The 72,089-nt window shown below is 33.9% G+C and overlaps 1 long non-coding RNA gene and 1 pseudogene across 1 annotated transcript; both read right to left on the reverse strand.

Moving 5' to 3' along the window:
- Positions 1-22,077: 22,077 nt before the first annotated feature.
- Positions 22,078-23,645, reverse strand: LOC120215530. Its single transcript, XR_005524967.1, has 4 exons — positions 23,407-23,645; positions 23,199-23,279; positions 22,355-23,056; positions 22,078-22,170 (listed from the first exon to the last, which is right to left on the reverse strand). It is a non-coding gene; the product is annotated as an uncharacterized LOC120215530 (long non-coding RNA).
- Positions 23,646-59,121: 35,476 nt separating this feature from the next.
- LOC120215524 lies at positions 59,122-60,070 on the reverse strand (annotated as a pseudogene).
- Between the last annotated feature and the right edge of the window lie 12,019 nt (positions 60,071-72,089).

A 72,089-nucleotide genomic window follows, 5' to 3' on the forward strand; every position in this document is an offset into this window, starting at 1 on the left:
TCTCAATTCTCTATAGTTTGTCTTCCATTTCCTTAGTCATCTTTCTTGTATTGTACGGGTGCAGAGTGCTCCTGCTACTAGTAGGGGCTAGGATCACTTCAATCGAAAACTTATTCTTATTATTCAGTGTTTTATTATTGAATGAATGTTATAATTATTTAATAAATGCAAGTGTATATAGATGCAAACACAAAGATACAAAGACGAGAATGCAAATAAAAACGGTATTGATTCCAACGATAAATATTATAGAAAAAGTTTCATTAGAGATCAAAGACTTCACTTTAAAAAGTAGCCCATTTTACAGACATGCCTTCACTTAGGCACTTAGTCTAAAGTATTTCGATGTTTTAGCGAGAATTTCATTTTCAGAAACTCAGTCTCTCAAGTGTTCTATGATCCCTTGGGCTTTTGTAGAGACTTTATTCAAGATATGGCCTATCTTAGATGATGCCCTTGCGATGCCCTCTAATCTTGGATGTCATTCTATCTATCAACTCTGATGCTTGATTCTTTAGGCGAGCTTCTTCCTTGTTTACTTTGAGTTGCTCCTAGCCATCAATGCATGTATCTGTATACGACTACTTGATTGAAAACTTATTTCTCCCTTTGAAACCTTTCCACTTAGATATTCAATTTTGGATCAACATCTTTTTATTACATAATGATGACGTGATGCAAAAAATATACAAAAAAATAAGAAGAAATGAGTTACTACAAGTTAGATAATCGATAAAGATAAAAATGTTATTCAAAGATGAATATAACACTTACCCCTCATGGTATCTACTCAAACATGCTTTTATTAAATATCAATCCTACCATGACATGCTCAAAAGTAGATTTTAAACTGCATGGTATCTAGTTCACATGCTTTTATTAAAAAATGAATTTATTCTACGACTTTAAAATAAAGAGAAAATATTACAGTGCGCTCCTCCTTTATGTGTACTTATTTTGGTACATACTGATGGACAGAGATTCGATATGCCTCCACCGAGGGTGACCATTCTATGGTTCACTATATGCATGGTTTTGGCTCTAGCGAAAGGGTACTGGAATTGTCCTTGATGTTGGTGCCCCTAGGGCTGCTAGACCCTCAATCCTCACCCATTACATGATTCAAACGGATCGAGTTCAATTCGAGGGGATCCACTTCCCTTTACCCATACTAGGCAATAAATTCCCATGAAGGTATAAGGTGTGTATCCCACAGGCAAATCACTATAGCTCATATGGGGAATAAATTCACCACGAAAGCATAGTGTTAACCCTTACTTAATTGGGATAGAGCTCAGGTATAGAGCTTATTTCATGCCAGTGCATGTGATGTGTGTGAGGAGGAACTCACAAACCTTTGACAAAAACAAATCAAAGATAAAAGAACTTTCGATATGAAAAATATCAATGAAGCTGCAACCATGAAGTCAAATGTTAGTACAACTATTTATGTAAAGAATGAATAATAAATTAACCAATGTTCGATGAAAAGGATCATAAAATTATTTTTACACTCGAATATAAAATTTCCACAACTATAACAACGTATAAGTGACAAATGGCATGACTCTCTAAATTATCCCTAACGGAGTCGCCAAGCTGTCCTAACATTTTTTTTTCAAAATGAAAACGATTTTTTATAGGTGTATGAAAAGTCATTTTTTTAGAAAATTGAATAAATTTTAAATTGGTTGAATTCAAAAAATATTTAGAGTCGCCATCGACCTTTGAGTTAGGTAGGTCGAGTACCTAAAAACATCTTAAAAAATCATTTTCAAAAAATCATTTTTAAAGACAATTAGGTATGCATTTACCAAAAATTTATTTTTTAGAAATCGAAAGTCGGTTACGCGTGGAGAAGGGTAAGCATCCCCACAGTGCCAAAAATTGGTACATAATCGTCCATACTTCATTTTGGTAGTGGAAATAAAAAATCTTTTCACGACGTATTTTATCACTCATGAATTAATTTATTTTGAGCTTTAAAGAATATTCTCTAATTTGAGGAGAGATCAAAAGATTTACACATCCTCCTTCAGGAAGGCTATCTCATCTATCTGTTCCCTATACGAGAATATTCATTTTATTAATTATTCGGGGTCACATATCAATCATGAATAAAAAATAAAAAAATAAATTAAACCACATGATAAAGTCATATATACGACCATAATTATTTAAAACAATTATTCATTTATTATTATAAAAATATACTCAATTATTTTTAAGTTCATATTCGTTCAAACGTCGTATTAGATCGTACTACCTCAATAGGTTATACTTTCCATGCCCATTCTACAAAATTCATTCTTGAAAATGGACATGAGTTTAAAATAGATAAGTAAATAAGTGAATAGTAAAATGAATACATGTGAATATAGAAAGGAAAAATTAATAGTAAACATGTATATTCCAAAGATATGGACGGTTATGCATAAGAAGGGTAATTAAATTTGAAACACTTGAAAAGTGAATCAACTTGTTAAATAAATAAATAACAATGAAAGGGAATTGAAATAAAATTGTAAATGATATTAAAGGTATATTATTCAATTTAGACATCATACTTTATATAGCACATATTTTCATATATTAAATATAATAAAAATTGGTAATGAAACTAAATAAAACCTAAATAAAATAAAGTGTGTATTTTTCATGATACACCTGTAGGAATATTGTTAAACTAAAAAAGTAAAGAAATGACTAAAGTGTAAAAACTTGTCAAATTTAGAGAAATTAAAAACCAATTAACCCTTGAATTTAATCCTAAACAATGAGTTAATCACAAAGATGCAAAATAGCATAACAAGGACATGCAATTCATAATAAAAATGAAAAGAACACTACATGTGACTAACTTGTAAAAATGCGGCCAAATTAGAAGGACCTAAAACTATCTCACTTCCTACTAAATAACAGATTAAGGGCTAAAACAAAATAAACTTGAAATATAAAGGATTAAATCATATATTTAGCCAAAAATTATATAAACACGCCTAGTGATTGAAAAATTAGCGGAGTAAAAGTTGAAACTCGAATTAGAAATAAATGAAAACTCCATCCGGTAACTAAAATAAAATGTTAAAAAGTATGAATGATCACTTGTGTGATTAACCCCTGAAATGACGTAGTTTTAGAAAGGGTACATAAGCCTCGGTTTAAGGCTTAAAACTCACAGCCATTTTATTTTTTTGTTTTTAAAAAAGAGATAAAGTTCTTAAAACTCTCTCAACTCCTCTCCACCAGAGAGGAGCGCCTCCGGTTGCCGGCGCTCTCCGTCGCCGCTCACGGTGGCGGGAGAATAAACAAACCCCACCGAAATGCTCTTCTCTACTTCATAATCCCGAAACCAAGATCATTTTTCCCTAAAATCCAACCGAAATTCCTAGATCTAAAGAAAATACCTCTCGGCCACTCCAAATCTGGTGACGCTTGAACTTTTCGACGAACGACGAGCATGGTGAGAACCTCATTTCTTATCATATATTATTTTGAAGTGTTTATTTTTGGTCAAATCTGAGTTCTTTTTTCTTTGATGGTGTTGAACTCGAGGGAGCAACAACTTTCTTGGATATCTGAGATTTCTGTTCCCCAAACCTTTCATTCTGAGCTCTCTCAAGAGTTTTAGCACGGTTGACCACCTCTTGGAACGATGACAGATTCAATACTATCAATATCTCTTTCAATATAGAATGCATGCCTTCAATAAACCAATCGTAAGCATCCTTATCAGTTGGAACTGGTTCAGCAGTAAATCGACTCAACTTATTAAACTCACACTCGTATTCATACACGGTGTGATTCTCTTGCTTTAAGCTCTAAAATTGTTGCTTCATTTATCTAATAAACTGATTTCCTACATACTTGTGCTTGAATTCTTCTAAGAATAAGGACCATGTCACTTGATCACTTGTTAATCTCATGGTGACATTTGTCCACCATACTCTAGTTTGCCCACCCAACAGCGAAACTATTCCATCTAATTTCTCCACTTCAAAGAAGTGGAGTCCATCTAGCATTATCTTGACATCGTTCAACCAAAGGTCCACATCAATAGGACCTTCCTCCATTTCACCTTTGAATTCAGGAGCTCATAATCCTTTCAAATCTTTCAAAATATTCATTCTAGAAGTTGAGGGAGCAGAACATTGGAAATACGTCAGGATAGCGTCCAACGTCCTGAAAAAGGCTCCATGATCTTGTACAGGCACTCCCTAAGATGTATGTTCTTCACCTTGCCTAGCCAAGGCAGATGAATTGCTACTACCTTCTTGCTCATATCACACTTTACTTTGGGAGATCTTGTGATCAGACATCTAACAAGACATAACCATATAATGCTATTAGCAAAACATCATACTCATTACTGTATCAGATCAAAAGTTTTTCATTTTTTATTGGCATGTATACTTTTTAAAACTCATTTGACTTCGGTTTAAGCCTAGAATAAGCTAAACCTTACCTCTGATACCATTAAATGTAACACCCCAACCTGTATTCGACCCGGATACGAATCTGAGGTGTCACATTGACTTTTGAAAATCATTTGCTTTTACAAGATAAATTAAAAATTCAAATTTACACTACAATTAAAACTGAATTATTTACATAAATACAATAAAAAAAGGTTTACAAAACCAATCAGAGCATATATCATTCCAACCTCTAATTACATGCCAATAATATTTAATATAACAAAAGAACCTACGATTTGAATAACTTCTAATCTGTTCTCTGGTAAAGATATAATGTCCTGACTTCCTATCCTTGCTCCTCTTGCTTCTTTAATCCTACGCGTGAAACACTCAAACACTAAGTCATTGACTTAGTGAGGCATATAAACATAAATGAAACATCAAAACATACAATCATATACTTAATATCCATGAACAACATAGTATACATAAACCGTTATGCATTTCTTCAAACAAAACATATAATATTATGTACTATTTATTTATGTTATTTATGTTAATTGCCTATTGTACATCATTGAGAACTTAAGGTATGCGAGTGCATTGAGGTTGTGCACAAATGTTGTCACCACAACTCGTATAAATTGCACCAAATTACCACATAGAATATCCCAAATGACCACATAGTATTGTCCCGAATGACCGCGTAGAAATGTCCCTAAGGACCACGTAGAATTATCTCGAAGGATTGAGTAGAACCCTCGACTCTTGGCATGTCAATTATACCCTGAGCTCTCATATCATATACTATGGGCTTTACCATTTATAAATTTCACTTAACTTGTATCACATAGATCACTTTCAAATAGCGTATATCATATTTTCATGTAATCATATAACTCAATGTTGCATAACTTTTCTCACATTTTCATGTAATCACATAAATAAGGTAGAACAATGCATATCACACATTACATATGCTCATAGTCATGTACACATATAAACCATGTTAACAACATATTAGTATTCATGCAATCATGAAATCAAAACATTCGAATTAGACGCATCGCAAGTCTAGTTTCCATATAATCATAACTATAATAATATGCACTCACGTAAGCCTCACTTAGTCAAACTACCACTCTTAATTCTCACTTGATCAATCTTATCTCGTTGACTCGTCCGGTACTTTCTTTCGTTCGATATCTACACAATACATATAACATATATGATTGTCTTAATCTGAATCACTATTAATCAATCTTTGATAATCTAAGCTAAACGAAGTACTTAATTCAAAATTTCCATATAAATAGTATCGATACCCAAGGTACAGTACCCATACTTCCTTATTGTGGTATCGATACTACACTTTAATACAATACCCTCATAACATTCTAGAATTCGACCCTAAAAAATAGTATCGATACTTAAACATTGGTATCGATACCCTTGGTACCGATGCTACTATTCCAATATCAATATTTTATTAAAGGGTTTATCAACTTTTGCCTTATGGTATCGATATTGTTCATCCAGTATCGATACTCAAACCCAAACATCACCTGTATTTGCTTTGGAGTATCGGTACTATTCACCCATTACCGATACCCCTTGCCCAGAAATCACCTTTTCCATTACGAAATTTTACTAAACCCAGCCATAACCCTTACTTTTAACTCCTTTCAAACCTTTAAACTATAACATACTTATTAAATCTAACTTATAACACTTTAACATCCAAAATTCCCATAGAACACTTAGAATAAAAAATCATACCAATTATTCAATTTGGTTTTTGATCATTTCTAACCACTTGAATCTCTTATCTTTTCCACTTATTTTTAAGTTTCCAAAATCTTTCCTAATTCTCCAAGAATCAAAAGTAACATAAAAATGAAAGAAACAACCAGTTTGAGACCAACTCACCTCACCCTATGGAGTCACGGGAAGAAAAGAATAAGATAGCTACCAAGTCTCTAGATATTTCTTTTCCCTTTCTTTTTTTCTTTCCACATGGATATAAAACACCCAAATGAATTTTAAATTCATTTCTTGTCAAACGACCATTATACCCTTCCATCCTTATTTCTTTGTTATTCAATCCCACACAAAGATATTCCAAATGAGTCGCTAAACTTTTAAACTTTTCAAAATTAAACATGAAGTTTTAAAATTTTTCACTTTGGTCACTAATCTAGTTTCTGGGTTGTTACAAATTTCCCTCTTAAGAAAATTCATCCTCGAATTTTCACTACACAAATAGATGGGGAAATTGCCTACGCATATCCTCTTCACGTTCCCATGTTGCTTCCTCTAATTTGTGATTCCTCCATAAAACTTTGACTAACGGAATCAATTTATTCCTTAGCTGCTTAACGTCATATGCCAAAATCTGTATCGGTTCTTCCTTATAAGTCAAGTCAGGTTGGACTTCTATCTTTTCCAGTGCAATGATATGAGAAGGATCATATCTATAATTTTCGAAGCATGGAAACATGAAACATATTATGAATTTTCTCCATTTTCGGTGGCAACGCTAACTGATATTCCATTGGTTCCACTCTCTTAACAATCTCATATGACCCGATAAATCTAGGACTAAGTTTTCCTTTCCGTCTAAATCGTAACACCTTCTTTTAAGGAGATACCTACAAGAAAACTTTATCTTCAACTTCGAACTCAATCTCTTTTCTCTTAAGATCAACATATGACTTCTGTCTGTTGGATGCCACTTTTAGATTGTGCTTAGTCACTTGAACTTTCTCCTCCACTTCCTTGATCAACTCAAGACCAATAACTTTTCGATCATTGAGCTCGTACCAATTCAATGACTTTCAACACTTTCTCCCATATAAAGCCTTATAGGGAGCCATCTTAATGATTGACTAATAACTATTGTTGTAGGCAAATTCGGCAAGTGGCAAATACTTCTCCCAAGACCTTTTGAACTCGATTACACAAGCTCTTAATATATATTATAGGATTTGAACAGTTATCTCAGATTGTCCATCCGTCTAAAGATGAAATGCTATACTAAAATTTAATTGAGTCCCTAAGGTTCCGTGTAAAGGTTTCCAAAATCTCGATGTAAATCGAGGATCTCGATCAGAAACTATTGAAACATGCACACCATGCAATCAAGCATTCTCCCTCATGTACAACTCAACATACTTATCCATGGAGAAATCATTTCTAATGGGAATGAAATGTGCTGATTTGGTCAGTCGGTCAACAGTTACCCATTAAAATCTCTTTTATTCGTAGTCAAAGATAATCCTCTCACAAAGTACATCGTCGCATTCTCCCATTTCCACTGCGAAATTGAGATTGGTTGCAATAATCCTGAAGGAACTTGATGTTCTTCTTTAACTTGTTGGCGCGTCAAACATCTGGACACAAATTCCGTGACATATCTTGTTATTCCTGCCCACCAATAGCGACTTTTAAGATCCATATACATCTTGTTTCCACCATGATGCATAGTCAATGGACTACAATGAGCTTCTGCCAACAAATCATTCTTCGATTCCTCATTATCATGAATAACAAGCTTTCTTTGATAATACAGATGTCCATCGAGCTTAACTTCAAAATCTTTGTTCCTTTCGATTTTTACTTGCTCATTTCTTTTTAAACAATTATCATCTTTACGTTGCAAATATTTAATTTGTTCTAGAAATGATGGCATAAGCTTTAATTCCACACATAAAGCACCATCTCCACTCAAAGACAGTCTCGCATCTAAAGCTTATAAGGCGGAGAACATTTTCCGACTAAGCGCATCAGCTACCACATTTGCTTTCCCGGGATGAAAGTCAATTATCACATCATAATCTTTAAGAAACTCAACCCATCTTCTTTGTCTCAAAATTTAACTCTTTCTGAGTCATCAAATATTTCAAACTCTTATGATCTGTATAAAGATAACAACGTTCACCATATAAATAGTGACGCCATATCTTGAGAGCAAACACCACTGCAGCTAGTTCCAAGTCATGTGTCGGATAGTTCTTCTCATGCGATTTCAATTATCTCGATGCATAAGAGAACCACTTTATCTTCTTGCATCAATACACATCCCAAGCCATTATGGGACACGTCACTGTAAACCACATAGTTCTTGCCAGATTCATTTTGGACCAATATCAGAGCTTCTGTCAAAATTCTCTTTAATGCTTCAAAACTCTCTTGATAATCAGGGGTCCAAGTAAATGATACATTTTTCCTTAGCAACCTGGTCAAAGGCAAAGCTATCATCGAAAAGTTCTTAACGAATCTTTGATAATAACCTTCAAGACCTAGGAAACTCTGAACTTCTGACACATTCTTTGGAATTTCACAATCTAAAATGGTTTTAATCTTCTGAGGATATACTCAAATCCCCTCTGTAGAGATCATATGCCCAAGGAATGCCACTTCATTTAACCAAAACTAACACTTAGAAAGTTTGGCATATAGTTTCTTATCTCATAGAGTTTGCAGAACTATTCTAAGGTGTGAGTCATGCTCTTCATTTGTCTTTGAATATACAAAAATATCATCAATGAAAACAACTAATAACTGATCCATATAAGGTTGAAACATTATATTCATAAGATCCATAAATGTAGCAGGTGCATTAGTCAGTCCAAACGGCATAACAATAAACTCATAATGACCATATATCGTTCTGAAAGCTATCTTTAGAATGTCTTTCTCTTGAATCTTCAATTGATAATAACCAGAACGTAGATTGATTTTAGAGAAGAATGAAGCTCCCTTTAATTGATCAAACAAATCATCGATCCTAGGGAGGAGATACTTATTCTTAATTGTCATCTTATTAAGTTGTCGGTAATCGATACGGAGACGCATTGAACTATATTTCTTCTTAACAAATAACACTGGACCTCCCCCAAGGTGACACACTAGGTCTAATAAATCCTTTGTCTAACAATTCTTGCAGATGAATCTTTAACTCATTCAATTCTTTTGGAGCAATACGGTAAGAGGACATTGCAATCGGTGTTCTTCCAGGTATTAGCTCTATTTGAAACTCAACCTCCCTATCTGGACGTAATCCCGATAACTCAGTAGGAAAGACATCTGAAAACTCTCTGATTGTCAGAATATCCTCTAATCCACCTTCCTTGACTCGAGTATCAATCACATTAGCAATAAAACCTTGACAACCTTGTAACAATAATTACTTTGCCAACATTACTGATATAATGTTTGCTAACGGATTAAATTTCTCACTAATCACAATCACTTCTAATCCATCAGGACTAATCAGAGTTACTCTCTTCAATCTACGATCGATATTTGCATGATAATGATATAACCAGTCCATTCCCAGAATTACTTCAAATTCATCAAAGGGTAATTCTATCATATTAGCAGGGAATTCAATTCCCTGAATCTTTATCGGGCACCCTCGACACACTTGATTTACCCGAGCACTATGCCTTAATAGGTTAGTCACTATCACATCACTACTTGTTGCTTATAGTTTTATTCTCAATTCTTTCACTAACTTGCTACTAATATATGAATAAGTGGAACCCGGATCAATCAATACCAAAACAAATTTATGATGTAACTGGAAAGTACCTGCAATGATCTCTGGATCATCTCGTTCTTTCATTTGTCTTTATGTTGTACACTCGGGCAGTTGAACGTATCTCCTACTGAGAGGAAGACTCAGATTAATTTTTTCCTCTACCTTTTCCTCTTCCCATCAAAGATACAAAAGGAGATCGCTCAGATTGGGTCATCTCTACTGTTATCATGGGAAAATCCCAGATAAAATGTCTGGTGTCTCCACATCAAAAATAGGCTCCGGAGATTACCCGACATACTCCGGAATGATTCTTCCCACAATGCTGACACTGTCTTGATTGACCCTGATTTGATCTCCTAGTTCTAAACCCTACCGATTGAGTTTATCTAGCTCTCATCTGATTTGATCCTCTGGCAGAGGATGCAGCTGACTCAGACCTCGCCTGAGATCAAAAACTAGAATCTCTACCCTTTTTTATGGTGTTGAACTCGAGAGAGCACCAACAGTCTTGGATATCTGATCTCTTTGTTCTCCAAACTTTTCATTCTGAGCTCTCTCCAGAGCTTTAGCACGGTTGACCGCCTCTTGGAATGATGATTGATTCAATACTATTAATATCTCTTTCAATCTAGGATGCAAACCTTCAACAAACCAATCACAAGCATCCTTATCGGTTGGAATTAGTTCAACAGAAAATCAACTCAACATATTAAACTCACACTCGTATTCATATACGGTGCGATTCCCTTGCTTTAAGCTTATAAATTCTTGCTGCATTTGTCTAATGAACTGATCTCCTACATACTTGTGCTTGAATTTTTCTAAGAATAAGGACCATGTCACTTGATCACTTATCAATCTCATGATGACATTTGTCCACCACACTCTAGCTTGACCACGCAACATCGAAACTATTCCATCTAATTTCTCCACTTCAGAACAGTGGAGTCCATCTAGCATTATCTTGACATCGTTCAACCAACGGTCTGCAACAACAGGACCTCCCTCCGATTCACCTTTGAATTTAGGACCTCCTAATCTTTTCAACTATTTCTCAATATTCATTCTAGAAGTTGAGGGAGCATGAGGTTGGAAACGCGTCAAGATATCATCCAACGTACTGAAAAAGGCTCCCTGATCTTGTACAGGCACTCCCTAATATGCATGTTATTCACCTTGCCTGGCCAGGGCAGGTGAATTGCTACTACCTTATTGCTCATCACCCGCTTTACTTCGGGAGATCTCGTGGTCAGACATCTAATAAGACATAACCATATAACGCTATTAGTAAGACATCATACTCATTACTCTATCAGATCAGAAGTTTTTCATTTTTTGTTGGCATGTATACTTTTTAAAACTCATTTGACTTCGGTTTAAGCCTAAAATTAGCTAAACCTTATCTCTGATACCATTAAATATAACACCCCAACCATATCTAACCCGAATACAAATCTGAGGTATCACATTGACTTTTCAAAATCATTTTCTTTTACAAGATAAATTAAAAATTCAAATTTACATTACAATAAAAACTGAATAATTTACATAAATACAATCAAAAAGGTTTACAAAACCAATCAGAGCATATATCATTCCAACCTCTAATTACATGCCAACAATATTTGATATAACAAAAGAACCTATGGTTTGAATAGCTTTTGATCTGATCTCTGGTAAAGATATGATATTCTGACTTCTTATCCTTGCTCCTCTTGCTTCTTCAATCCTACGTGTGAAACACTCACACTCTAAGTCAATGACTTAGTGAGGCATATAAAAATAAATGAAACATCAAAACATGCAACCATATACTTAATATCCATGAACAACATAGTATACATAAACTGTTATGCATTTATTCAAATAAAACATAAAATATCATATACTATTCATTTATGTTATTTATGTTAATTGCCCATGGTACATCATTAAGATCTTAAGGTATGCGAGTGCATTGAGGTTGTGCATAAATGATGTCACTATAACTCGTATAAATTACATCAAAGTGCCACATAAAATGTCCCAAAGGACCACATAGTATTGTCCTAAAGGACCGTGTAGAAATGTCCCGAAGGACCACATAGAATTATCCCGAAAGACCGCTTAGAACCCTCGACTCTTGGCATTCTAATTATATCGTTAGCTCTCATATCACATACTACGTGCTTTACAATTTATTTATTTCACTTAACTTGTATCGCATAAATCATTTTCACATAGCTTATATCATATTTTCATGTAATCATATAACTCAATGTTGCATAACTTGTCTCACATTTTCCTGTAATCACATAAATCAGGTAGAATAATACATATCACACATAACATATACTCATAGTCATGTACACATATAAACCATGTTAACAACATATTAGAATTCATGTAATTATGAAATCAAAACATTTGAATTAGACTTATCGCAAGTCTAGTTTTCATATAATCATAACTATAATAATATACATTCACCTTAGTCTCACTTATCAAAGCTCCACTCTTAATTCTCACTTGATTAAGCTTATTGCATTGACTCGTCTGGTACTTGCTTTCGTTCGATATCTACATAATACATATAATTTGTATGAATGTCTTAATCTGAATCACTATTAATCAATCTTTAATAATCTAAGCTAAACGAAGTATTTAATTCAAAATTTCCATTTGAATAGTATCGGTACCCAAGGTACAATACCGATACTTCCTTAATGTGGTATCGATACTACACTTCAGTAACAATACCCTCATAACATTATTGAATTCGGCCCTAAAAAATGGTACCGATACTTAAACATTGGTATCGATACCCCTGGTACTGATTCTACTATTCCAATATCAATACTCTATGAAGGATTTATCAACTTTTTCCTTATGGTATCAATACTGTTCATCCAGTATCGATACCCAAACCCAAACATCACCTATTTTTGCTTTGGAGTATCGGTACTGTTAATCTAGTACCTATACCCCTTGACCAAAAATCATCTTTTCCATTACGAAATTGTACTAAACCCAGCCATAACCCTTACTTTTAACTCCTTTCAAACCTTTAAACTATATCATACTTATTAAAACTAACTTATAACACTTTAACACACTTTAACATCCAAAATTCCCATAGAACACTTAAAATCTAAAATCATACCAATTATTCAACTTGGTTTTTAATCCTTTTTAACCACTTGAATCTCTTATCCTATCTGATGACAAGTCAAATATGACTTCAAAATTCATTTACACACTCACTCTCAACAATTCACTTAAAACCCCTTATATTCAATCTCTCTTAACTTGCAAATCTTTTAGTTTCCACTTCTTTTTAAGTTTCCAAAATCTTTCCTAATGCTCCAAGAATCAAAACCAACATAAAAATGAAAGGAACAATAAGCTTGAGACCAACTCACCTCATCTATGGAGTCACAGGAAGAAAAGAAGAAAATAACTACCAAGTTTCCAGATTTTTCTTTTCCCTTTTTTTCTTTCTTTCCACATGGATATAAAAACACCCAAATAAATTTTAAATTCATTTCTTATCAAATGACCAATATACCCTTCAACCTTACTTCTTTGTTATTCAATCATACACAAAGATATTCCAAATGAGTCCCTAAACTTTTAAACTTTTCAAAATTAAACATGAAGTTTTAAAAATTTTCACTTTGGTCACTAACCTGGTTTCTTGGATGTTACAAGGTTAGTTTAGGTTGTGGGCTTAGGGTTTTGTTTGGGCTTAATTTAGTGATGGGCTTGGTTTGGTTTGTAAAATAATAATAATAATAATAATAATAATAATAATAATAATAATAATAATAATAAAGGTTGGATAAAATATGATGATTACAATAGATAAAGTTGGGGTGCCATTTTCGTGAGAAAACAGAGCATTTTTGGACTTGGATATTAGTAATATAATAACAGTATCGATATTATTCTTCATATAACCAAAAAAGGGTTTTGGTTGTGTAGTATTGTTACCATATTGATATGGTATCAATATTGTTCTTTGCGTATCGATACTCAATTGTAGTTTATCGATACAACATTAAGTTGTAAATTCTAGTTGCTAATTTTGGTACCATTTCTTAGGGAGTATCAGTACACAAGACAATATCAATACCCTTATAGAGAATTATCGGTACTATATTTGAGGGTATCGATACTATAAGATATTTTTAAAACATCGAATATATTTATGGTACTGATACCAAGGAAGGGTATCGATACTATCAGGTTGGTATCAATACTAAAAGGATGAGTATGATACCATCGCACAGTTTTGGAAAAGAAGCCTAACTTGGGGCTAAGGGCTCGAGAAGGGGTCTAGGAGTGCTAATACTTCTCTAATAAACTCAAAAGTGAGAACAACTAATGATTACAAAAAAAAGCTAATAATTTTATGAGGTATGATGTCATAAAAGTAGACCTTGTTTGGCGCTCAGGAAATAACAAGGACACTAGAGTTACTCCAGGAAGTATGAAGATTGTCTTGTTTCATTAGAATATCTTGATATATCTCAGTTAGTGCAAGGCACTTATCTTTACTGGCTTGATGCAGATGTCCGAAGTACCCCAATGGGTAACTTAGTCGGGTGTACGTTTTCGATGCAATTCCAGATCTCACCCTAAATACCCAAGGGTATCATAGGTAGGCTAGAGGGGTGTGAATCATATAGCAAACCCTCTGACGACACCATGATGCCTACCCAAGCTTTTTGCGTTTAGTGTTCTTGTATGCTTATGTCTCTACCTACTAGTATGCTCATGTAGTGAATGCACATACTATAATAGAGTTATTTGTGTGACACTGAGCTAGTAAGCTCAGCGTTCAAATTTTTTTTCTGTGCACAAATTCTTAAGAGATATCTCACTATAATAAATTTATCAATTTGTGACAAAATTTCTATATGACGTTGCGTATAACATCACTAATTGTTCTATAAACGTGATGTTTTTTTGTTTTTGTCACATGTTAAGATTGATGGTATATATTTTATGATAACTTTATAATTAGTCATTGATCTTCGTTACTATATGTTTAAAACTAAAATTTTCCTTGAAAAAAATTAGAGGGAAAACTTTCAATGACGTTGAGATAAAAATGGTTACGTTATAAAATCTTCTCTAATGAAATTAAAGTATTAGTGACAATTTATTATAATGGTGATTCCATTTGATTTAATGACGTTACAAAGTTGTCATTGATAAGTTTTATTTGTGACAATTTGATTCGTCAAATCATAAAAGGTGACTTTTTATTATTGTCACAAAAAAGCTTAACATGATGAAAAGCAATTATTTGTCATATGGTAGCATCAAAGTGTACCCTATGGCACACTATGATAATGTCGCATTGTATTTCTAAAATTTTAAAAATTGTTATTTTAAATGTTATTTAAAAATATAAATAATCTAAAATTATTTTAACTAATATTTTAAAATTAAAAAAATATTATTATTTTTTATAAAAAAAATAAAACTTATTATAAAACTATTAAATATTATCCAAATTTAAAATATTTTTTAAAAAATAAAAAATAGTTTGAAAAGTATTTTTAGTTATTTTTAAATTTTTTTTGTTATTTTGTTATTTTTTTAATTATTTGAATAAATTTTAAAATAAATTTAATAATTTTTTAATTTTTTTTAAAAATTATCATTTTTATAACTGTTTTATAAAATAACTAATATTTATTTATAATTTTAAAATAAAATAATTTTTTAAATTTTAATTTTTATTTAAATTTTGAAATTTCAAAAAAATAATTTAACAAGAATTGAGGTTTTAAATATTATCATGATAATTTGGGAGTTAATTGGGCTTATAATAAAGTTTGGGGGTTTAATGTGATAAATATGAAATTAATGGATTAAATTATAAAAACACAAAAGTTAGAGGTTGAAAATTATAATTCTAGAAAAATAACCCTAAAGAGTTTGATGGCTTACCTGGTAGTTTACCCATACTTATTTAAAATTAAACTTCATTTCATCATTTTCTTCGAAATTATAGGGGTTCCTCTATTATAATTAGATACAACAACAACAACAACAAAACCCTGATTCCCATATGCAATGGGGTAAGGGAGAGGTATGGTAGTAGGCTGACCCCAACGCCAGGTGAGAGCAGCTTCCGTGGAAGAGTAATCCCTGTAAATAATTCCCTGCAATAATTCCCTACATAGAAATCTCTGCATATAGACTGAAAATGTAAGACCCAGTTAAAAAGAGGAAACATGATAGAAATGATACATAAGTCAATAATAGCAAGCTACGAGGAGGAATAAATTCAAATGAGTAATTCTTAAACTAAGGCAACACTACTCCGATACCCTAGTTCTAAGCCTTCATACATTTCAATGACAGAAACATGTATAAAGTAGGAGTCATGGAAAGTACTACAAAGACATTAAAAAGAAGACAGAGATGTTACACCCTATGGCTGTGAACCGCACTACTCAACTACCCTGGTCTTAAGTCTCCATACTTTTCTATCAGAGGTCATGTCCTCGGTAAGGGCTAATTCCTTCAAATCATATCTCAAGCAGTGTTCCCACTTACGTCTTGGTCGTCATCTCCTTCTGACACCGTCGACTGTATTCGACTCTACCCTCCTGACCGCATCCGTCGATTGTCGTCTAAGGACATGGCCAAACCACCGTAGTCTTCCATGATCCCCAAGTACATCCTAATAGCAGAGTTAGTGTCATGTCCACGAGTCCTACCACTGTCCATCGAAGCATCTCATTTCTCGCCTCCATCCTCCTTACGTGATCCTTCTTGATTGCCCAACATTCTGATCCATACAGCAGCGCTGGTCTTATTGCCATTCTATAAAATTTTCCCTTTAGGTTTAGAGGCACCTTCTTGTCACACATAACTCCAGTAGCAACCCTCCACTTTAGCCATCCCGCCTTTATACGGTGTGTAACGTCTTCATCTACACCCCCATCTTTATGTATCATAGAACCTAAGTACTTGAAACAATCATTTGAGGGGATAATGTGTCTTTCTATACATACTTCTACATCTTCAACGTTTTGGTTTCCATTGAAGTTTGAACACACATAATTTGTCTTTTCAATATTGATCCTTAGACCTTTTTCTTCCAAAGCAGTCTTCCAGGTAGCAAGTCTACTATTCAGCTCAGTTTTTGTTTCAACAATTAGGACAATGTTGTCAGCGAAAAGCATACCCCATGGAACACCGTCTGGTGTCGCACAATAGATGTCGTCCATAATCAAGGCGAAGATGTAAGGGCTAAGAGCCGACCCCTGGTGAAGTCTGATTTCCACCGGAATGCCTTGGTGTCGCCAACTGTAGTCCTGACGGTAGTAGTAGATCTACAGTACATATCACGAATCACCCGGATATAAGCAGTTGGGATCCGTCTCATTTCCAAGGTCTTCCAGATCGTATCGCGGGGAACGCTATCATACGCCTTCTCAAGGTCAATGAATGCCATGTGAAGATCACTATTTTTTTCCCTATATTTCTCCATAAGTCGTTGAAGTAGATGAATCGCCTCCGTAGTAGACCTGCCTGGCATAAAGCCAAATTGGTTTTCTGAAACCCTAGTAACCTGTCTCAACCTAGCCTCTATTATCCTTTCCCATAGCTTCATGGTGAGTAGTTTAATACCTCGTAGTGCCACAACGTTGGGGATCTCCTTTATTCTTATAGATTGGTATCACCGTAGACTCTCTCCACTCCTCTGGCATCTTGGCAGTCTCTAAAATAATATTAAAGATGTTGGTCAACCACTTAACTCCCTCTTCTCCTAGGGTCAACCACACAGTGATAGGAATTTGATCTGGACCGACAGCTTTGTCCCTCCCCATCTTTCTAAGAGCCATTTTGACTTCCTCAAACTCAATCCTACTTGTAGGGCAGTCATTGGCAGTAGTATGATAGTTGGCTGACCCATCAACGATATTATCTCTACAGGGAGAGGCATCATTATTAAATAATCCTCTATTATAATTAGATAGTATATTATAATTAAAAAAAAATCTAACCCTAACCTATAATATAAAGAGTAGACTAAACTCTCAACCTTTCACCCGTCGCCTTTCAACCGTCACCGTTCGTGCCATCACCGATGAACCCTACCTTCGTTCATGAATTAAGCCCTCTTGGTGTGTTCCTGAAAATGAGAACACTGCGACCAGTGTCAATCCTCTTACTGTTCAAGCAACTTATTTGAAGCCACCGCCAGTGACCTCTGATCTTCCATCTGTAACGCTTATAAGTCGATGTCGAACCGATTCCTTGAATTCTGCTATCCGAAGCTCGTTGTCGTGCGCTTATGAATCATGGGAAGTGCACGTTAGCCTTGTTGAAGATCATTAGAACTCTCATAATTTTCCTGAGGAACCCGGTGTGTTGTTGAAGATGATTGGAAGTTGTAACTCTAAAAGCTTTCCTTTTGTCGATGCTTTTGTTGAAGATTTTCAGAATTCTGATAAATTTCTGGAGACGGATATTGGTGCAATCATGAGCGGACAGATTGCTAATTTCATTGGTCCGAAAGGGATAAGTTTTAATAATAGTTTTCCTTTGGTATAGATAATTATATGATGTAGCATTATGTTCATTTCTAGATATGTGCAGGCAATGAGAACAACTAGTGGCTTCTGTGTTGCAGGGTGCCTTGCTACTTACTTTGCTAAGGTTGTGTCGCAGCCGTCTTTCGAGTAGGCTCGGAATTGGGTTTCGACTTGAATAAAAACGTTAGAGTTGCCACCGATTATTTTAAAAAAATATTTAGGCTAATCGTACACCATCTTACCTTATCTGCGTTTTACTAGAAATATGTCAGTTTCGGGAGTCGGTTACAATCAAGAAAGGATTAACACCCTTAAACTGCCCTTTCGGTACCATTTAATTTGTTGGTTGTCTTAATTACTTAAAAATTCCCCTAAAAAGTAAAAAATATTGTTAAATTGTACAATAAAAATAAATAAATATTAAATAAAAAGAAAAAATTGAAAAAAAGGATAAAAAATTAAATAAAAATGACTAAAATGAATGATATTCAAAGATAAAATGATTACACCAAGAATTAATCCTTGAAAATCCAAAGACAACTTACCTTGCACATTGTCACATGTGTCAAGCAAACATGGGCCCCTTATAAAATATAATTTAAAGGGTTTTTACACTTATATTCAATTTGCACACCATTCGTTCCTTTTAAATTCAAATACAAGAAGAAGAAAAAAAAAGGAAATTTTAGCCTTTTTTGTACCTCCTTCATATCGATGCGGGTAACCCGATTCGATCTGGAGTGTCACATTAGGGCCACCGGAGCGACCCACTGCAAAAATAGCGGAAAATTTAAAACTTTTTATCATAACATACAAACTCATAAAATCATTTATCAGTATTAAAAAAATAAAATAGATTTTCAGACTCGTATTTAAAACAAAATACAATTACATGCCCCCTAATCACATGTACCAATCTCTGGAAGCAACGCCAGAACTCCCATACTGATGACGATAGTTACACTGGCACAATTCTTTTATCCTGTAATGTTAAGTAATAGAGTGAGCTTTGAAAAGCTCAGTAATACAGAACTACCAGATGATGTTGAAGAACGAGCAAATACAAATACACATATGTTTTCTTATTGTTTCCGAACATCTATAGATTTTTATGTTGATCGGAGATCCTGCTGATATTTCAGATGGTAACGGACAATGAGCTTTCAGTTCAGATAAATATTTCGAATGACTGAGTTCAGAAGATCAGAATAGGTTATCTAGTGTGTTCCCGTAAAACCAGTAAAAAGATACAAATCTTTTAAAACATATATATATATATATATATACCCTCAGCCGTTCACATCATAAATGTGTAGGTTCCCCAGAACCATACACCCAACCGCACATGCCATTTAGACCCTGAGCACAAATCCGTGGAGTCTGCAGATAATATTCCTCCAACAATAAACCTCCCAGATAAAACATTTCTCTGTCGGTAAACGGAGATATTAGAAATCAAAACAGAATTCAGATCATATATCAGAACAGAATTCAGATCAGATATCAGAACATAATCCAAATCAGAAATCAGAACAGAATTCAAGTAATGTATCAGAACAAAATTCAAGTTGCAAATCAGATAAAATATTTATATGATTAGGGAACACACCAGAGTTTACAGATATTATTCAGATGTATTGGATAATCTTAACAGTCAGAGACACACAGATTTTCAGTATACAGATAGAATGTTGGAAGTTAGAATCACTGTTGGAAGAGTTTATTAACTGACAGAATCATCAGTTATTCAGAATATGAATTATCATGATCATCTTATTCGGACACTTTTCGAAAGCTCTACGAAATCTGAAGGTATTTCGAATCTTTACAATCTATGACGATTAATCCTATTATCGAACAACTTCAGATGAATAGCTCCTGAACCAATACTTATCAAGTTGTCAATTCATTAACCTTTCAGGGTATTTACTCTTTAATATCAAATATTCTTATACATAGATCATCTTCTGAGTCATCACTGAACAGATCTTAAGGACACGAACAAATATTCTAATGGTCTTTATTTCATTTCCATGTTTCAACTATACCAGGAAATGTCGAGGTACTTGATTTGTGGTTTATAATCCATAGGGATGATACATAACATAAGTTCATCCGAGTTTCCAAACTTATTCCAAACACTTACTTAATCCTCAGTCCTTGAGGTTACTTAGTTCATTTAGCAGTCAAGTCCTTTACAGTTACTTTGGGGTTTTCTATAGTAATTCAGACGTTTCTGAATTTCAGATACATATTGTACTTCCATTTAATTTAATTTGGTAGTCGTAGTTGATTTGTCATCAAGCCACACATGAGTAGAGGAACACACATTCAAGTAATATTTATGTCATTCAGGTGCTGACATATCATTAAAGTTGATCGGCTCACTTAAGTTGTGTTCTATAACTTTTAAAGGTAGTCCAACACCTATGCTTATTTGGATTCCTTAATTAATCCAAGACATTTATTTATTCTAGGTCATAAGGGTATTTTGGTCATTTTAGTATTCAGTTTTATTACAATCATTACAGAGCTCGAGGATATCCCATCATTCTTGAGCTTGGTGATATTCTTGGGTCATTTTCATTACAGGGGTATTATGGTCATTTTACAGATCCAGTGTATTTCAATAATTTCTTTCTGTCCGATCTTATTGTTAAATTCAAACTTATCATTTATTTCAGTCCATTCGAACAATTCTGACAAAAGAATACTCCCGATAAATTGTTCTTCAGGTATTTACTCATAACTCGGATATTTTCGGGTCAAGTGCCTTCTCAGATTTTTACCAAAAGAATATCAGGAATTTTTCTGCACTAAGTCAGGGACTTAACAATCAAATCCGTACTTAATCGATTTAAGTACGAATCCTTAAAGTACTTTCTCATTCAGGGTTAACTCGAACTATTTTACCTCTCAAGGGCATTTTTGTAATTTCTTAACCAGATAATTTCAGTATTAACTCTTAATAAAAATAATATAATTTAGAGATCCTATGATTAATTGTTTTCCCGAACATTCTCTGATCTTGAAATGATTTCTTAACAGACTTTTTGTATCTTGCAAAAACCATCTTGGTTTTGAAAACCGATTATTCGAATTTTCTAAGCAAACCAGCATTTCTTATGCACATCTGTAGTTTTATCATATCAATATATCCTTTTAGAGTTATTAATCAACTTCTAGAGACAATTCTTAACATCTTACAACTTAAGGGTATTTTTGTAATTTAACCCTACCGGAGTATTCTCATAATTTCCCATTCAAGTACCTTTAACATTTGATGAAATAAATTATAAGATACAGATCCATGTTGATTTCTTTATTACCAAACACATAACTTGAAATTTAATTCTAACGATTCCTCAATTTCTTATAAAAGTTTTCTAAACCATAATATGTTACCAAATTTATACTGTATTCGGATCGAGTGTAGAAATTCATTAACTACCCAAATGAGTCAACATTATCTTATTCATGCATTTACCAATATTCACATGTTCCATAAAGCATAAAGAGGCAGTAAAGTATTACCTCATTTTCCATGCCATACTGGTCGACCATTTAAATTTCATTCGAACACCCTCTATCTTTAATTCAACTTCCAATATTTTCCTCACGATCCAGGCCATCAAAATTACTAACTCGCATCTAAAAAATTTCCCTTGTCATAAAGATAGCTTATTAGAATTGAAATAACAATTTGGAAACCCAATTAGTATAATAAAATACTTGTGGGGATACTTTAATAATTAATCACTAAAATTAGGGGCTGAACTGAATTAATTTGCACTATTGAGCTATAAATTAATACTAAAGGAAACTATGAGACAAGGCCAAGTTCTTACCAATCATTGAGGACTCTTGATGCGATTTTTCACTTTTTTTTAATTCACCACCCACGTGATTTTTCAATTGCAGCAGCTGCCACCTTGTAATGAAGAACCATCTCGGCCTCCAAATGGCCCCAAATATAACACTTCTATCTTCTATTTGCAGATGAGGTCTCCAAGTCACCCAACACTCGATCATATAGCACAGTATCATTTACAAAGTATCCAGGAGTCGAACTCTCATCTCCATATATCTCAAGATATAGACAAGACATATTAGCTACATAACTAGCCAACGGACCACTGTTTATAGCATAACAAAAATCTTGATCACATGAAACCAATTTTCCAGAGGAATTTGTGGTCTAACAGAGGTGTTTATATAAGGAAATTTGGGAACTAAAAAAATGTGCAGCAGCTGGTGGTAGAACGTGATTGCTGGAATGTTGTGGAAGCTGTGTCCGAGGCTCTTTCTTGAGCTTTAGAATCCATCATCTTCTTCTCCAAAATGGCCTCAAACTGTTCCCCAGAAATATCCAAGGTGTTCGTCCCTTCATATCCCATGTTCGAAGTTTATAAAGACGATCGGGTCGAAAGACTCTGGGAAACCGAAACAGTGCCACCATGCGACTATTCTCAACTCGCCGTTCGATCCAAGGACACACCGGTGTCTACCCTCACCTCGGCTCATATTTTTCTATGAAATCATGGAAGAACCTATTATGACATAGATCAATGGACATTGTTAAACTCAGCAATAATTCGTTAAATGGAAGAAGTAATTATCATGTCAATGACTCAAAATCAATTAACAGTTCATATTATGATGAAGAATCTCAAAGCTTTCTTTCATTCTTACGCAAGGAAGCGGGCTTTCCAGACATGGCAGAATCCTCAAAGCTAAATCCTTGGTCCTTGGATAAATCCCATATTCTTGAAACTGAAATCGAACACAACCAGCTAAACAAGTCAGGCGGAGTATGAATGAACAAATCCGAGAAGAATTTCCAAGGACCTATCTCCAGAACACTCGCATGGGATCTGCAATATCCCACATTAACATGTACCTGAAAAGAGTTGACAGACAGCCTCAAGTGGGATGGTTCGGTGATGTCACCAGTCCCACTTCATGAAAATCATGTCATTCTTTTGACGGCTAATAAGCAAACTAGTGTTGGATGAAGGCCGATCTACCAAGTGTTCTTGCTTGGCTTTCTAATCTCCTATTTTCTTAGTTTTATAACTGGTTTATCTTTGAAAAATATCTTCCATTTGTGTGGTTCTCAATTTCCAAGTTATAGTATTAAAAATAATAAAATTCCCATCAATCCAAAAGATAAACTTTCAAGTGAATTCCAGAACCTCTTAAAGCTAAAAGAGTTCTGAATCTCTAATTTTAGTATTGTAAGAGATATAAACACTATGGTTTAAGAACTATTATTTTTTTATTGTAGGGTTCATTTTTGAAGCAACTAGCAATAGAAAACAAAGGTGTTGGCGGTGGAGTGGTTGTACTACTTGCAGAAAGAGACAAAGAAGAAATTGATATGGATATATCGAATCTGGATTTTTGACTTTATAGGAACATATGTCCTATGCAGGAGAGGAAGTCCTCTGATACTTGCTGATTTAAAGAAGGGTAAATTTACACTTAGTTTCCCTTAATTTCTTCAACATTTCCTTGGGTACCCAACATTATTATTGGTATGTTATTTCAACTTTATAAAAAAAAACTAACCCCAAATTTTAGGGTGTGACAATTCTCCTCCCCTTAAAAGAATTTCATCCTCGAAATTCATTCATGTCACAGAAATGCAGAAATGAAAATTCAATCAATTCTATCATATCTTCAAGTTGTTTTTACAGAAGTATCGGCCATCTATTAATCTTAAACCAGGTGAGTATACATTCTTATCAGAACTCTCCCTCTTACCAATAAAAGAATTAGAAAGGAAATATCCTGGTAGAATCAATTTAGCATTGTTTACGAAATTAGGCTCATAGAGCGATAACATATCTCAATTTTATTTCTGGAGTTGGATCATTTTTTCAGATGAATAGCTCTCACATGGCTCGTAAGAAACTTTACAGAATTCAAATAGATGTTACTGGTATTCCTTTGTGCAAAGGTAGAGCCTTACAAGATAAAACTTAGGTTTGCTCATTACAGATAATTTAGCCTTGGAGTTCCAGCTCAGAGAAATACGATTGTAGTCTAAGGGCATGTACTGATTAGACATCTTTTGAAATTTGACCGGCCGATCTATCTTGAAAATTTTGACTCAAACCAAAGCTCTGATACCACTAAATGTAACTTCTTCAGACCGATGCGTGTAACCCGATCTGATTTGGAGTGTCACATTAGGGCCACCGGTGCGACCCACTGTAAAAATAACAGAAAATTTAAAACTTTTTATCATAACATATAAACTCATAAAACCATTTATCAATATTAAAAAAAATTAAATAGATTTTCAGACTCGTATTTAAAACAAAATACAATTACATACCCCCTAATCACATGTACCAATCTCTAGAAGAAACGCCGGAAGAACTCCCATACTGATGACGATAATTGCACTGGCACAATTCTTTTAACCTGCAATGTTGAGTAATAGAGTGAGCTTCGAAAAACTCAGTAATACAAAACTACCAGATGATGCTGAAGAACGTGCAAATACAGATAAACATATGTTTTCTTATTGTTTCCGAACATCTACAGATTTTTATGCTAATCGGAGATCCTGCTGATATTTCAGATGGTAACGGATAATGAGCTTTCAGTTCAGATAAATATTTCGAATGACTGAGTTCAGGAGATCAGAATAGGTTATCTAGTGTGTTCCCGTAAAACCAGTAAAAAGATACAAATCTTTTAAAACACACACATATATATATATATCCCCATCCGTTCACATCATAAATGTGTAGGTTCCCCAGAACCATACACCCAACCGCACATGCCATTTAGACCCTGAGCACAAAGCCGAGGAGTCTGCAGATAATCTTCCTCCAACAATAAACCCCCCAGATAAAACATTTCTCTGTTGGTAAATGGAGATATCAGAAATCAAAACAGAATTCAGATTAGATATCAGAACAGAATCTAGATCAAAAATCAGAACAGAATTCAGATAATGTATCAGAACAAAATTCAAGTCGCAAATCAGATAAAATATTTATATGATTAAGGAACACACCATAGTTTACAGATATTATTCAGAGGTATTGGATAATCTTAACAGGCAAAGACACGCAGATTTTCAATATACTGATAGAATGTCGGAAGTTAGAATCACTATTGGAAGAGTTTATTAACTGACAGAATCATCAGTTATTCAAAATATGAATTATCATGATCATCTTATTCGGACACTTTTCGGAAGCTCTACGAAATCTGAAGGTATTCAGAATCTTTACAATCTATGACAATTAATCCTATTATCGAACAACTCCAGATGAATAGCTCCCAGAACCAATAGTTATCAAGTTGTCAATTCATTAACCTTCCAGGGTATTTACTCTTTAATATAAAATATTCTTATACATAGATCATCTTCTGAGTCATCACTGAACAGATCTTAAGGAGACGAACAAATATTCTAATGGACTTTATTTCATTTGCATGTTTCAACTATACCAGGAAATGTCGATGTACTTGATTTGTGGTTCATAATCCATAGGGATGATACATCACATAAGTTCATCCGAGTTTCCAAACTTATTCCAAGCACTTACTTAATCCTCAGTCCTTGAGGTTACTTAGTTCATTTAGCAGTCAAGTCCTTTATAGTTACTTCGGGGTTTTCCATAGTAATTCAGACGTTTCTAAATTTCAGATACATATTGTACTTCCATTTTATTCAATTTGGTAGTCGTAGTTGATTTGTCTAATGAATATCCACTTCTTAATATTGAATACGATCTAGAGTTTAGCTGAGTTGAATACTTCTAAACTTATCATCAAGCCACACTTGAGTAGAGGAACACACATTCAAGTAATATTTATGTCTTTCAGGTACTGACATATCATTAAAGTTGATCGGCTCACTTAAGTTGTGTTTCATAACTTTTAAAGGTAGTCCGACACCTATGCTTATTTGGATTCTTTAATTAATCCAAGATATTTACTTATTCTAGGTCATAAGGGTATTTTGGTGTCCAGTTTTATTCCAATCATTACAGAGCTCGAGAATATCCCATCATTCTTGAGCTTGGTGATATTCTTGGGTCATTTTCATTACAGGGGTATTCTGGTCGTTTTACAGATCCAGTGTATTTCAATCATTTCTTTCCGTTCGATCTTATTATTAAATTCAAACTTATCATTTATTTCAGTCCATTCGAACAATTCTTACAAAAGAATACTCCCTATAAATTGTTCTTCAGGTATTTATTCATAACTCGGATATTTTCGGGTCAAGTGCCTTCTCATATTTTTACCAAAGGAATATCAGGAATTTTTTTGCACTAAGTCAGGGTCTTAACAATCAAATTTGTACTTAATCGGTTTAAGTACGAATCCTTAAAGTACTTTCTCATTCAGGGTCAACTCGGACTATTTTACCTCTCAAGGGCATTTTCGTAATTTCTTAACCAGATAATTTCGGTATTAACTCTTAATAAAAATAATATAATTTAGAGATCCTATGATTAATTGCTTTCCCGGACATTCTCTGATCTTGAAATGATTTCTTAACAGACTTCTTGTATCTTGCATAAACCCTCTTGGTTTTGAAAATCGATTATCCGAATTTTCTAAGAAAACTAGCATTTCTTATGCACATATGTAGTTTTATCATATCAATATATCCTTTTAGAGTTATTAATCAACTTCTAGAGACAATTCTTTACATCTTATAACTTAAGAGTATTTTCATAATTTTACCCTACTAGAGTATTCTTATAATTTCCCATCCAAGTACCTTTAACATTTGATGAAATAAATTATAAGATACCGATCCAGATTGATTTCTTTATTACCAAACACATAACTTGAAATTTAATTCTAACAATTCCTCAATTTCTTATAAAAGTTCTCTGAACCATAATCAGTTACAAAATTTCTACTGTATTCGGATCAAGTGTAGAAATTCATTAACTACCCAAATGAGATCAACATTATCTTATTCATGCATTTACCAATATTCACATGTTCCATAAAGCATAAAGAGGTAGTAAAGTATTACCTCATTTTCCGTGCCATACTGGTCGACCATTTAAATTTCATTCGAACACCCACTATCTTTAATTCAACTTCCAATATTTTCCTCACGATCCAGGCATCAAAATTACTTACTCGTATCTAAAAAATTTCCCTTGCCATAAAGATAGCTTATTAGAATTGAAATAATAATTTGGAAACCCAATTAGTATAATAGAATACTTGTGGGACTACTTTAATAATTAATCACTAAAATTAGGGACTGAACTGAATTAATTTGCACTATTGAGCTATAAATTAATACTAAAGGAAACTATGAGACAAGGCCAAGTTCTTACCAATCATTGAGGACTCTTGATGCGATTTTTCACTTTATTTTTTTAACTCACCACCCACGTGAATTTTCAATTGCAGTAGCTGCCACCTTGTGAAGAAGGACCATCTCAGCCTCCAAATGGCCCCAAATATAACACTTCCATTTGCAGATGAGGTCTCCAAGTCACCCAACACTCGATCATATAGCACGATATCATTTACAAAGTATTCAGCAGTCGAACTCTCATCTCCATATATCTCAAGATATGGACAAGACATATTAGCTACACAACCAGCCAACGGTCCACCGTTTATAGCATAACAAAAATCTTGATCACATGAAACCAATTTGCCAGAGGAATTTGTGGTCTAATAGAGGTGTTTATAGAAGGAAGTTTGGGAACTAAAAAAAATGTGCAGCAGCTGGTGGTAGAACGTGATTGCTGGAATGTTGTGGAAGCTGTGTCCGAGGCCTTCAAAATGTTCCCCCAGAAATAGCCAAGGTGTTTGTCCCTTCATATCCCATGTTCCAAGTTTATAAAGACGATCGGGTCGAGAGACTCCGGGAAACCGAAACGGTGCCACCATGCGACGATTCTCAACTCACCGTTCGATCCAAGGACACACCGATGTCTACTCTCACCTCGGCTCATATTTTTCTATGAAATCTTGGAAGAACCTATTATGACATAGATCAGTGGACATTGTTCAACTCAGCAATAATTCGTTAAATGGAAGAAGTAATTATCATGTCAATGACTCAAAATCAATTAGCAGTTCATATTATGATGAAGAATCTCAAAGCTTTCTTTCATTCATACGCAAGGAAGCGGGCTTGCCAGACATGGCAGAATCCTCAAAGCTAAATCCTTGGTCCTTGGATAAATCCCATATTCTTGAAACTGAAATCGAACACAACCAGCTAAACAAGTCAAGCGGAGTATGAATGAACAAATTCGATAAGAATTTCCAAGGACCTATCTCCAGAACACTCGCATGGGATCTGCAATATCCCACATTAACATGTACCTGAAGAGAGTTGACAAACAGCCTCAAGTGGGATGGTTCGGTGATGTCTCCAATCCCACTTCGTGAAAATCGTGTCATTCCTTTGACGGCTAATAAGCAAACTGGTGTTGGATGTAGGCCGATCTACCAAGAGTTCTTGCTTGGCTTTCTAATCTCCTATTTTCTTAGTTTTATACCGGTTTATCTTTGAAAAATATCTTCCATTTGTGTGGTTCTCAATTTCCAAGTTATAGTATTAAAAATAATAAAATTCCCATCAATCCGAAAGATAAACTTTCAGGTGAATTCCAGAACCTCTTAAAGCTAAAAGAGTTCTGAATCTCTAATTTTAATCTTGTAAGAGATAGAAACACTATGGTTTAAGAACTATTATTTTTTTATTGTAGGGTTCACTTTTGAAGCAACTAGCAATAGCAAACAAAGGTGTTGGCCAGACAAAGAAGAAATTGATATTGATATATCAAATCTAGATTTTTGACTTTATAGGAACATATGTCCTATGCAGGAGTGGAAGTCCTCTGATACTTGCTGATTTAAAGAAGGGTAAATTTACACTTAGTTTCCCTTAATTTCTTCAACATTTCCTTGGGCATCCAACATTATTATTGGTATGTTATTTCAACTTTATAAAAAAAACTAACCCCAAATTTTAGGGTGTGACATTTTTCACCTTTGATTGCGTGAGATTGAACCGTTGGATCATGGTGACCTTCGATTTTGTTGTTTCTCTTCTCATTTTCTACTGCTTGATCGTTTGGATCAATCAAACGAGCCTTCGATCATCTGAAAACACCCAAAGTCGAAAGGTAAGTTTCTCCATTTCTCTTATTTTTTCGGTTTTACCTTTTCGGTTGCTGACATCTTTTTTCGTAGGTTTCTTCATGTGTTTCCATCTCTTCCTCATCGCTGGTCATGGGTTCTTTTGTGGTGGGTTTTGAATAGGTACTTCAAGATTATGGTCGGGTGTATTGGAAAACGGGGCTACTGTGTTGTGAGGGTTTATGTGTTGTTGAATGGGTTAACTAGGTTCGGGAATGAAAACTCGATGAGTAAGACTGGCGCAAGGTTATACTACTTGGTGAAATCGAGCCATGGCCGAGAGGCCATAGCACCATTCTCTTTAGTTCCTTTTTCTTTCTTCTGCATTGTTCTTGCTCTCTCCTCCTCCAATGCACGCGTAGACTAAGTTCTTTAAAACTGACCGACAAGTCTTCAATAAAGTGTACTTGAAGTGTGAAACAAGAAGTAAACTTACAGCTTTTATCATTCGAAAATGCTTTTATCGCCTTCCAGCTCCAAAAGAATTTCTTGTCTCTACGTGGTGATGAATTCTCATCAGCGTTCTTAATCCTTCATTTCGGCTCCAAATGACAGGTTTTCGTGAATGATTCTCCACCATTCTTCTTCATATTTTCGACTTTGGCCAACATCATCCCTTTTACGCATGGGATCAGAACCAATAAATAAATACATAAATCAAATGCAGCTTTCCAGAGAGCAAAATTTCCCCATCAGGCCCCTGGTTTTATTCGTTTAATACATAGCCTCCCCCGTTACCAAAGGCATCTCCCCTTCTCTCCCCCTTTTACATTGACCTTTAAAGTCCCAAATTATAATAGGTACAATTACAAATTTAATCCTTACACTTTGTTCCCTCTTTAATTTATGGACAAAATTAGGGTATTATAGGTTGCACTTGTGATTCTCCTTCACCTCTGAATTTATAATTGCTTAACCTTCGATCAAAACGAAAAGGGAGCGTTGTCTTTGGACATTGGAATACCATTATTGAAATGATAGTAGAATTTTGGGTTTTATTTTAATTTGTAAAAAAAATAGAGGATGTTATTGTATTTTGCAAAATGTAGACATTTAATGTAATTTATGAAAAGTATGTCATTATTGTAATTTATAAAAAGTTTCTCTTTGATTGTAATTTATAAAAAAATTGACGTTAGTTGTAATTTATAGAAAGAAAATAGTCTTTATTGTAATTTATAAAAAGTTGTATTTATTCTAATTTATAGAAGGTTTTACCTTCTATTGTAATATATAAAAAACTAGATTTTTTTATTGTAATTTATATAAAAATTAACACTTTTATTGTAATTTTATTATTTTTATTTTTAATATTTTTCAATTTTTTAAATAAATAATTGTGACATTATTAGTGACAATAAATTATTAATGAAAAAATTATACTTTTATTGTATTTTCTTCGTCATTTATGTAGTAAAATTTAATATTATAAGTGACAATATGAATTATTAATGTCAAAATTTTATTTTATACATGACTAATTGTCACTGAATATAAATTATAAGATGTCGTTATACGTAAATATCACTATATGTTTAATCATACGTGACATTAAAAATATACATCGTCACGCTAGACATTTAATGACACACCTATGGTGGCAAATATCGTGACGTCAAATTTTATGTCACAAAACACAATTTGTTACGTAAATATAACTTTCAATGACAATATTTCAAACGTAAAAAAATAAACAAATTTATTATAGTGTCTTAAGAAGCTTATCGTTGGTTTGTGGATTTCAGATTTTGTCTAGGTATCAGATTACGTCTTTGAGTCTATTTTAGAGTGCATGATTCATAGACCTTTTATGTATTCATTTCGTAACTCTATTTTAATATAAATACTATGATGTTATTTTGGGATCTATTCTGGAGATCCTCGCTTTTATAAATTAGGATATTTATATTTTCATTCACATTTTCAATCGATAACATTTTAATGATGATCATAATGTTATTTAAAAGAAAATTTTACGTTAACCGCTTTGATGGTCTCGTGTAATGCTTTAATCTTTTGATTTTCGGGTCGGTCAGACTAAAATATTACATTTATCTTTTTTATTATAAGATCTCATATTCACTTTAGGTCAAGATTCATAATTTTTCATTGATAACGAAATTTAAAGCAGAAGAATAAAATGCAAATTTCCACCAAGTGTTTACTTTCAGCATTATAATGCAATTTGAGGTTATTGGATTGCCTTCTAAATTGAGATTTAGGGGTGTTCATTCGGTTAAAACGGTGGTCGACCGAACTGAATTACCATTAACCAAATTAATCGATTTTTTTCTTTAACCGTTAATCGAATCGAACTTTTTTTGAAAATATTAACCGAACCGAATAAATTTCGGTTAATTTTCGAATTAACCGAAATTTTTAAATTTTTTTTAAATTATATAAAAATTGAATATTTTTTTAATTAAAAAAATTATAATTAATTTAAATAATATATAATTATAAAATAAAAAATTTATATGATTTTTTTATTTAATTAATATCGATTTAGATTTAAAAATTATTAGATCTTATATTATTAATTGGGTTTTAAATAGTTTGGGCTGAGCCCATATGTTATATATAATATATTTAATATTTAAAATTTAATTTCGGTTAATTTGGTTAATTCGGTTAATTAACCGATTTCGAACCGAATTAACCGTTAACCGAATTCTAAAAAAAATATTAACTGTTTCCCGACCGAACTAATTCGGTGGCCGACCGAATTAACCGAACTAATTCGGTTCGGTCGGTTAATTCGGTTAAAACAAAAAAAATGAACACCCCCTATTGAGATTTATGTACAATAAATTCTTTCACTATCATACACTAGCATTATAATACAAATATTTGAGAATTTGTATTTAATTTCAAAGTACAAAGGTAGAGGATAGTGTACTAACTCAAATGGCCCATGATACATGACAAATAGCACTTGTCATACATAGCAAATTATAAAGGTAGAATATCTATTATTAGTATACAAAGGCTTCAATATACATAGAAAATATGTTGATAATAAAATTCAATTATTTCATTTATTTTTGTGGACAACAACTGGATTTCTATTATGGAGATATGTTTTCTTTAGTTTTATTCTTAATTAATCTATCTCATTATAAGTACAAATCTTTCATTATTAAAAGTATGACTGGTTGATGATATCAATATTCATGCACTGCTTTTTACTTAAATCTTACACATTATATAAAATATTTCAGTATAATTAGAACAATTTATAATATGTGGCTGAAGAAAAATTTAATGACCAGAATAATTTATTCTATTTTCATGATCAGTTTAATCTTAACAATAGTGATATCAAAATCAAAATAAGATAATAGATATGCGATGTAGTCCTTTCAATGTTTAACGAAATAATATAATGAAAATTCTGAAGAGTTAGGCTTACCTTAAATTAGATGAACACAACCCTTGCGTTTTAATCGAAAATTTTCTGAACAAACTCATGCTGATAACATATTGTGAAATAAACGAAATGAAGCAATAAGTAGAACAATAAAAATAAAATATATAAGAATAAGGAGAGAGAATTGTATTATTATCTCAATATGAGTTGTGTATAATGATTTCTCTAACCTCTCTATTTATAGTCATAAGTAGTAGATGTAATGTACAACTTTAACAGTAATGAATATTAGAGATCTAATCAAAATTTGATCTTATAGATAAAGATAAACATACACATAAATAAATATTCATAACAAGTTAATATTTATTCAGAATCATTTTTAGTCATTAACAACACTCATCCTGCAAACGCAGTTGCTCGAATCAAGAGCCTTTAGAAAGAATAACATTCTCTTTTATTACTTTCCTTAATAATTTCAATTAACTTATGATATTAAATCCAATTAAAATTTTAATTATCAGTATAAATATCAACACAGCTTGATTTTAGTTAAGGTGTAACAAAGATTCCAGGTTTATGCTTTTTAAAAATTAAGGTATTATAGCTTCTATAGAAACGCACGTTCGGTTAGGAGGATGTAGCTGTAATCACTACATAACCAAATTGTAACCAGTTTGACAATCTAATTGAGACTAATTAATATATGGTGAGCTGTTATGTCCACATAGCATTTACAATATAAAACCGGCGTCCATGGAGTTTATCAAAAGGTTTTATTTCATACTCGTATTTAAAATTTTAAGTACAATTACTAATATTATTATTATTATTTTTATTAAATTAGTTGATATGAAATATAAAAATAAAGAAAACAATAGAAGTCGTATATAATACCAAGCTGAAATATATTTCAACTTCATGTGTGGGTAAGGCAATGGAAGTGGGGTCATGGGGTTGAGTTGAATATACAAGAGATGAAATCCAAGCAAATCAAAACTTGTGAATCGTATCAGAAAACAAAAATGGAAAAACACCTGAACCTCCATCTCATCCCTTTATATTCCAAAACAAGGATTGGGTCCATTCCTACATGAATATAACAAATCAAACGTAAAAATAAAGATGACGTTGAAGAAGTTTCGGAAGACGAATTAAAAAAAAAACGTAAAAATAAAGATGACGTTGATGAAGTTCCGGAAGACGAAAAATACAAGCATGGGACCAAATATGGGAAGATGTTGATGTGTTTTTTAGGCGTCTTCTAGTAAACACCAAATGATTTCAACGACTTCTGATAATATTGTAACATTCACATTATTTGAAGAAATAATTTCTCTAACACCTTATATTTAAAAAATATTTTAACAAATTTATCCCAAAAATTTGTATGTTGTATGAAGATTCATATTAGTTCTTTTTTTTATTAATCTCAATTCAGACTTGTTGGATATCAGTGACTTCCTGGATGAGACTGAACTTTCTGACCATCCTTTTAGTGAGCTTGTGTTCACTTAGACCAACAAGAAGGATGAGGGCTTTCTGGCTAGAAGGATAGATCAAATTTTAGTTAATTCTGCTTCGCTTCATTTGTTCTCCAGTTCCTTTGTGGAGTTTTTGGCTCCTGATTTATCGGACCACTATCCTGGCATGGTATGGTCTATTAAGGATAATCCTGGCTTAAGTATTTCAAATTATTTTTCAATTTTTGGGATCAATAATCTGACTTCAAGAATGTTGTTGCTAATTCTTTGATGGTAGAGGCGGAGGGTGACCCTATGCAACTTTTTTTACTAAGTTGAAAAGACTGAAGTTAAGTCTTAAGGAGTTTAATAAGACCCATTTTGATGACCTGATTGAGAAAGTTGTATGAAGAGAAAGTAGTTAGAGGCTCAACAGTTGGTTAATCTGTCAGGTGCAAATGTTGACCTTGTTGCGGAAGCTTGTTTGCAGGCTGGTGGATTTAGAGCAAGCAAAAACCTCTTTTCTCAAGTAAAGGGTTCGAGTGCAATAGATCCAAGACGGGGTTATTGGCTCTAGGTTTTTTCACAACGTTGGCAAAAAAAAAAAGTGTACGATTAGACTGCTTGTGGATGAGGCTGACAACATGCTTGAGACTTTTGATGGTATGTCCTATGAGATGGTTTATATTTTTGTTGAAAGTAAGGATGAGGTTGTCGAGGGGTGTTCTATGAAGGCTTTCTGATCTGTTGCATTATTCTCTCCTTGCTTCTGCGGTTGATGCTTTTGTCAGGCTTGTCACTGACTGTCGATACGGTATTTGTCCGGTGAAAATAAGTGTCGTTGCTTTCTAAATCTCATCTCTAGAAAGTAAGTATTTTTCTTCTTTGAATCAAATAAAACACAAATTTGAGGAGTCGCCATCAATCGTTTGTCGAGGTGTGATTGGTCACCAAAATATTATGTTATTTTAATAAAATTTATAAAACATAATTTTAAAATAACACAAAAATGGTCTGCTTACCAGAAAATGAGTTCGAGAGTCGGTTACGTGTGGGGAATGATTAGCACCCCACAACGCCCAAAATTGGTACCTTGTTTATTAATTAATGTCTTTGCAGTAAATTAACAAATTTGTATTTAATTTAGTTTTATGGTTCTTAAAAAATATTAAAGGTATTATTTTATGTCAACAATTATTTAAAATACATCCTTAATAAGTTAAGGAAATATTTTTATATTTCATTGTAAAAAATAATATAACCGAATAAAAAATAAAATAAATATTAAAATTATATAGATTAAAATGCAAAATATCTAAATTAGTAACCCTAAATTAAAATATTATGAAATACAAGTACTAATAGTGTAATTTAACTTTATTACTAATAAGAATTAAAATCTAAATTATTAAAACCTAAGGGTTTACGTATAGTATTTTAAAATATATATACATGCGATTAATGATTAAAATAAAATAAAATCTGAAAACCAAATTAGAAAGCACAAAAATTAATTCCAGTGACTAAATTGAAAGGTTACAAAACTAGAAGGAATGTTTAAGGGGTTTTCCCATGCGTGAATTACACAAATACCCCTTACCTAAAACGGCGTCGTTTGGTAAGGGGTATAAATACCTAAATTTAGCCCCAAAAGGCCTAAGCCTTCTCATTTTTTTTCAATTCTTCTCTCTTTCTAAGAGAGAGAGTCGACTCTCTCTAGAATCCTCATCGACCAGCCACCGTACACTGGCACCGACCGTAAAACATCAAAATACCCCGAATAAAGGCCCTATCTCCCCTGAACCTAGATATGACCTTGTCTTCAACCAAAAACTATCCTATCGAAGTATATATACAAATTTTACCTTCGAAAAATATTTTCTCTGGTGTCGTTTGTAGCTTCTGATGACGGCTGAGGCTTAGAGGGTAAGGCTCTTCTTCTTCTATACTTTTCTCTATTTTCTTTGTTGGTTGGTTTTTGTGTATTTGTTGCTTGCTCTCTTTGTGTTCTTCTCTTACAGGTTCGACGGCCTTTTATAGGCCCTCTTGATGCATCCTTCGGTTAATAGAGGGAACCCCGGGGAGTCACTGGAGCTACGTTGGTGACTCACCCTAGGGGTAGTGAGGTGTGCGGTGAGTAAGCTGGATGCATTAAATGCACCCAGATCTCCTTCGATCTTGGCTGGCGTCTTCAACGACGGTGTTCGTGGCGATGGCTGAGTGGAACTCATGGAGGCGGCGTCGGTGAGTTCATCATCAAGCTATGACGGCGGCCGAAATAGCCCTAGGGTTGTAATGAAAACCTAGGTTTCTACTGGTTAAATCTGGGTCGTTGGATCTCACTAGATCCAACGGTTGAGGGAGCTAGCGGCGACTGGAGAAGATGATGAAACCCTAGATGGGCCTTGGGCCTTCTCGGGTTTGGTTGTTGGGCTTACTGGTCTGCGCCTGGACTGGTTCTTATTGTAAATTGGGCCTTCAGGTCAACTTTATTTTGTATTTGGTTTTCCTGTAATAAATTTATTATTTATCAATAATAATAATATAATACTAATAATATAAATATAATATAATATAAATTCGGACGAAAATAACTATCGACAGGTGCCCATCTTTGCTCATTTTTGTGTTAACAAGAATAGAGCAAAGATAAAAGACAAGAAAATTTCATCCCGTTAACTTCATATTTTGATAGGAAATCCATTCGACTATTCTTCCGTGGAAATCGAACATTGATCTGTTCCTCTTTTTCGGGTAGTCAGATCTGAAGGATGACGAGTCTACTCCTCTATTCATTTAGAGAATATCAGACTTGATCTGTGCCATTTTTTTGGGTATTCATATCAACTTGAATACTTATTTTCTCCACCATTCATTCAGGGGAGATCAGACCGGATTTGTGCCACTTTTTCGGGTATTCAGATAAACTTAAAGACATATTTTCTCCACTATTCATTCAGGGGAGATCAGACTAGATATGTGTCACTTTTTCGATTATTTAGATAAATTTGAAGACTTATCTACTCCACTATTCATTCATGGGAGATCAGACTGGATCTTTACCATTTTTTCGGGTATTCAGATCAACTTAAAGACATATCTACTCCACTATTCATTCAGGAGAGATCAGACTCATAAATTCTTTAAACATCCCTTATTTTGGGATTTTAAAATGATTACTCTCATCTTGGATTTTCAATTTCAACCTTTAGCTTTCTTTTGAGAAAGCTGTAGATATGATATTATATTTGCTACCATGCATTTATGAATGTCATGATTTTATTTATGCCTAAAATGTGTTCAATGACAAAATTTTAGGGTATTTTCTTTTTCGAATGAGGACCCTCTTTTGTTATCCATTTTAGACTCAGTTTTATTTTGGGTACAACAAACATGACCGTTTTACCCCAGTTGAACATCTTGATCCCATATTCTCTAGTCAAACATGATCTTAGTTTTCGTTCTTCTTGAACCCCACCAGTACGAATGACAAACAACTCAATTAGTGACAAATATTTCGGATCATTTTCAAATGTTTGAAGCTTTTTATGTACTTCAATGTTTTATTTTCCATGTATCATGTCATCACATGTTAAAATCATTTTTAGCCTTAGAATACATGTACTTTTCAAAAACTTTTTGTACACCAATACACCATGATTGCATGTACTTTAAGTTAAACTACATGTTAGCAAGATGCTTACAAAAAGGAGAGTTATCAAGAAAATGTTTCTTTTTATTCATATAAAGAGATTTTTAAGTAAATACATGGCAAACTTTTATTGAAAAATATAAAAGAAAAAGAAGTAGGCATCTTCAAATATCAATAGCATAAATTCTTTTGAACCGGCATGCCATAAAGTGACTCAAGTATAGCTGCTGTCAAAAAGATCTCGAGATTATGATAAAGGTGTGAAATTTCTTCTTATACTGCTAAATCTCCAGTATTGAAACTTATCTTCAATCATAATGTTGAACAACACTTGATGTTGTTACCCCATACATGAACCTCTCAATCATACTATGAATCCAAGATATTTTCCACACATGAATCCTGAAGTATAACACTCAAGCAGCCCTTTACGGATTTTCAACTTGGGAGCTAATTTGTTTCAAGATATCTTTTTTTGGATTTTCATCTTGAACTCTCCTTTTTCATTTAGTCAAAATACCTTTTAACCGCATCAGAATTCACTGGGTAGGGTAATTCTGGTACATCCATTTTAGTGAGGACTAAAGCTCCCCCAAAAAAGGCTTTCTTTACAACATAAGGTCCTTCCCAATTTGGCACCATTTTCCCCAGAAGTCCTTTTGAATAGGTAAAATCCTTCTAAGTACAAGATCCCCTTCGTAAAATTCTTGGAGGTGAACTTTCTTATCATGTGCTCGTATCATCCACTTTTGTTACATCTGACCATGACAAATAGCTTTCAGTCTCTTTTCTTCAATCAAATTCAATTGATCATATTTGGCTTGTACCCAATCTATCTCATCTAGCTTTACCTCTGATAAAACTCGTAGTGAAGGAATTTCTACCTCAATAGGTAGGACTGCTTCCATCTCATAGGCTAATAAAAATGGAGTTGCTCCAGTCGATGTTCGTACTGAAGTTCGTTAAGCCAACAGAGCAAATAGTAGTTTCTCATGCCAATCCTTATAAGTTTAAGTCATTTTCTCTATAAGCCTCTTGCTATTCTTATTAGCTGCCTCAACTGCTCCATTCATCTTTGGGAGATAAGTGGTGAAATTATGATGCTTTATTCGGAACTGTTCACAAACTGACTTCATCATTTTGTTGTTTAGATTCAAAACATTATCAATAATAATCCTTTCTGGTAGACCATATCGACAAATGATTTCCTTTTTCAAGAATTTACAGACTATGGACTGAGTGATGTTCGCATAAGAAACTGCTTCTACCCATTTGGTAAAATAGTCTATCGCTACCAAAATGAAGCGATGGTCATTTGAAGCTTTGAGAAAAATTTGTCCAATAACATCTATGCCCCATATAGAGAATGGCCAAGGAGCTGTCATCACATGCAACAGATGAGGAGGAGTATGCATCATGTCTCCATAAATTTGACACTTGTGACATTTTCGGGCATAATTGATACAATCAGTTTCCAAAGTTGACCAATATTATCCAAATCTCATAATTTATCTAGCCATTGTATGTCGATTAGCATGAGTACCACATACTCCTTCATGCACTTCTTCGAGAATTATTTTGGCTTCTTTTGTGTCTACGCATCTCAATAGGACTTTATTCAGGCTCTTTTTGTACATGATTTCACCATCGAGTACATACCCTGATGTCATTCTTCTGATAGTTCTTTTATGATCCTCGATTGCTTATTCAGGATAACTCTGATATCTGATGTATTGTAAGATATCATAGTACTAGGGTTTCACCTCTTCTTCTTCTTCAATGTTAAAACAATGAGCTGGATATTCATAGGCTTGCATTTCAATAACCATCATGCTCGAATGTGCATTTACCTTAAATGTGGCTGCCAAAGTTGCCAAGGTATCTGCCATTTGGTTTTCTTCTCTAGGGATGTAATTGAAAGTTACTTCTTCAAATTCTTTGATAAGTTCTAAAACTAAATTATGGTATTCTACATGCTTGGAATCTTTTGTCTCCCATTCCCCTCTGATTTGGTAAATTACTAGAGCTGAATCCCCATATACCTTGAGCATTTTTACCTATCGTTCAATGGTAGCTCTAAGACCCAGAACACATGCCTCATATTCGGCCATATTATTTGTGCAATCAAAATTGAGCCAACTGGTAAACGGATAATGCTCTCCATTTGGTGAGACCAAGATTGCCCTAATTCCATGCCCCAAGGCATTCGAAGCACCATCAAAAGTCAACTTCCAATATTCATTGGAGGATGTAATTGATTCTTCCACTGAAATTGCCATTAAATATTCATCCGGGAAATCAAAGCTTATCGGCTCATATTCTTGAGAAGTTCTACTTGCAATAAATTCAGCTATTGCACTCCCTTTTACTGCTTTTTGACTGACATATTGGATATCAAATTCTGACAACAAGATCTGCCAATGAGCTAACCTTCCAGATAATGCAGGTACATCCATTAAATACTTCAAAGGATCAAATTTGGATATAAGTCATGTGGTGTGATATAACATATACTTTCTAAGCCTTCAAGTTGTCCATACCAAAGCCCAACACAAATTTTCAATTGGAGAGTATCTAATTTCACATACAGTGAACTTCTAGCTGAGATAGTAAATAGCTCTCTCTTTTTTCTCAGTTCTATCATGTTGTCCTAATACACACCCCATTGAATTTTCCTAGACTGATAAATAAAGAATTATGGGTTTATCTGGGATGGGTGGTACTAAGATTGGGGTACTTGAAAAAATTTTCTTAACTGTCTCAAAAGCTTCTTGAAAATAGTCATTCCATGCTCCAGAATTTCTCTTTCTTAAGGAGACGAAAAAATAAGATCACATTTATCAGTCAACTGTGAGATAAATCGAGCTATATAATTCAGTATTCCCAAGAATCCTCAAACCTCTTTTTGTGTTTGCGGGGATGACAAATCTTGAATGACTTTGACTTTATATGGATCTATTTCAATTCCTTTCTAGCTCACAACAAATCCCAAGAGCTTGCCAAATGTTACCCCAAATGTACACTTATTTGGGTTAAACTTCAATTGACATTTCCTTTATCTTTGGAAAAACTTTCTCAAATTCTCGATATGTTCATCTTCTGTCTTGACTTTGACAATCATATCATCAAAATAAACTTCTATTTCTTTATGCATCATGTCATGAAATAATGTTACCATAGCCCTTTGATACGTTGTCCCTGCGTTCTTTAGCCTAAATGACACTTTATAGTAAAACGTTCCCATATAGTGACAAATGTTGTTTTTTCCTTATCATCAGGGTGTATTTTGATTTGATTATAGCCAGAGAAACCATCCATGAATGAAAATAAAGAATTCTTAGTAGTGTTATCCACCAATGTGTCTATGTTTGGCAAAGGAAAATTATCCTTCGGACTATCTCTATTGAGATCTCGGTAGTCAACACATATAGACTTTACCATCTTTCTTTGATACAAGGACAATATTTTCTACCCATTCAAGGTACTTGGAAACTTTAAGAAACCCAGCATCGAATTATTTTTTTACTTCTTCCTTGACTTTGAGTAGTATTTCGGGTTTCATTCTTCTCAGCTTTTGTTGCACATGTTTACATTTTGGCTTTATTGGTAACTTGTGTACTACCAATTATGTATCCAATCCTGACATGTTTTCATATGACCAAGCAAATACGTCCTTGTATTCTTGCAGTAACTCAACCAAACTCTATTGTCCTTTATCAGATAAAGTAGTGCCAATTTTCGCCTCTTTCTTATCCATATCAGACCCTAAATTTAAAATTTTAGTATGTTCCTCATGAGGCAGAATTTGCTTGTCCTCTTTTTCCACCATTTGTAACAGCTCGGAAGGTAAGTCACATTCCTCACCATTATCACAACCCTCGACTTCCCTAGGACACATGGGCTGCTCGAAGTCAATTTTCGGGTTAGTATCATCAGCATTCATGTTATTGATATTTGAGTTCTTGAAAAGAGAATGAACAAGAGTATATATACATATAATCATAAAAATGCACATAAAAATGTTTTCCATTTGGAATTAATGCATCTTTTATTGAACAAGAAAAACACATAGTTTAACTCTTTACACAAAATCAAACTATTGCCCCAGGGTATAAGCAACAGAGAAAGTTCTTTTGTATTACTCTGAAAAAGACTTGAAAACTACATGTAATTCTTACGCAGTCCAACTATTCAACTCAAATTCTGATGGTGCAAGGTAGATGCCCATAACTCTCTTTTCTACAGATTCATCATCTGATATGACATTGATACTCATCTCTTTCAAAGCATTCTCAACAATCAACCCTTTGTTTTATTGATCGTCTTAGAAAATATGTCCTCCAGACACAAAAGTATTACTCAATGATAGAAAAGTCATTGGTTCCCACATGATATCTTCTCCGGCCAATTTTGTATTCCTCGTTTCTTGATTCTTTTTAATGCCCCTCTGTTTCTCCCTTAAAGTCGGTTGATATCCCAAACCAAATCGATCTTTCTTAGTAATAGGAAAAACTGGATTGACTGGTCCTTGTAGGTGCCTTCCTAATCTTTTTCCAGCTTTTACTCCTTTTTCTAAGGTCAATTTGAGCCCCATTTTAGTGCAATTCAAAATTTTGGGTTTGGGCATTCGTTTGTCTTCGGCCACAAATATGGCATTAACAAATTCTAGTGATCTAAAAGAGCATTCAATAGCTTCTTCATTCAACTCAATATATGGAGCAGTGGTAGAAACTGAAGCAATGATATCTTCTTCAACATTAAGACATATCAACCTTCCATCTATTACGAATTTTAACTTCTGGTGTAGTGTGGATGGAACTACCCCTACCTGGTGGATCCTAGGCCTCCCTAGCACTAGTAGAAAAAACCCCTTTAATGACGCACATTGCGCGTCATCTATGGGTGCAGATGACACACATTTTCCTGTCGTCGAAGCCACCGACATGAATTTCAGATGACACGCAACTGTGTGTCATAAATCTAAGACGCGCATTTATGACACCATTTATGACGCGCATTAATGACGTTCATTTAGTGTCATTGAAGCCCCCCGTCATAAATTAAGATGACACACATTTATGCGTCATAAATTTATGATACGCATGTATGACTTATATTGCGAGTCAATGAAGCCCCCATCATAAATCTGCTTGACATACATTTGGGTGTCATAAATTTATGACATGCATGTATGACTTACATTGCGTGTCATTCAATCACACGTCATTAAAAAAGATGAAAAACGTTTGTGTGTCGTGATTGTATTTTGTAAATTATATATAAATATAAATATATATATATATATATATATATATATATATTGTAGATTGACAAATAATTAAACTAAATCACATTGAATGCCTCATAATACTAAATCTATGTATCATATTATATATAAGCAATCCATTTGCATACAATATATTCACATTAAGTTATCAAAAATATTGTATTAATCATATATCGATACAAAATATCAAGGCACAATAAAGTTTGCCACATAAGATACCCATTCTTTGTGAATATCATCATCTGTGTATTCTTCTTTCCCATAGCCAACCTAAGTAAAAAATATGAAATAAGTATATAATTTATACTTATTTAAAGTGAAGTATATAATGAACTATTAAAGAGTACTAAAATGACTAATTTTACATATGCATTCTTTAAAGCATAATAACATTATGCAAAGTCATCAAATCAATAGCATTATAAAAAGTACCAACTTTGTTCACAATAATATCACCACAAATAATAACATTATGCACTATACGATGTGAAAATTAACGATGTCTATGCTTTCAATAAAAATATATATGGCATGAACAACTGAATCAACCTCATTTTGTTCCACAATAGAGCTCTAATTTTTTAACTTTTGGCACCATGATTCCTCGTGCAAAAATGAATTATCTTTTGCTTCCTAAATTCATGAGACTCACAAAGCTTCAATATGTCTTATTCATCATAAAATCTCATTTTTGTCCATTTCGCATCCAAAAAGAAAGTGATAGTAACAATTGCATCATATAGAACTATTGAATCTACAGGACGTAAAACTCGACAATCATTTTTTGACCTTTTATCACCACAAGAGAGTCCCTATTACGTCTAGAGTACTTGACAAAATCAAATTTTGGATTTTAAGTGCTAGTACATGTCAAATGCTTTCATAACTCCACCGAACATTTCAAATTGTTCCTTTAGACATTGATTCATATATCAAAAAATAGTATCGATTGTCACATGCTTAAAACGTGTAATTAGATTCAAGAATTCACTCATTACTTACAACAGAATCTATCAATATAAGCAAATAACAAGAAGTTTACCATCAATGTAATCTTTCACTAAGTTAAATTCACAAGATTTTTAAGTTTGTTTCAAATTATAAACGATAGCTTCCATTCCATACAGAAACGTGAATCATCAAAATAAAAGAACATTTCAAACTACAAGGTGTTAACTAGAAGTCTAGAATATCATCTAACTATGAGTTTTTCAGCAGAAATAAAAAGAGCTAATATGAATAGACAAGATGTTATCGTAGATGAATTTCCAATAATATCATCCTACTTCAAGTCCATATGATAGTTGTATGACTAATGTGTATGTATGATATGACAGATGTGTATCATAAAAGTTTGCTTACATTCTTATTGACCAACACTTGAAGTCCGTTCTTGACTATCTCTTTCATGAACTTACAAACATAATATCCACACTCGGTACCTCCCGACTGACGGGGGCACTACAAACAGTTTACAATAAATGATTAGTCAAATTGAAAGCTATAATTTAAACAAGGAATGATCGTTCGAAGTCCTCACCAAAACATTGATCCAATTGAGGCTAACCTGTTTGTTAGATCCACGTTGAGCAGTGTACAATTTCATTGCCCTATAAAAATTAATGAAATATATCAAAGAATATACTATAATGTTTCGATAATTTATATTACTTATGCATCAATAACTTGCTTCAACTGATGATGAACATTGGTGGGCCCCAAGGAATCAAGATAATAACAACTTGTTGCTTTCATATCTATCACCGCCAACACCCAATGTCTTCTATAAAAACAAAAAACCAAATTAAGTTACTAAAATATATTGATAATCAAATGAAAAAACAAACCCGAGATTATATGGCACTAGGACGATGTCATTTTCCTTTCTTAGAGACAATCGATCTGCAACGCTTCGAATTGCCTTATCACTATATTTGAATTTTGCCTTACGTCCTGATGGCGAGATTGCAGAAGAGCTCATAAAATAAATTCCATTATCTCTTGTTGGCCCATTCTTGATTTCCTCAAACAAGTACCTATATATTAACATTAGACAAGTACGATGATTAAATATATTGTATTTTAATAAAATTAAAATTATGCACTTACATCATATAACAAATAATCGCAAAACTGGTCATCTCATCCACAATAAAAACCACTTCAAAATCTTCCCAAGTTATGTACGTGAAACTCTCGTACCCAAACATATCGTCCTCACATTGCACTTTCACGGACTCCACATTTTTATGTTGTTAATCAACCATACGTGCAAACACTTTCAAAACACGGTTGCTTTCAACTCTTAGCCTTTTCCTCATTTGTGCTCTCATCCTCCTCCTTTGTGGTGTTCCCTCCTCATTTTCTTTCTTTTTTTCCCTCTTCGGTGTCCCTTCTCCTTTCTCCTCTTCTTTTTTCCTTTGTTGTGTCCCTTCTCATTTACCCTCTTCATTTTCTTTCTCTTTTTCCATCTTCGGTGTCCCTTCTTCTTTCTCCTCTTCCTTTTCAACATGTTCTCTTTGTCGTTTTTTTTCCTTTATTACTTCCTACTTCATCTCTGTTCACACATTTTTTCCCCATAAATGCCAACACTTTTTCCTACAAAAAAAATATAAAGATATCATTTAAATTAGACATATATAATTTCTTTAAATAAATGAAAATATTACCAAATCAGAGCATCGAATGACTAGATGTCTAGGCCACTTCACTAGAAACCCCACTGCATCTTTAATTTTGTAAATGAACTCCTCATCTAATGGAAACGGTAGTAAAGCGTCTCATTGCACACTCATTTCCATCATTACTTAAATGTTTTCACTTGTTATATAAAGTTATTACTAAGATACAATATTCTAAAAAGTCAAAAAGAAACTGATATTTTTTGTAATACCTGATAGATCATTGTGCTTCATTATCGTTTCTTTGGCAACTATATTGGAGGCAATATCAATCGCAAGATAACAAGAAGTATCCTACAAATTATATATATATTAGTTGTAGTCAAGACTTACATTTAATTTATACTATAATTTAATAAGACTTACAAGTAATTCCTCGTGTGGGTTATCTTCAAAATCTGCTTTGCCCCACCCTTTGCAACTTGTGCCTTCAGAAGCATGATTCATCCTTTTTTGTAGTTTCTCTATTGTACCTTCAATTTGGTTGAACCTTTTTTCAATCTTTTTCTTCTCACCATCTAAGTTGTTCTTTATGGTATTGGGTTAGTAAAAGTATTGGTGTGGCCTTACAAATTTGCCCATCCCTCGTACATGCCCACGTTGTTCCTAGGTACCTAAGGCTTGGGTAAGCATGTCATTTGTTCCACAACTGACCTCTCCTAAAGTTCCTGGGTACCAAATCGCAAGGATGACTTACCATACCGTTATTAGCCCGACCTTGTGCATGGCAAGTTAAGTCTTTTGCCATTTCTGGTGACGAAAACATTCTCCTAAATCTAGGGATGGGAGGAAAATACCACAAAACTTTCGAAGGTACGTTTTTGGTATTCTTCTTCCATCGAGATGTGCCACAAGTTGGACATTGAGAAGCTTCCTTATGTTCTTTTCAGAATAGAAAACAATCGTTTTCACATGCATGAATTTTTTCATATTGTAGACCTACTCCTTTTAGCAATTTCTTGGCATCATATAGGTAGTTAGGTATTCTATTGTTTAATGGTAAGACATCTTTTAGGGCACCTAACAATACTTCAAAACTAGCCTCATACCACCCAAATTGACCCTTGATATGTTGGAATTTCAATAATCCACTAAGTGCATTATACTTTGACCCTACGTAAAGTGGCTTCTCACATTCTTCAAGAAGTGACTTCCATGAATCGGGTTCTTTTTCTCTATATCTCTGAAGGCATCATTTAGCATATCTCTTGTATAATCAAAGTCGGGAGGAATAGATTTGTTAGGGCATCTAGAATCAAGCTCGAGCTATCTTTCTCCATGGAAAGACCAAACCTTATAACTTTCATCAAAGCCATAGGCAAACAGATGATAGCGCATGGTCTAAATTGAGTGGTGCCACAAATTAATACAATGTATACAAGGACATCAAATAAGATCTGAATTTGGATCATTACTTTGTGAAAAGTCTAGAAAGGTGTTTACACCCACTTCATATGCATTAGATAACCTATCAGACGAAATCCATGCTTTATCCATCGACCATTACTTACCAACCTAAATAATTATAAAGTATTAGCAAAACTACAACTTTATAACTGATGATTGATGAAATATTTATGTAAGATATGAAGAACAAAATATTTACCCCAAATTATCGAGTACAAAGTAACCCTAACAAATTCATTTTGTACTATGATATAGAAAAATGTTCAAGGGTTATCACCCCCTTCATAAAATCTAAAAAACCCATTCGAAACTGGAACAAACCCTAACAATGTTAGATAAATTATTAGTGTTAGCCTATTCGATATCTTCTAACATTCTTGGTGTTAGCCTCAAAATCTCTTTCTTGTGCTTGTTGTAATTTATGTTGAAGCACATGGTTGTAACATGAGAAAGCCTCATTGCCTATATTCGTAATCATCATTCAGAGAATGTATTCTTATATAAGTTAATAATCGTATTTTACGTAACTTGAATTTGGGTGTGAGCATCGGATAGGAGTACATGTCTGAAACGATTATATTAGACAGAAGATTCTTAAAAGTCATATGCTAGTACCCATATGACAGACAAAAATGTTAGAAATAAACACTTTAATAAAAGAATGAAAAGTTGGAGCAACATATAGTTACAAAATTTGACTAAAATAAATAATAAGATAAGATGCCACTAACCAGTATACCCAGAGAACTGTGGATATTATGTATGGGGCATTTCTTGAGAGAGACTCAGCAAAGGAATGTCATGTTCCATCCAATGATAGCATTCATGCCAAAGTTGTGCCAACATACATTTATCAAAAACAAAAATCAAATTTCAAGAGGGAGTGTTTAGTTAAACTAGCAAAACAATAAAAAGGGAACTATGCTTCTCGAACGTAAGTATGAGTGTTGAATACATGTATTATTAGATTTTTTAAAGTTATTTCTATGCATTTAGAAGATCTTTTGAGGTCATATCCACATATCTATATGTCCGACATAAAATGTCAGATACTGATACTTCAAATGAAAAGAAGAATCCAAACAACATAGAAAGTAGAAAAAGACAGGAAAAGTTATGTTAGTGAAACATTAAGTACCAATGCAAATGATAGACCCAGATATTTAAAGCCTCTTTACTAATGAAAAGTCCACAACCAGCAGCCATAAGCAACCAAAAGTAAATCCATCTGAAACATGGCAATTAGATAAAAACTTGGAACCATTCTAGTTAGCGAATAAAATACATATGTGGGAACTGGGAAGCAGAGGCACCTCCCTGACTCCTCATTTTTTTTAAACAAAAGAATCCCAAACATAATATAACCTTCCAAAAATCCTAGAAATATATACTATTGTAGGGTCATTCAGACCTATCTCGCTTGGACTCGGAAGTGAGTAACGGATACGAGATTCTTTTTTAGGTTTGTCCATGTACTTGGAGAGTCATATCACCATACCCTCCTTATGTCGGATAATGATACTTCAAGTCAAGTGAAACAAGATAAGTCTGTAAACATTTCAACAAGCATAAAAAAAATATCACAAGACAATCAAAGTTCAACATTTTTGAACCAAAATACATAATCCATCAAAACCCAAAAATAAAAAAAAGAGATCAAGAACTAGCATAAGAGTCCACTGAAGTAAAAAAACCGAAATAACCCACTTAAACAACTTATAAAATGAACAAATCAGTAGAGATTAAACAAATAATAGAAAATAAAACAAGCATGCATGCAACAAATCTCGATTAAAAAAAACCATATATGAAGTAAAAGCATCAAACCCATTAAATCAGACAAAATAGAAATCAACAAACCCACAAATATTGGAATAGAGAACGAGGATTACCTATGGAAACCCTTGATTTTTGACTCCCTTGATTGCGTTGTGGTGACTGGCCAAACTGGTACTAGGAGGTTGCAAAGACAAAAAGGGAAAATAGAGAAAAATGGGGGAAGCGCGGCGTGAACTTTTGTTAATGAGGGGGGAAGCAAAAGTGGGAAATGATGAAAAATAGGGGGCGGAATTAGAATATGACTCCTAAAGATGACACACAAAATTCATCTATACTCCGTGTTTTTCTAAATTTTTTGGATTATGACTATTAAATATGACACACATTATTGTAACTCATAAATCGTTCAGATTTTAAAAAACATGACATTTTTTATGACACACATGTTTTGCAAGTCATAAATTAGTGTGTCATCATTTGTGTGTCATTAAAGGTATATTTTCTTGTAGTGTAGTAAACAATTATAAGTGGGTATAATATCTATTATAAGGAACTCCACTTCATATGTAGTTGGACCAATAGTTAAATGAATTTCAACTTTTTCCAATACCTTTTTCTTGATTCTGTAAAAATCTCAGACAATACTCTGACTATTTCTCATGAGTGTGCTGTTGATGGGTAATTTCTTCAAAGTCACCAATGGAATTACATTTAAAGCTGAGCATTATCAACTAACACTTGGAATATAATATGTCATATGAACTTAAGCGTGATGTGCAGGGCTTTAGGGCTACCACTCATCTCATAAGGGATTTCATCTTCAGAAAAAGAAAGGAAATTGTCATCCTATATGTTTGCAATCAGCCTATCCAATTTGTTTACAGGCAATTCCTTTGGCACAAAAGTTTGATTTAACACCTTCAGTAAGGTATTCCTATGTGCTTCAGAATTTAATAAAAGTGCTAAGACTAATATATGAGCAGACAATTTTTGTAACTGTTCAACAATATTGTATTCACTGTGTTTGAGAAACTTTAAGAATTCTACAGCTTCATTTTCAGTTACTGGTTCATTGATGTCTATTTCATCTTCTCTCAGTTGTAGTTCAACCTCATATACTTCTTCATTTCCTCTCACTGTTTCCTCCATTTTACAGTCATATTTCCATGGCACCTGCTTGTCATCTTTATACATGAACGGGGATGGAGGAGTAATAATCACCTTTGGAGTTATTTTCTCTGATACACGAATCTTTGTAGTAACAATTAGAGGACAATTAGAGTTATAAACTTCTCTAGATGATCCTTTAGAAGCACAAATATCCATTTCCTCCTCTCCTGATATTTCCTTGAAAAATTCCATTTCCTTTTCATTCAGCATCTTTAGTACCAAAGCCCGAAAATCTGGACATTGTTGAATAACATGTCCTTCGCAGTAATGGTAATGACATATATTTCCAGTGTTTAATCGTTCTGCTAACAAATTAGGCTTCAATAGACCAACCTTGGTCATTTGAACCCATACCCAAAACATAGATGATTTTACCTCACCGACTTGCATTATCACTTGCTTTCATTTCTCCTCAATAACCACATTGATTCCTGTTTCTGCGTGGTTTGGAAATGGGTTTTGAGCGAGCCACGTTAGGTTTCTCATTGTCACCAACAATGATGACATTTCTTTTTCTAAGACTTTGAACAACTTTCTTGAATGTCGTACAATTTTCAACAGAATGTCCACGAATTCCTACGTGATATTCGCATTGCAAACTTGCATCGTACCATTTAGGATATGGAGGTTGTATGGGTGATACATGATAAGGTGACACTATATGTTTGCCATACAATATATGGAACAATTCTTTGTACGTTATAGGAATTGGGTCAAACTGGGGCTTCTCTCTTTCTTGCCTCAATTCTCTTACCCCTTGCTTGGCAGGATTTTGTGTAGACGATCCTATGTCCGTAGGTCGAGACATCGTGATATTATTGGATTCATATTTCCTCTCGTGATTTACTTTATTCTTTTTCATTGGTGTTTTCTTGTTGAATTCTCCACTATCAAGTTTCCCACTTTTAACTGCCATTTCAATCATCTCACCGGCTGTGACTATATCAGCGAAGCTCTTAAAGGAACCTCCTATTAGGTGTGTAAAGAAAGGAGCTTTTAAAGTGTTTACAAAGAACACATTTGTCTCTTGTTCTTCCATGGGTGGATGTACTTGTAGAATTATGTCCTTCTATCTCTGGGGATAATGTTTGAAACTCTCATTGGATTTCTTTTACATGTTCTGTAGAACCATTTGATTGGGTCTTATATCCTTCACATGCTTGTATTGTTCAAGAAAATATTTTTCCAAATCTTTCCAAGATTTAATATGATCTCTACTTAATTGTTTGTACCATCGAATGGCTGAACATGTTAAGCTTTCTTGGAAACAATGAATCAGTAGTTGATCATTTCTTATATAACCTTTCATTTTTTTGCAAAACAATGTGATATGAGCAGAAGGACATTTCGTGCCATCGAATTTTTCAAATTTTGGAATCTTGAATTTAGTTGGTAACACCAAATCAGGCACCAAACTTAATTCTTTAGCCTTAATTCCGTACATGTTAGGGCCCTCTTTCATAATCCTAACCTCTTCTGTTAGTTGTTCCAATTTTTTATTTGACTATTTCTTGCCTTCTTGATCTAAATCCGGAACATCTTCATCTTGTTGTTGGTTTGTAGAGGCACTAGGTAAGTTTACTCTTTCTGACTGAGTAGCCATTCCATGTTGGGCCTTAACATAAGATAGTATAGAGACTGGAGGGTATATAGGTTCTTCAATAACTAGAGTTTTTTGACGATCTGCTTGTGGTGTGAAACCTAGAGGGTACAAAGGTTCTTTAGTGGCAGTACCAATAGCTGGTGTATTTTCTTGGTCCATACTCATTCCTTGCAACATACTTGAAAATTTTTCCATCATATCATTATGGGATTTCAACATTTGTTCATACATTACTTCCTGAGCTTTCTTTCATCTCAAGCTGAGTCCTTTCGATCTGGGCAATCTTATCGTCCATTAAATTTTTTCTAGTACTGTATGGATGCCTAGAGGTGTCCAGTATTCTTTGAAAAATAAAAAAACCCTTTTAATGAATGTGGATGTTTTATTAATGAATATGATAAATAAAATGTAATGTAAAATGTTATATACGAAAAAATAAAATTGCTTATGCAAGATCACAGATACATCTGAGCAATTTCCCCTAACTGTTGTATATGCTCAAGTAACTCAAAACTCTTATGAGCTTCTTCGGTTTCAGGCTCTAATCCTTCACCTAAAGTAGTAGCTTCATATACTAAATCAACCAAGTATTGTGCTAACTCCCTGAGCTTGCTCCAAATATTTTGCAATAAGATCATCCATTTGTTTGAATTTCTAGTGAGCACGTTCCCAGCGATAGTTCCATTGCAAAATTCCATCATAAGGGACAATAGGGAGTTCATTTTCCCTCCTATGAAGATCTTGGACCATGGCCTCAAGTTCATTTACTTGCTTTCTCAGGCTTTTAACTTCAGGGTTACTATCTTGGATTTACAGTGTTGTCTACAACCTTAAGATCTTTCCTTTTAGTTTCTGATTTTGGGCTTGATTTTCTAGAAATTGTTGCTCTAATGCCTCATTTTCTTTGGAAAGAATATTGGCATGATGTTTACTTTATTTGAGCTCTTCCTTGCTTTCTTCAGCTTTTATTTTCAAACCTTTCGATTATTGTTTCCATTCAACAAGTAATTTTCTTGAACTTTCTATAACATGAGTCTTTACCATCTGTTGATAGGATGACTGGAGATCATTAAAATCTAATCTGAGCTACTTTTCAACCTTGCTAACTTGATATGCTCATCCTTTATGGATGTCTATTTCGATTTCTTTATGGTATACTTCCTCTTCTAATTTTTGCAGAGTTTTTCTCCATTATTTCCTTTCATTCTCGAAGTCCTGTCTTGCCAACTCTAATGGAGATGGTATAGCTCTCAAATGTTCTTTGATAGGTTGAACATTCTCAAGATTAACCATTGGGAGGTTTTCATTGACTCGGCTTATTCTCCATTGCTCGTATTCTTATGAAAGCTTCTGACTAAAAGTGAACAAATTTACTCGATGAGTCCTTTTCCAAGCATCAACGACCCTTTTGACTTTATTCTTGTACTAATCACCTCTAAATGAAAACTCTAATTCAGATAAACCTGATGTTGCAGGAATAAATTACCTTGATCCTTATTGTCTGGAAACCATTAATGATGCATATCCTATGGAACCCCAGATGCCTAGTAGAGGAACCCAATCATGTTCTCCACATCTATACAATATATTTGAAGAATTATTCCATAAGGCTCGCCATAATACATCATTGTCTTTAAGATTTTTGAAAATATTCACCCATTTTTGTTTATCGTAACCTTTGGGCCATTCTCGGGAAAGAAAATCTTGCAGGGGTGAAAAATCTTCCAGAAATACTTGGCCAGGTGCTCTTTTCTCAAGCTTGAGATGATTATAAATCCATACCATCAACAAAGGTGCACAACCTATAAAACGTCCATCTCCTTCATGACTGCATAAATTCAAAGAACAAAATGTTTCAGCTAAAATAGCTGGAACGGGATCTATATTCTGATCCAATCTTTCAAACAAGTCCAATGTTGATATATCCACATGCCCCAGGATCTTTGAAAAAATTATAAGTCCATAAATACCTAAAGCCAATATATCAATCTTCTTTCTTTTGTCCGGATGTTAGTAGATTATTTCTCTCAGAGCAGTCCAAGTGATACATTCACTATCACCCTTCTTTTTGATATTTCTTGTGACCCACTCTTCACTTATTCCAGTCATTAAGAGTCCTTTCTTAAAAGAAACAGTATTAGGTGGCTTGACATATACCTTATCTTCCTGGAATCTCGTACAACGAATAAGAGCTCGATATTCCTCCATATTAGGTGTTAAATATCATCTCTGCCAAAGGTAAAACAATTGTAGGCGGGATTCCAAAATTGTGATAAAACTCTGAACAAATGTGGATCATTAGGGATGTCTACGAGATAAATAATGTCACTGTATAACTGATAAAATAGTTGCTTGTCAGTTATTTCCCATTTTCCCCATATTTCTTTCAACTCACTCAGATTGTTTTGGCGGACATTGATATGAGTATAACACATCAGATGTGACATGTATCTTGGTGATAAGCTATTTCCCTTTACAATTTGAGAGTGCTCAGACCATCTTAGAACAACTGCATTGTCTTCTACTTTATGTTGGACTATTTATTTTATATTTCCATCTCTCTATATGGACATCAATCATGAATCAACACCATGGTATCAAAAATGCAATGCAGAATGAAAAATATAAAATTAATCAAGAATAATTAGTCAGAAAATCCTAACTTCATGCAATCTGGTTCACATGCTTATTTGGAAAGATAAACCTAACCGCATGATTTCTAGTTCGCATACATTTATTCAGAAAATAAAGTAATACTAAGTAAATTAAAAGACTCAACATGCTTTTCCTTGTGTGCTAACCTTACAATACTCTTTTTGGGTTAGGCTCCACCTAGACTCAAGTTCTAAGTTTATTATATGGTGGGTTTTAGCTCTAAGGTAAAAAGGGCCATCGAATTGTCCTTTGTTGGTGCCCCCTTAGACTGTCAAGCCCTCAATCCTGGTCCATTACAGACTTTCAGATCGAGTTCAATTCTAAGGAACATACTTCCTTATGTCCATATGGAGGTGAAAACCACACGAGGAACATAAAGTGTAAGCTCAAAGAATGGTCTCTTATCCCATAAGGAGGTGAAAACCACACGAGGGAGCAGTTTCTAATCCAAGCTAAATGGTCCAGAGCAGTGTTTTAGCTCATGTCATTAATGCAGTGCACAATGTGTGAGGAAAAGTAGAAATATGAAAAACAATGTACACCATACTAATTTATTCTAAAAAACCATAATTAAATATGGAAACATAAAAAACAGGTTAGTACAACTATTTATTAAAATAATTAAGGGATTAAAACAAATTTATAATTTTATTGCAAAGACAATTAATTAATAAACTGGTGGCTTGACTCTCTTAAAAAAAATGTCCCCAGCGGAGTCGACAAGCTGTCGAGATGGTATTTGCCTGGCAAAAACAAGTGTTGTTGCTTTCTAAATCTCATCTCGAGAAAGTAAGTGTTTTTCTTCTTTGAATCAAATAAAACACAAATTTGAGGAGTCGCCACTAATCATTTGTCGAGGTGTGATCTGTCACCAAAATGTTATGTTATTTTAATAAAGTTTATAACAAATAATATTAAAATAACACAAAAAGGGTCTGCTTACCTGAAATGAGTTCGGGAGTCGGTTACGTGTGGGGAAGGATTAACACCCTCACAACGCCCAAAATTGGTACCTTGTTTATTAATTAACGCCTTTGTAGTAAATTAACAAATTTGTATTTAATTTAGTTTTATGATTCCTAATTAATATTAAAGGTATTATTTTATGCCAATAATTATCTAAAATACATCCTTAATAAGTTAAGGAAATATTTTTATAATTCATTGTATAAAATAATATAACCGAATAAAAAAATAAAATAAATATTAAAAATTATATAGATTAAAATGCAAAATATCTAAATTAATAACCCTAAAGTAAAATATTATGAAATACAAGTACTAATAGTATAAATTAACCTTTATTACTAATAAGGATTAAAATGTAAATTATTAAAACCTAAGGGTTTACGTATAGTATTTTAAAATATATATGCATGCGATTAATGATTAAAATAAAATAAAATAAAATTTGAAAACCAAATTATAAAGCACACAAATTAATTCCAGTGACTAAATTGAAAGGTTACAAAACTAGAAGGACTACGCAAGGGGTTTTCCCATTCGTGAATTACACAAATACCCCTTACCCAAATCGGCGTCGTTTGGTAAGGGGTATAAATACCCAAATTTGGCCCCAAAAGGCCTAATCATTCTCATTTTTTCAATTCTTCTATCTCTTTAAGAGAGAAATAAAATTTCTCTCTCGTCTCTCTTTAGAATCCTCCACTGGAGGAAACACAACCACTGGTCGACCACCGTTCGACCTTGTTTTCAACTAAAAACTATCCTATCAAAGTAGATCTTTAAATTTTACTTTCGAAAAATATTTTCTCCGGTGATGTTTGTAGCTTCTGATGACGGCTGAGGCTTCGAGGGTAAGGCTTTTCTTCTTCTCTACTTTTCTCTATTTTGTTTGTTGGTTGGTTGCTGTGTATTTGTTGCTTGCTCTATGTTGGTTCTTCTCTTATAGGTTCGACGGCCTTTTATAGGCCCTATTGATGCATCCTTCGGATCGATTAATAGAGGGAACCCCGGTGAGTCACCGGAGCTACGGTGGTGACTCGCCCTAAGGGCAGTGAGGTGTGCGGTGAGTAAGTTGGGTGCATTAAATGCACCCAGATCTCCTTCGATCTTGGCATGCGTCTTCAATGACGGTGTCTTTGTGGTGATGGCTGAATGGAACACATGGAGGCGGCGTCGGTGAGTTCATCATCAAGCTATGACGGCGACCGAAATAGCCCTAGGGTTGTAATAAAACCCTAGGGTTTCTGCTGGTCAAATCTGGGTCGTTGGATCTCACCAGGTCCAACGGTTGAGGGAGCTAGCGGTGACTGGAGAAGATGATGAAACCCTAGATGGGTCTTGGGCCTTCTCCGGTTTGGTTGTTGGGCTTCCGGGTCTGGGCTTGGACTGGTTCTTGTTGTAAATTGGGCCTCCAGGTCAACTTTATTTTGTATTTGGTTTTCCTGTAATAAATGTATTATTTAATAATAATAATTATAATAATAATATAATACTAATAATATAAATATAATATAATATAAACTCGGACGAAAATAGCTATCGACACTGATATTGAAATTAAAGAGGGGCTATTTAAGCAAGGGAAGGTTAAGATTCCTTACCCTAAGGGTGTGTTTGGTTCACGGAATGTAAGATTACCAGTGGGAATAAAAGATTACCAGGGAATAGGATTACTGGGAATGTTACATTACTGTGTTTGGTTGGTTTGGCAGGAATGTAAGATTACAGTGTTTGGTTTGAGGAATAAAAGATTACTGGAATGTATATTTTACCAAATTGTCCTTGTTTTATATTTGTTTTTTAACAAGTGAAATTCTAAATATTTAAATAAAAATTATTTATATAAAAATTCTATTTGTTGATAATATATTACTTGAGTATTTAATATATCATGTATTATTTAATTTTAATTAATATTAATTTTACATAATTTATGTAAAAATATATTAAAATTTTACATCAACATTTAACTAAATGTTTACATTGTGGAAATTCTTCATAGATATTCATAATAATAAAAAGATGTAAATTATTTTTGTTATCTAATATATAATATTTATTATATCTTCTATATACAATAATTTATTTATTTATCTTTATATTTATACTTAATATGCATACTTTATCATTATTATTTATCTCATTAATTATATTACAAAAACATAATTCAAATAAGTAAGAAAATATAACACTAAAAATCATATTATCTATAATTTTATATTTCACCGTCATCATCATTATATTTGTTAATATTTTAATAAAATGTTGTTGTCTTCTCATTGTGCTTTAAAATTCATTATTTTTTTGCAATGCTTAAATAAAATAAAACATTGCTTTTTCTGCTGTCTCAATGGATCATGTGTAAATCTTGCATACAAAACAAATATGGCTTAGAGCTATAGAAGTTTTCATCTCAGGAAACGAAACAGTGATCCACCGAGAAATCCCACGAACTGATGTACGACGACGGTGGAATCATGTTGGGGTCAATAGAACGTCTCAACGCTTGAAGAGCTCTGGTGTCCGACCTCAACCTTATCAAATGAACAAGTGCGAACATGAAGCTAAAACCATTGCAACGACAACGGAATTCGAAGAAGAGGATGAGATCGAATCCGTTTCTTTGAAGATTTATTTGATGGTAACGTAAGTTAGGGGGCATAAGGTATAAACAGTTACATTTAGATGGTATAATTTACACGATGATAATAAAGTAAAGACGCTGAACATCAAGTAGAAAGATAGTGAACTGGTTTCTTATCTAAGGCACAAAATTTGATCTTACTCCTTTCAACCTACTTTCTATCAACAAAAATATTATACAAAAATTTTGTAATTTGGTGAAACAAGCATGGAGCTGTCACTAGATTGTCCATGGTTCAAATTATTTATTTAATTTTTTTAATTCTTTTTGTTGTCTTCAGGTTCCAAGTCTTCTTCCCGACTAAACCGGACCGACTCACGTCGCACATCTAATTTTGGTATATGAGTCACTCAACGGGAATTACATGTAAATCCAATAGTAAAAGAGAATATTATTCTCCTTAATGGGATTGAAACACAACTATAACTTTCATTAATATGTTGAGTAACATCAGTAGTATAAAAGACTATTATTCTTCCTAAAAGATTCGGGTTCCAAACAATTTCTGTAAAACGTATATATATATTAATAGGCTAAAAAGATTTTGAACAAATAGTATCTTATTCACCTCAAAAACAACTCTTCTAGAATTGATCAAGCCAAATCTATATGAAATTGCAGTATGATTTCCCATGAACTTGAAGATCATATATGTATGTTCATGTTCGAAAGCGCATCGAAAACTTGTTCCTATAAAGAAAAACGAAGGCAACATAATCAGAAAGCAAGACGAGATGCTATGCGTACATGTGAAACTATATAGTTTGATCACATCACATACAACCTCATCCTAGATCAGGGACCATGAAGTACTCGTCGTCATCGTCTGGGATCTCGATTCTAGGCTTCTTAAGAGGCATGGGTAGGTCGGTATGTGCTAAAGCCTCCTGAGGCAATTGATCACCGAAAAGACCAATGTCTGCCAGCCATTCAAGCTCTCCAAGCTCAAACTGCTCTTTTGCAACAAAACAAGGAACAAAAAAATTATTGGAAGACGAATAAAATTCAATCGAACTCGAATCGTAGTGTTGGATTAATAATAGTTTCTCACCTTGTTTAGAGATTGAATGTCCGAGAGTTCTAACAGATCATCAACAGCCCATTGGGAAGCAAAGCTTGAGTGCTGATGTTGCGGCGTTTTCATTGAAGTCTGAGGTGCACTCTTGTTGGGTGGCTCCAACACATTGTTTTCAGTCTTTTTATTGCAACTCGAACTCAAGGCGACTCAGATTTCGGTGGCGAGGAACTTTGGTGGTTCGCGGCAAGGCTACCGACAGGATGGATCTGTTCGTCGCAATCACGGTAGAAAAGGGCTCTATCTTCAACACAAAAGATGAAAACTGCTTTGTCCTGTATGACATATATGCACAAGATTCACAGTCTATGTTAGAACATTCAAACTCAGCATGTATTAAGAGGATTCAAATCCATAGTACGACGTGATAATTTCTTATACTATTACTATGTTCGGATTTCGTAACGCTAGTGATAAATAAGATTACAAAAAATTCATGAAATAAACCAGAAAAAGCGAAATTCTGAACCTGGCAAATATCACAAGGAGGAAGCTTGTTGGAAAGGCACTGAAGGAGAAGCCTTTGGTGCTTGCTTGCAAGCTTGTTAGCTGCATGAACTTCAATGTCACATTTAGCACAAAGTGCAGCCTCATCTGCACAACATATCACTGTTGCTTGTGCTCTTTCACAAACATCACACTAGATTTTCATTTCTTTTCTTTCACTAAAGCTTGGATCTTTGATTGAAATCACTCTTCCAGACCAAATATTTCCCCTTGTTTCAGAAATTCAAGAGGAACCATTGTTCAAAACCTTGAGACAATGATGAAAAACTGGACCCCAAGAAGTAAAAAGGTTCTCTCTTTTTTCCTGAGAAACAAACACCCAAGTAATAGAACAGAGGATATTCAGAAAATCAAGAGAAACCTACAGTTTACAAACTTGTGAAAACGATAAAAACTGAAGCAAGAAGTGAACAAGATCTGGGTATACCTTAAACAAGTTTCCTTTCTCGTTCTTCCTGAGAAAAGGGGAGGAAAAGAAAGAAAAAAATCTGGGGAAAATATGGGATTTAAGAGAAGATAAGAGAGAGAGCTTGGAATCGTGGAAGATACAAGAATGGAAGAATTAACGGTGGAAAATCAAAGAGATTGGATTGGAGATAAGATTGTGAAATCAAAATCAAGAACAAAGAACGCTTGGGAGAAGAAGCGGAGGTAAACGGGAAAAGAGGGTATTTTAGCCCATAGAACAGGGAATAAAAGAATACCTAAGAAAAGCATGGGAATAACATTCCTAATAAACGGAGAATTTTTTTACTGTTTGGAATATATTATTCCTTCCTAGTGGGAATATTTCCGATCCAAACATGGGATTTTGAATCTAGAAAAAAAAATACCCACCAGGAATCTTATATTCCATGATCCAATCACCCCCTAATGGGTTTACAATTAGGTTTTTTAGAGTTATTTGGGAAATAGTTAGTGAAGATTTTATTAAGACTGTGCAACTCTTCTTTCAGTCATCCTCCCTAATATCAGCTTTTAATGTCACTGTCATTGCACTGGATTAATGCTTGTGTTACCTCTCCTGATTTTGTATTTCATTCAGTAGAAGTCTTGTGTGGTTTTTTAAAGGTAAGAGGAGTGTTAGGCAGGGTGACCCCCTGTCCCCTTATCCTTTTGCGTTAGTAATGAATGTCATATTTTTTCCCTTAACTCTACTACGCTTCAAGGGATTTTAAATTCCATCCCATATGTAAAAGGGTATCGCATACCCATTTATTTTTCGCGGATGGCCTCTTGATCTTTTTTGTAAAGGGGACATTAATTTTGTTCTAGGTGTGCTGAGTGTGTTGGATGTTTTCTTATAGCATTTTTAGCTTGAAGTTGAATGCTACTAGTTCTGAACTTTTTCTCTCTAGTATGAGTTGCGATTATATTACTGATCTTGTTAGTTGCATGAGGTTCCAAATTAGGAAGCTATCAAATCGTTAAGAATTCTTTTGATAACCAGGAAGTTATCCATTAAGGACTACACCCCTTGGTTGAGAAGATAGTAGAGAAGTTGAAGCTGTGGATAGGGTAGCTGCTCAATTATGGGGTAAGCTTCAACTCATTCAATTGGTCCTCTACACTATCTCTAATTGCTGGTGTAGGCAAGTCCCCCTTCCCAAGACAGTGATTAAGAGGATTGAGTAACTTTTTTCGTGATTCTTTTGTAAGGGTTGTGACAATTAAATCAAGGGAATGAGGATAGGTTGAAAGCATAAGGAGGTCTAGGGCTGAAAATTTTATAGTGCTAGTCTAAAGCTTGTATTTTGGCTTTAATGAGGAATATCATAGCTAGTCATGGGTCTTTATGGGTTGTTTGGATGCGTGAGTAGATTTTGAAAGGGGTTGATTTCTAGCATGTTGACCTCAAAGCTAATTTCAATTAGATTATCAAGAATCTCTTGAAGCTTAGGAGCGAAGCAGCTGGAGTGTTTGCTTCTGTTAATGATTGGTCTGTTGTTAAAGCAAGGTGAATTTAGGAGAAAATCAGGGATAAAAAGAGCAAAGTGGCTTGACAAAAGTTGTTGTGGTTCCCATTGCACATCCCTAAACATGCCATAATTAGTTAAATGTCTATCCTGAATAGGCTTCCTACTTCCGATCAGGTGCAAAGGATAGGTCTTACGCTGGTGAATTCTTGTCTGCTCTATGAGACATGCATCCTTAGAATCTAGAGACCACATTTCCCTTAACTATCCCTTTTCTAAAGATATTTGATCTAGCATCCTAGGTCTTTGCCACATATCTAGGTTGATCTATGGTTGGTACGAGGAGCTGACTTGGGTTTCGGCTTATCTTAAAGGTAAATTCTTGCTTGTGGTTATTATTAAGCTAAAAATATGTAAATTTCCAACAACAGCTAAAGATGAAAAAAGAAAGAAAATGTTAAATGAATAAAAAATATTTTTTAGTTTTTACTTCAACACCTGTTGATACCAATATATATCACGTTAACCAATTAGTAATGAATTAACAACACAATAATAAAACAATTAATTCAAAAAATGCAGTGAAAAAATAAAAATAATTTAATAATAAAAATAATATAAAATTTAAAACCTAATGACTAATTACATAGTTTATCTTTATTTTTAAATTAGTACATTAGATTATTTTATTAATATGTGTATGGTGTAACTATGAAATATATGACATTCTTAAAGAGAAAATTTAGAGTTATTTCTTGAGTTAGAGATTAGGATGTATTTGGAATACACTCACATTTCATATAGATTTTAAACTTTTATATAATTTAAATACTTTTTATTGATGATTTAATATTATATTTTTAAAATTTCATATTTAATATAACTTTTTAATTAGATCTCTTAATATAAAAAACATGTCAATATTATATTAGAATTTTATGTTTTATAGAATAATTATATTTTAATGTTATATTTGTTAGTAGTATCGGCAAATGATAAACCTACCAATAATAATAGCGACAGCGACTCTCTGAAATTGCTCCACCTCACGTGGGCAGTGAAAACTAAACTGACAGCAGGAATAGTTAAAGGTCTGGCCTACCTGCCTTCACCATTACCAAAAAACCAGACAAACATGAGTTGCTCTTTTCGAAGCATTTATAAAATTTTGGATCCATCAAATAATATTTCATATCTACACATTTTAAGACGTTTTTCCTGATATATCACTTATAACCTATATAAAATGAATGTGGTCTATTTCGTTTAGATGTAAATTATATATCTCGATATTTTTATGATACGGTAACATTTTAACGTTTTAATTTAATTTAAATTATTAGTAATAATTTATTTATTTATTTAATGCATGATTATTAATTTAAAAATTAATTTTTGTAATTATTTAATTTTAGAAGAGGGACTGTGTATTAAATTCTTTTATTAGGAATCTTAAATTAGTTATACCTAGTTGTGTCTTGATGTATTTAGTAGAGGCTGGATTCGGCCACATAGGTAGATATGAGGGTCACTGTAAGATAAAACCAGATCTTATTGCTGCCTCAGTAGAGCGGTGGAGGCCGGAGACCCACACATTCCATCTTCCGTGCGGAGAGTGCATTATTACACTTGAGGATGTTTCTATGCACCTGAGGCTTCCGGTGGATGGAGATATGATATCGGGGATGGCGCACTGTTCCTGGACTACTTTGTGCCGGGAGTATCTAGGACATGTCTCGTAAAGTTTTAGCAGTGGTCGGATACCATTAAATTAGTTAGATGCCAATTTTCGGGAGTTGAGCGAGGACGCCTCTAATGATGAAGTTAAAATGTATGCACGGGCATGCATACTGCAGCTGATAAGATGGGTTCTGATGCCGGACAAATCGCGCAACCAAGTTCACTGTATGTGGTTGTGACATCTTGGCGACTTTCGTCTGGTCGGATCACTCAGTTGGGGCTCGGCAGTTTTGACTTTCCTGTACAGGGAGATGTGTCGAGCCACTGACTACAGGAAAAATGCTATCGGTGGATGTTTCCTGCTGCTACAGTCTTGGGCATGGTATCGATTGCCCTTTTTATGTCCCGTTGTCAAGAACCCATTCGTATTTCTGCTACTATTAAGGTAATTATAAAACTGATTTCGTATATTAATCATTTTATATAGTGTATAATAAAAAAATTCCTTGAATAGGTGGTCTACTGATAAGAAAAATCATCAGGAGCTACCTGATGATTTAGAAAAAATAAAGGTGCTAATCGATCAGAAGGCTGGCACACATGTATGCATTTTAATGTTTAAAAATCGATTTTAGATTATAGTTATATAATTAGATTATTATTTTGATAAAAATTATATATATTTGTTTTAGTTTGAATGGGTGTCATATTCTAATGATGGTGTGAGGATGGTGATCCCACCTGAGTTGAGGGGCCTATCAAATGTTTAGATGACGATAGTCCCTTTGATATTTCGACTTATGCTCCCGCTTTTCTCTTGAACTGGCACATAAATTAATTGAAAACAATTAGTATAATATTTTTCAAATAATCATAATAAACAATAAGTATAATAAAAAAATATTATAACAAAATTACCTTATAACGAAAGATCGAACGAACTTCTGAATCAAATATAAGAGAATTGTTGGGTGTTATTTACTGGTTGAAAGGATTGTTGTATTAATTTCACTGTTGAGAGGGAATTGTGAGAGAGTTTACGGGGAGAGGGCTATTTATAGCCGAGAGAGGATGTTTTAAAGCCGAGAAGTTCGGGTAAATAATGCAAGGCGCGGTCCCTGCACCGCACCTTGCATTTTGCATGTCTGATAATTGAGCATGTGATAATTGAAAAGCGTGGCCCCTGCCCCACGCTATAGCCCTACGTGGCGTAAGGCACGCCCTAGGGATCGCGCTTTAGGCACGTGTATCCAACTCAACATAAAAGCACGCTGCAGGGGGTGCGTCTTATCCCACGTGGCGCCAGATCAGCGTAAAGCGCGCTGCAGGGGGCGCTCCTTACTACAAAGGGCGCTCCTTACTACAAAGGGCGTTCCTTACTACAAAGGGCGCTCCTTACTGCAAAGGGTGTTAGATCGAGAAATATAGTCTGAAGGGTGTCTGACAGGAAATTTTATAAGGTATAGGTGATATATCGAGAAAAACGTCACATTTTAACATATATCCATTAATACCGATTAACGTTTTAGAATTGTGGACATAATTAGTTTTGGGTAAATTACGCTTTTGGTCACTCAACTCTACCCATTTTTGACCATTCAACTTTAAAATTTTTAAATTCTACCAATAAAAATTTACTTATATTTATATTTTGATCATTTAACTTTAAAATTTTAAATTTCATCACTCAACTTAAAAATTCCACTCATTCTAGGAACTTGACCGTTAAGTTTTGAGTCTTTTTAGTTCTAAATTTTCATAAAATTGTAACATTCTTTTCTTTATACCCGAAAATTATTCTCCATTATTTTGTGACATAATTAATATTGAAATGCTTCTTTTTATCCCAATTTGGGTTTCCTCAATATTTTATCAAAATAAAAAAATCAAATCAAAACTTCAACGTAAAATATATAATCTCCACCATTTGATCAACTTAGAATTGCTTTTTCTCCTCGTTATCAAACTCTCCATCATTTTAGAAGATAATTCCATGACATCAATGAATTAGAGGGAGCCCCAAAATCTGAGCTTGAAATGAAATTTCATTTTTTTCGTTTAAATATATCAAAAAATATAAACGATGTTAAAGATAAACGAAGCTGTGTTTGATTTTGTTTCTAGTTTCTATAATTATTATCAGGTATATTCTTTTCTTCCATTAGGTTTAGAGAGGTTTTTAACGAGATACTTAGTATTAATTATCTTTCTTCTAAAAAAATGATAAACGAAATTTAAAAGTTAATTGATAATATTACAAAATTTAAATTAAATTAAATTTACAAAACTGAAACATACGAACAAATTTAAATGACAAAATATAGTTTGCCCTTAATTCTTTCTGTTTCTTTGTTACTTCCTTTTCTGACATCGTCTTATTTAATATTGTTCCAAAAGCGAATTTTCTCTATTTGAGTATTAATAGGGAGGTGTGTAAATTATTATATGATACAATGATAGTGAAATAAAGTTGTCGACAGTTGTTTTCGTCCAAGTTCCGATTTGTTATAAGTATTATTATTATATTAATTATTACAATTTTACTGGCCCAAATATGAAGCCCAAATTACAAATTGAAGACCCCAAATGAAAAATACAACCCGAAGCCCGATTATAACCAGACCCAATTTAGGCATATACTTGACCCGAACAGCCCAACAGGCCTAGAAGCAGATCCAAGTTCAGCTAGGGTTTCCCACATGCATCTCAAGCGCCGCACAAATCTCCACCGTTGGATCTGGCCAGATCCAACGGCCCCAAGTGTAACCAGCAGAAACCCTAGGGCACTCATTGTAACCCTAGGGCTATTTCGGCCGCTGCCATAGTGTTATGATGCCTCCGTCGCCGAACGCTCCAACCAACAGATGCCACGACACTACCACGTCATAACCGGATCCACGAGATCTGGGTGCATTTAATACACCCAGTCCCTCCACCGCACAGCTCACAACGGCCCCAAGTGTAACCAGCAGAAACCCTAGGGCACTCATTGTAACCCTAGGGCTATTTCGGCCGCCGCCATAGTATTATGATGCCTCCGTCGCCGAACGCTCCAACCAACAGATGCCACGACAATACCACGTCGTCGCCGGATCCACGAGATCTGGGTGCATTTAATACACCCAGTCCCTCCACCGCACAGCTCACAGCCCCTAGGGTGAGTCACCACCGTAGCTCAGGTGACTCACCGGGGTTTACCCTTTTAACCAGTCCAAAGAGAACATCGAAAGACCCTATAAATAGGACGAACCTATAAGAGAAGAGGACGAGGAAAAAAAGAGAGCAAGCAAGCCCAAAACAACAACCAAATCACATAAAATCAGATAATAGAGAGAGAGAGAGAGAGAAGTCTTACCGTCATCGGAGTATCTACGCGCCTCTACACGCCACCAGAGAAGACGAAACATCGAAGGTATAAACCTTAGATCTGCTCTGATTAAGGGGTTTTTTTAAGGGTAAATAGCTTTCGATTTAGGCTTTAGGGGAAGAAATGAACATTTTGGGTTAGTTTGGTACTTTTCGGCCACCGTGGATGGTGGCTGACGGTGGCGGTTGACGACGTTGTATGGCTGCCGGCCGGGGATGAATTCCCTCCAGTGAGGAAATTCTAGTGAAAAGCGAAAGCTTCTCTCTCTTAGAGAGAGAAACAGAGAAGGAGAAATGAAGCTTTAAGCCTCTTCAGGCCTAACGAGGCCTTTTTATACCCCTCTCCGAACGATGTCGTTTTGGGGAGGGGTATGTGTGTAATATCGATTATGGGAAAATTATGCCAAGGGTCCCTATAACTTTGTAAACATTTAATTTAGTCACTGAAAGCATGTTTTAATATATTTTAATTTAATTTTCAAGTTTTATTAATTTTCATTTTGGTCACTGCCATATTTATATTTATTTTAGGATAAAATAACCTATTTAGTCCTTTATACTTTAATTATTTATATTTACGTCCTGTATTAATAATTTAGGGTAAATTACGTTCTTAGTACATCTTTTAATATTATTTCGAATTAGGTTAATTAATATCAATATTTTATGTTTTAATCATTAATTATTATAATAAGACTAATTATAATATTAGTATAATTTTACATATTAGGATAACTTTATAATATAGTTTTAATATTAAATATTATAATAAGGCTATTAATATTTATAATAAATATTATTTAGTAATTATTTATTTTAAGTTATTTGTAAATTTAAATTTAAAAACAAATTTATAATTTATTGCAAAGACACTAATTAATAAAACCAGTACCAATTTTCGGCGTTGCGGGGGTGTTAATCATTCCCCATACGTAACCGACTCCCTTATTTTTCTGGTAAAGCAGTCACCGTGTTGTATTATTTTAATATTATTCTTAGGAATTATATTAGAATAATATAACATTTTGGTGACCAATCTCACCATATTAAAAGATTGATGGGACTCTACAACTTAGTATTTCATCTGATTCAAGGAAGATAAACACTCACTTTTTCGAGACTTGTTACACCTTGGGTGTACTATTTGCACTCTCCGTCATCGGGCAGAGAAATGTCTCGACAACTTGGCGACTCTACTGGGGACCTTTTTTTTAAAAAAAGATAGTCAAGCCACCAGTTTATTAATTATTTGTCTTTGCAATAAAATTATAAATTTGTTTTAAATATATTTTTTTATCCTTTAATTATTTTATTAATCATACTAACTTTTGTATTTTTATGTGTACAGATTTAATTAATGTCTTTAGAATAAAATAAGTAGGGTGTACATTATTTTATTCCTGTTATGCTTTTACTCACCCACTGTGCACTGCATTCATGATGTGAACTAAAACCCCGCTCTTATCCTTTTTAGTTTGAATGAGAAACTATTCCGTCTTGTGGTTTTCACCTCCGTATGGGATATGGGACCATTCCTTGAGCTCACATCTTATGTTCCTCGTGTGGTTTTCACCTTCGTATGGACATAAGGAAGTGTGTTCCTTTGAATTGAACTTAATCCTCAAGTCTGTAATGGACCAGGATTGAGGGATTAGTAGTCCAAAGGGACCCCAAAAAAGGACAATTCGTTGACCCTTTTACCTTAGAGCCAAAACCCAACATATAGTAAAGCCTAGAACTTGAATCTAGGTGAAACCCAACCTGATTAAATATTTTAATAGCACACAAGGAAAAGCTTGTTAGGTTTTAATTGTTACTTTGTTTTTAATAAATGCATGCGAAATAGAAATCATGCGGCTAGGATTGATGTTCTGAATAAAGCATGAAACTAGATTGCATGAAATTAGGATTTCTTGAATAATTATTCTTAATTTAATTTTATACTCCATTTTCATTCTGCATTATGCATTCTGCATTTTCATACCATGGTGTTGATTCATGATTGATTTCATATAGAAAGCTGGAAATATGGAACAAAGAGTCAAACATGAAGTAGAAAATAATGCATTTGTTTTAAGATGGTCTGAGCAGTCTCAACTTATCAAGGGAAATAGCTTATCATCGGGGTACGTGTTAGACTTGATCAGATATACACATATCAACGTACGCCAAAACAATTTGAATGAGTTAAAGGAAATTTGGGGAAGTGAGAAACGACTGACAAGCAGCTATTCTACCAACTATATGGAGACATTGCTAATCATTTAGACATTCATATTGATCGATATTTGTTCAGAGCTTTATCATAATTTTGGAACCCTAGCTACAGTTGCTTCACCTTTGGCAAAGTAGATTTAACACCTACTGTGGAAGAATATCGAGCTCTTATTCGCTGTCCGAGATCCTATGAAGACAGTGTATATATCAAGCCACCTAATATTGCTCATTTTAAGAATAAAGTGATCTTACTGACCAGAAAAAGTGAAGAGTGGGCCACAATAAACATAAAAAAGAAGGGTGATAGTGAATGTATCACTTGGACTGGCTTGAGAGAAGTGATCTACCGCCATCCAGACAAAAGAAAGAAGATCGATATGTTGGCTTTAGGTATCTATGAATTAGTCATTTTTCCAAAAATCCTGGGGCATGTGGATATATTGACTATAGACCTGTTTGAAAGATTGAACAAGAATGTAGATCCGCTTCCTGCTATATGAGTTGAAACATTTCGTTCCTTGAATTCCTATAGACTTGAAGGAGATAGATGTTTTATAGGCTTTGCACCTCTTCTATTGGTATGGATTCATAATCATCTTAAGTACGAGGAAAGAGCACCTGGTCGAGTATTTTTGGAAGATTTTTCACCTCTGCAAGGTTTTCTTTCTCGAAAATGGCCCAGAGGTTACGATGAAGAAAAATGGATGAGCATCTTCCAAACTCTCAAAGACAGTGACGTGTTTTGGCGAGCCTCATGGAATACTTCTTCAAATATACTGTATAAGTGTGGAGAGCATGATTGGGTTCCTTTGCCTGGAAATTGGGGTTCAATATGATATGCACCTTTGATGGTTTTCAGACAATATGGATCAAGACAGTTTATTCCTGCGACATCGGGTTTGTTTGAATCAGAGTTTGCATTTAGAAGTGATCAGTACAAGGATAAGATCAGAAAGGTTGTTGAGGCTTGGAAATGGATTCATCGAGTAAATTTATTCACTTTCAGTCAAAAGCTTTCACAAGAATACGAGCAATGGAGAATTAGCCGAATCAACGACAACATTCTAATGGTTAATTTTGAGAATATTCTACCTATAAAAGAACATTTGAGAATTATACCTTCTCCGCTAGAGCTGGAAAAGCAAGACTTTGAGATTGAAACAAAGCAATGGAAAAGAACTCTACAAAAGCTGGAAGAGGAAGCGTACCATAAAAAAATCGAAATAGACATCCATAAAGGACGAGCAGATCAAGTTATCAAGGTTGAAAAACAGCTCAGGGTAGACTTTGACGATCTTCAGTTATCTTATCAACATATGGTAAAGACTCAAATTATAGAAGGTTCAAGTAAACAAACATTGACGGGTGTGAAAAGAAAAACTGAAGAAGTCAAAGAAGAGCTCAAACAAAGTAAACACCATGCCAAGATATTTTCCAAAGAAAATGAGATGTTAGAGCATCAATTGTTGGAAAATCAAGCTCAAAACTAGAAACTAAAAAATAAGATTGTAAGGTTGGAAACTACATTGTAAAGTAATTCGGAATTTAGAAGCCTGAGAAAGCAAGTAAATGAACTGGAGGCTAAAGTTTAGGATTTTTCAGAGAAAGGGGAATCAACTTCCTATTGTCCCTTATGATGGAATTTTGCAATGGCGCTATCATTGGAACGTGCCCAATGGAAAGTCAAGCAAAAAGATGATCTTATTGCTAAAATATTTGGAGCAAGCTCAGGGAGTGGCACAATATTTGATGGAATTGGCATACGAGGCTGCCACTTTGAGTGAAGAATTAGACCCATAAACTGAAGAATATCATAAGGTCATTGAGTTACTTGAGCACATACAACAGTTAGGAGAAGTTGCTCAGATGTATCTGTGATGTTGTATCTGTACTATGTTTTAAAGCTTTGTAATAAATTTGTTTTAGTATAAAAGTTGTTCTAAAGGAATCATCTCAATATCAACACCTTGCATTTTACATATTTTGCATAAACATTTGACATTATATTCATATTTGTTAATAAACATTCATATTCATTAAAAAGGGGTTTTTTCATTTTTGAAGAATTCTGGACACCTCTAAGCATCCATACAATACCAGGAAAAGGGTAATGGATGATAAGATCGCTCAAATTAAAAAGAATCAACTTGAGATGTAAGAGAATTTTAAGAAAGCTCAGGAAGAAATGCATGAGCAGTTGATAAAATCCCAGAATGATATGATGGAAAAATTTTCAAGTATGTTACAAAGAAGAAATGTGGATCAAATAAATACCCCAGATGTTGGTACTTTCACTGAAGAACCCTTATATCCTCCAGGCTTTACACCAATAGCAGATCGTCAAAAAGCTAAAGTAGATGAGAAACCTTTATACCCCCAGATCTTGTAACACCTCATGTTACTCAATCAGAAAGAGTAAACATAAGCTTACCCAGTGCTTCTATAAACCAACAACAAGTTGAAAGTGTTCCAGATTTCGATCAAGAAAAAAAGAAAAAATCAAACAAACAGTTGGAACAACTAATGGAAGAAGTTAGGGTCATGAAAGAGGGCTCCAATGCATATGGAATTGAAGCCAAAGAATTGAGTTTGGTACCTGATTTGGTATTACCACCCAAGTTCAAAATCCCAGATTTTAAAAATTTTGATGTCATGAAATGTCCTTCTACCATATCACAATGTTTTGCACGAAAATGACAGGTTATATAGGGAATGATCAACTACTGGTCCATTGTTTCCAAGAAAGTTTAACATGTTCGACCATCTGATGGTACAACCAATTAAGTAGAGCTCATATTAAGTCTTGGAAAGATTTGGCTAAATCTTTTCTGGAACAATATAAGCATATGAAGGATATAAGACCTAATCGAATGGTATTGCAGAACATGGAAAAGAAATTCAATGAAAGTTTCAGGCATTATGCCCAGAGATGGAGGGACATAACTGTACAGGTACATCCACCCATGGAATAAGAAGAAACAAATG

Source organism: Hibiscus syriacus, unplaced genomic scaffold (genome assembly GCF_006381635.1).
Source record: "Hibiscus syriacus cultivar Baekdansim isolate YM2019G1 unplaced genomic scaffold, ASM638163v2 tig00110123_pilon, whole genome shotgun sequence".
In the NCBI taxonomy this organism is placed as follows: domain Eukaryota; kingdom Viridiplantae; phylum Streptophyta; class Magnoliopsida; order Malvales; family Malvaceae; genus Hibiscus; species Hibiscus syriacus.